The following is a 72089-nucleotide window of genomic DNA, read 5'->3' as shown; positions in this document are numbered from 1 at the left end:
TTCACACACCTCCTCTGTAATGGTTTTTCTTTTTGTTTAAAACACATATCGTGCGGTGATTTCGGGACCTCTTGCGAGTTGGAAAGTATACATCAACATGTTGACCAAGAGACAAGAAGAGATCTGATGCTTCAAGAGTTTGGTACTTTGGTATACCATTGGTAAAGAGCATCTCCCCCTAAAAACCAAACACAGAAAAACATTAGATCAGACTTCTATCTTCGATTAAAAAAAAAACAATCCTGCAAATCAAGACTTATTTAAAAGCCACAGGTTCTAAAGAAGAATAAATCTTAAACTAACTTTCCAAAAACTAAATCATCTTCTTTTAAACCTTTTTTACCAAATCAAAACAAATATCACAAACCATGCACAGCTAACACCAAAGTTAGCTCATCTATACTTGTAAAATGAATAAAAAAGAACCCTAAAATACCTTCTTTTTATTTGAAATCTTCGTTAGTTGCATGTAATCAATCATGTTCTTGTGGTCATAGTTTTCCTCTGCAACTCAATAACAGATTCCACTTAAAAATACCATCTTTTACAAATTATAATAGTTTAATTAAAAATCACATCAAGTGCTTCTTACAGTAAACGTAAAAATAAAGAATGCTCACCGTGTACAGAAGTTAGCAATCCAATTCACTAAGAACAATAACTTCTGCATCCCCCTGCTGAACTGATAAAATTTCAGTCAATGTTGAGAGAGAGTGAATCAAGCTCAATCCCATTAGACGTGGAATACTCAACACCCCCTATTAACGCTAGTATCTTTGCCATCTCTGCCACTGCAGCGGCACTGCTGCTCATAGAAATAGCGTTATGATAGTTGTTCAGAAAAATTTCTAGCAGTTTAGTACTCGAAGAAACTCAATGAAGATTTTCGGGTTTTCTTTGTTACCGAATTCGAATTCCGTTTTTATTGTTAATTATTCCAAGATTTAATCAAGTATAATAACCTTCAGAAGCACCTTCATGTTTGGCCGGTTTTAGGTTTCTAACTTCAGTTTCTAAGTACTGTTTGGATAAAAAGAACCACTGTTTTCTCCACAAAACACTGTTTTAACCCAACAGTGTTTTGAAACCACTGTTTAACCTAACAGTCGTTTCGAAACACTGTTTAACCCAACAGTGGTTCCAAACACTGTTTAACCTAACAATGGTTTCAAAACACTGTTTAACTGAACAGTCATTTCAAAAGTGGTTTGAAAACACTGTTTTAACCCAACAGTGGTTTTAATGCAACAGTCAATAGTCGTTTCGAAACATTATTTAACCCAAAAGTGGTTTCAAAACACTATTGGTTTTAACCCAACAGTGGTTTCAAATCAGCCTCGATTAATGCTGGAAATTTTGCGGCCCCTTGCACAGAATTTATTGTTTTTTTTTGCCTAAATTTGATTATATACAAATATAAATCATTAAAATTGAAATATCCAAAACAGATTCACCATTATATACCTGTGAATCAGATCTGATGAATCTAATACCCCTACCAGGATAAATCTTCTGGCCACTGAATCTGCATAGCTCAGTCCTATAATAACAACCAAAGTAAACCCAATAAAATATTACAGAAAGTTCAACGACAAACAAAGAGTTAAATATTTAACTTTTGAGGTCAAAGAACTTCAAGGAAGTGTATTAATTTTTTTTTTATAGAAATTTGCTGTCAAAATAAAATCATTACAACATCGAGAGCCAAATACACAAATTTGGCATAAACTGTCAAAATCAAACAAATGGGATTTTGTCTTGGTTATAACTAACCGATTTATACAATTTTCAGTGACTTGTTTTCTTTGAGGCATAAACACAAACACCTGGTGGGAATCCCTGTGGTTCTGTATTATACCCTAAAAAATGATGATATTGAACATGGTGTATACCTGGATGATGGCAGTGTTCATTCAACAGATAATCCAACCTTTCTCACCATCTGAAACCCATGTGGTTGTGGTCTGGCAGCCGAAGTTCGTCTCCGTCACCAACAATCGCTACCATCAACTGGAATCACCTGAGCCAGGCACCTTAAAATTCTAAAAATACAAATCCGCCTTTGCTAGATCAGGGCACCTTTGCTAGATCAGTCCCGGATGCCACAAAACCACCAATAAAATATAAAATAATAAATAATGAATAAAAATATAAAAAAAACACAAAAAAAATTTGCTAGTTATTTATGTGCCTTGTTAGCGATGTTATTGGAAAGCCAATCGAGACCCTCGTAAAGTCCCTCTCCAGAGGTTGCACAGGTGCCATGGATGTACCTATGGTAAACACCAGCCACCAATGATGTTAATATACACAAACGATATACAGCAAAGTAACATACAGTTTTTTGTCCATCTTTTTTAGCTAAAAAAGTACTTATTGCCATAATCATTAAACTCAAAGTAAAGAACTTTCACTTTTAAAAATTTCATATGAATTTGATACAGTTCATCTTTGTACCCACATCCTTCCATGTATATCATTATATCAAAACGCCTGTAAAATATCCCTATTCCACAAGCTTACAATATTGTCCACTCAGGAACGAACTAACAGATCAACAATAAACAAAAAACACAACGAATTAATCAATAATATCAAAACTTAACTCAACAAAAAACCCAAATCGATGAGCAATTTACCCAAAAAAAGAAGCACACCCAAACACAACATTCCAACCAAAACCATAAACCCTAGCTTCTCAAACCCCCAAACTTCCTCAAATCTCCACTGTTTCATGCTGTAAAACAACCAAAACAAACAGAATCAAACGCTCGATCGTGAACACGTTCATCAAACAGATCACACGAACAAAATTTTCTAAATCTCGACTTGAGTGAGTACAAGTTTTACGTTTTAACAAAAAGACCAGATTCAATTAATTTCAAAACCCGAACCACTATTTCTGGTCCTTTTGAAAACGATACCGGAAAATTGTAACATCTATACATCATAAAGAAAAAAAGATTGATGGTTGTCATACCTAATAACCCAGACCATATATCAAACTCTTTAGTATTTTGAACGGATTCTTGGGAAGCTTTAACCATCTGATTGGTCACACCAAGATTCGAGCAAAGACGCATCTGGATCTACATCAAAGTGGACCTCTTAGAATTCGTTAGGGTTTGACAAAGAAGTTGAAAAGGATAGCAAACCAGAATTCGTAGGAAACATAGATTTATTACCTTAATTGTTGAGTATCCAGAGAGGATTGATGAAGAAGAGATCGTTGAATGGAGAGAATATAGAAATCGTTGAATCTAAACCCTAAAATCGGCTGGTTATATAACATAGAAAAACAATTTGAAAAATAAAGTAAAAAATATGAACCATACCTGTGTAGAAACGGTGTTGATGATGAAGATGCCTAATAAAGATACCTAAGTAATCAAGCATGAAGAATTATCAATATATATTGCAAATTTATGTTGGATCTACAAAGAACATATTCGATTTACCTTGTCAGACGTTTGAGGTAGAGAGAGGAAGAAATTTATGTTGGATCTACAAAGAAAACACTGAGTTTTTGTTGAATCGCACTGAAGATCCAGAGAGAAGAAACCCTAGCCATTTGAAAAGATAAATGAGAAGAGAGATTATAAAGGAAAAAAAAAGGGGACGGAGTACTGTTGGGCGGGAAAGTGATGCCCTAATTTAATGACACGTGGCCCAAATCACCTTTCATTTATTATATATAATAGATGTATTTCCGCATGCTATTATTTGTTTATATTGTTATCATTGAATAGAGCAACAAAACCAAAGTTGTGGTTTATTATAACACTCATTTAAGAGTATATATCTATATATATTAATAAATGAGATGATGTGGGCTATTTGTCCTTGAATGGTGAAGCCAATTTGATGATGTGGCAACCATTGGTTTAGTGAACCTTGATTTTGGGAGGGAAATGGTCTAATTCTTCATACACAAACCACTTTTGATAATACACAAACCAAATACTTCAATTACACGCGGGATCCGATAGTAATTGGGTCGGATATATGGTTCTCCGAAATAACCCAAATACAATATGGATCCTATATAATCTTATCTCTCAATCATTGAACCCTAAATTTTCTTTCTACACTTTCTTTCACTCGGTTATCTCTCTTCTAAATTCCATCTCCGATCAACATCTTAGGTGCCGAATCTTTCAAAAATCATCGGTAAATCTACTTGATCAAACTTAAATACTCTTTATTTATGTTATTAGATCTCATAGAAACTTTTTTTTGTTGAAACCCATTCAGCAGATCTTAATAATTTTTGTTGTTATTTGTTTGTAGATCGTTCCACATAATTTGCAGGTATGTAATGTAAATTAGATTCTTATTATTGTAAATGTTTAATGTGAATTTTTGATTATTTTTCTGTTTTTTTTTGTTTGTTGTTGATGATTACAAACCCTAAATCCGATCATCAAAATACTGTAGCCGATAATCCTTTTAAGTGACGAATCTTTCAATAATCAAAGGTAAATGTACTGTTTATATGTTTATAGATCTTATATCAATTTTGTTTTGTGCAAAACCCTTTTGGCTGATGTTAATGTTTATTGTTGTTATTTATTTATAGATCATTCCAGAAAATACTATAGCCGGTCATCCTTTTAAATGACGAATCTTTCAACAATCAAAGTAAATTTACTGTTTATATGTTTTTACATCTTATATTTTTTTTTGTGCAAAACCCTTTTGGCAGATCTTAAATTTTATTGTTGATGATCATATGTTTTGTTAAAAATACAAATTTTTTTGATGATTTTTCTTTTTTTTCGTTGTTTGTTGTTGATGATGATTTTGCATTATTCGATTCCAATGATTTGAAAAGATTTTTTGTGTATTTGTTTATGTTTTCATTTTGTTCTAATGTTTTTTTTTAATATTGAATGTGTTTCTAAAAATAAATTGTTTTTAAATTTTGTTGAAAACGTTTACTTATTATTTTTGGGAATATTCATTGTTTTGCTATAAATACTTTGCCGTTTTATTTTTTAAAAACCTTCATATATTAATTTCAGGTATGGATCCCTTGCACAACAGTCCTTCATTTTTAAAGCTTATTGAGGAAGATTTCCCGATATTTTTGGTACGTTTATTTGTATTCTAATTATTACTAATCATATTTTATGTAAACTGACATTTGTATTTTTTTTATTTTTTTTAAACTCATAAGAAATACCTAATGACTTTGCATCAATGATTTGGGGAGACCAACCACCTTACAAAGATTCAGTTAAGATTGTTGATGGTAACAAGTTATGGTTTGTAAGAGTGAAAAAAACTGATGTGGGCCCTGTTCTTGCTGATGGCTTCACCAAAGTTGTTCGGGATAGTTGTGTAAGAAAAGATGACTACCTTATGTTTCAGTCATATGGACCATCATCATTCTTTCTAATGGTGTTTAAATCATTTGTTCATAAAAACTGCTTTATATCCAAGATCAATCCTCACGAAGATGTTATTGTTAGTATCTTATACTATAAATATGATGAATAATGTTTTATTTCTGTATATTGGTATTTAAATTAATTCTTATTACTAATTATGACATCCTATGCAGGTCATGGCTGATGAATTTTGGAGGCAATTTTATGGTAAAAATTTCAAAGGTGGTCAATCAACTCTTTATTTAGGAGATAGATTTTGGAACGTTAACATGGACGGATTAACTGACAGCTGTGTTTTTACTCATGGATGTTCTGAGATGATAAACGATCTTGCCTTAGACAGGCGATCTACCTTTGTCTTTTCACTGCATGGAAATAAAATTTTCGAGCTTTCAGTATTTAATCATCAAACCGGTACTCAAATTTAGAACAATGGGGTTGAGTTAGTTGTTTTGGATGACTCAGTCTATGGTGATGATTGTGATGATTTTGTTATTGCGGTTAGAATTATACATCTACACTATTATTTACTTATCAACGCGAGCTTACAAGTTGATATTGTATTTAACAGATTGTTATTTTTGATTTTGTTTTTAGTCCGAACATAAGGAGAAGTGTATTGGTGCTGGAACTGACATTGAAGAAGGTGTTGTTGTGGAAAGTGAAGATGACAAATTTCAGTTGGCAAGTTTTGAATCTGTGTTCAAAGTAAACCTTTTTATTAGAATCAAATTAATTAACTGTTATTATAAATATATTTTTTTTTGTATTTTACATTTATTTTCTTTATTCTTAATTCCATAGGATATTGATGATTCCAAGTTTGATAACTTTTTCTCATCTCTACTTGAAATGGAAGACCTGAAGAAGAAGGTAATTTTTTGACATGTTTAAACAATTATTTTTGTTATATGTAGTTCAAAGATGATTGGGATAGAAAAACTGAAACGCAAGGCAAAGCAAGTGTTGTTTGTGATGAAGATTCAACTATGAAGGTTTGTGTTTATTTAATAAATGATATCAGTTTTTAATTATTTGAATTATTTTACGTTTATTTTTTTGATTTTCAAAGGTTAATGTTCTATCTTTCGTAGGATGATCCGAAGGCGAAAACTATTGTTGTTGTTGATGAAAATCTAAGTTTAAAGGTTTTATTCGAGTTACTTAATTATATTTTTCTTAATTTAAACTAGTGCTTTAGATTCCGCGTGTTGCGCGTTAGATGTATTTGTTTTTAAATCTGATCAATTCCATACTGTTTTGCAGGCAACATTTCTAAATCTGGAAATGCTAGCCAGTCATCGAAAATAATAAAAGACGATGGCGCTTCCAATGTTTAGATGCCGGAAGACTTTGACGTGAGTAGACTTTATAAGAGAAGATCCACCGCGTCACGAAAAGTGGGAACTCCAAAAGAGAAGAGAGAGTACAGAGAAAGTTGTTTACACTAAACGAAAGTCCAGGCATTTACTACTTATTAGATTTGTTTACATACTACACAACACAAAACGGTAAACGGCCTACATTTCGGACTTGTGTACATACTAAGGATTTTTATGCAAAATGGAAAACGGGTTCATTTGCTTTGTTCGACCCCCATGCTTTCATTGGTGACTTAGTGCTTCAGTTGGTTGTGTCATCACCTCGTGTTTTCTTCGACGGCATAGCTTCAGGACCTGTAGTTAATAATGGTTTAGACATGATGTTTGATGAGAGTATAAGCATGTTTTTATAAGTTAATTTTGTCGTATTGTATTGTATGGTGCTATGTGGAGATAAAACTGAATCAATACGATAATGACTATAGTTTTGCGAATTATACAAGCATTGCATTATATGTGGGTGTACCTAAAAATGAATTGTGGAATTATGAAAATGGTTCATAGGGCTGTTTTTTTTTAGCCAAACCTCGAAACCCGACCCAAATTTAAGGTCACCCGAACCCGAATGAGCGAATCCCCGAAAAACCTGAACTCGACTAACGCGAACTTTAAATGGTTCGGTTACTGGGACAGTTATTGGGGCAGTTTTTAACGAAACCCGAACATAAGCCGAACATTTATTGTTTTTTTTTGGAGTTTTTAATAGATGGAACACAAGTTTTGAGACTTTTAAATACTTTGATGATGTTTTTAAAGTAATAACAATTTTGATGATATTTTGGGTAAAAAACATTTATTTCATTTTACATCTAAACCTGGGAACTGAATAACTCGACCCGAACTAACCCAAACCTGAATTATCCAATCCCGACAAACTCGAACTTTAAAAACGGTTGGTTCCGAAACTTGAAGAAATAACCAAATGAACACCCTTAATGGTTGATGGGTAGATCTATTGAACTATAGTTTACCAAGTCAACTGGCATTGCATTATAATATGAAAAAGCTGCTGATGAACACCCTTAATGGTTCATGGGTAGATCTATTGAACTATAATTTACCAAGTCAACTGGCATTGCATTATAATATGAAAAAGCTGCTGAAATTTGTGTACCTTCGAGCATGTTTAGCGAACGCTTTGCAGAGGATGTGTTTTGTATTTTTGGTGGCGGTGTTACTGGTTTTGGGGTTGGTATAGGAGGTGTGCTGGTAGAGGTGTCGTTTGTTTGTGGCTGAAGGTAGTTTGCGCTGTTGATAGTGCAGCGTATTGAACGGTTTTTGAGATCTTGTTCGGCCTGAATCTGGAACTGTGCTTCCCTGTTTTTCATCGACTGGAGTAGCTGGGTTTGGTTCTCTTTGGTTAGTGTCTCTTCACATGTTTGTTGCAGAAGTTGATTGGCTGCCTGATCAAAGACGGTGCCGTTGATAGTTCCTGTGTTGTCTGAGATTTTGACCAGTATTCGGTACCTGCATTTCGTTTCGTTTTAGTTTCTTGTGATTTACTTATAAAACTGAGTTTAATAGAAACTCACATGTAAACTGCCTTGTCATAAGTTCCATCATCTACACAGAACCATTGGGAACCTGTTTGTATTAGTGTTTGACGGCATTTAGGGCAAGCATTGTAGTGCCAATTCTTGTCTGACATGACTTCTGTTATTTTTCCCTTTATTGTGAAACGCTTGCCCTGCGTTTTATAAATACAGTATTTATATCTAAACTTGTATAGGGAGCATCAAAACATGCATCAGAAGAAGATGCAATATCTGCTGAAGACGACACAAGGCGTGGTCGTTTGGAACGTGGATGCTGGGACGATAAATAGATGTCAAAAATGACCATACAATACCTCTAAACATAGGAACACCCCTAATAAACATTCAAAAATGTATGTATTTTTTTCTATAAGGTAAAAGCGAACAATGTATCTTACTTAACATACCTGCATCAAACGACTTATAAGAACCTCTAGTGTATCAAGAAAATGCGTACAGAACCTGTATAAGATAATAACAAATTATCAGTTTATATAGCGATATTTGTAAATATTAACGCATTCATTTAGCTATGCCGGTTAAAGAAGGAATTAAAAAGCATATGAAGAAAAATAAAATTAAATTAAAGAAACTATATATAAAATAGTCGTACCGAAAATCGCCATCTACACGTCCTAATACTGATATAAAGGTTCATATAAGTTCTTTCTAGTATGGTTATGGAATAGACTGATTTGTGCTTATATAACATGTTTTCAATTTCCTTCCCCCCCCCTCGAGTTCGAATCCACGCGCATGCGGGCTGTTTCGACCCTTCGCCCGGAGGCTTTGCATACATTTGCACGCCCCGCGTTTCGAACCGGCGTCGCCCGGGCAGGAACCCCAGTCAAACATATAGCAGGGAAAAAAAAAATTTGGCCCCAAGTTCGAATCCACGCGCATGCGGGCTGTTTCGACCCTTCGCTCGAAGGCTGTGCATAAATTCGGATGTCCGCGTTTCGAACCGGTGTCAACCGGGCAGGAACCCCGAAGGGAAAACCTTCCCACCTCTGCGCAAACCAATTGGTCTGTGGGTTATTGACATAATCCGAATCGACCTCCAACACTGATTATATATATATATTGGTGTTTATAACATTCATAATGAGTTTTTTTATTGATTTTGTTGTGTAACCATTTCAAAAGTATTTTGTATATAACAATGTATCTTACGTAACATACCTACATCAAACGACTTATAAGAACCTCTAGTGTATCAAGAAAATGCGTACAGAACCTGTATAAGACAATAACAAATTATCAGTTTATATATAGTGATATTTGTAAATATTAACGCATTCATTTAGCTATGCCAATTAGAAAAAATTAAAAAGCGTATGAAGAAAAATAAAATAAAATTAAAGAAACTATATATAAAATAGCCGTACTGAAATTCACCAAATATCGGCACCAGAACCCGTACCGAACCAAAAACATCGGTACGGAGAACGTAAGGGTTGGATAACTTTAGAAATTAATTTATACTATAGGCCAACAAAAGTTATATACAATTATATATAAAAATAATAAGTAAATATGTATCATTTTAATTCGAATTTCAAATCGAATAAAAAATTATGAATTTGTATTTTACTCTCTTAAAATAATTTCATCCGCCCCATGTTTTTCTTTTCGAGGCTGTCACTGTTTGACATCGATCAAAAATAATAGAAATGAAAATCAAGATCGGTTCCGATAATACCAATACCGATGTTGTTCGGTCGAAATTGGTTTAGTCTGTCACAACATTAGTATACACTTGCTATAGCCAGCTTATTATGCATATTTTATGTGTTTTTAAGAAAATAAAAAAAAAATTGTGTGATCAAAGCTCATGTAATAACCATCACTACTAAAAAAAAGTTGTGTATTTTTTTTGGACAGCAAACAGCTCACTTGGCTAGGAACGCAGCCTGCGACCTAGTCCCCCCCCCTCGAGTTCGAATCCACGCACATGCGGGCTGTTTCGACCCTTCGCCCGGAGGCTTTGCATACATTTGCACGCCCCGCGTTTCGAACCGGCGTCACCCGGGCAGGAACTCCAGTCGAACATATAGCATGGGAAAAAAAAAATTGGCCCCGAGTTCGAATCCACGCGCATGCGGGCGGGTTTCGGCCCTTCGCCCGAAGGCTGTGCATAAATTGGAATGTCCACGTTTCGAACCGGCCTCACCCGGGCAGGAACCCCGAAGGAAAAACCTTCCCGCCTCTCCGCAAACCAATTGGTCTGTGGGTCATTGGCATAATCCGAATCGACCTCCAACACTGATTATATATATATTGGTGTTTATAACATTCACAATGAGTTTTTTTTATTGATTTTGTTGTGGATTTTATTATTGATCCCCTGTGGATTTTATTTCAACAATGGGGATACCTTGATATTACAGTAAATGTTGAAATATATTTATCTTTATGCTTCCGCTGTGCATTCATATATTGTGTGGTTTGACTATATTGTTGCCAACTACGTCACGGTAATCCCCCACCGGGCCCACCGGTGAGACACGTGGAAATCGGGGTGTGACAGGTTGGTATCAGAGCAAACATTGAGTGAATTAAACACCATCCATATGTGTTTAATCTCAATGACACAATTGCACATACTTGAGTCTAGACAAGAACATAGGACAAATTCGAATTGTTATTCCAGTTTGTCTTTTTATTGTTTATTGTTATTTAAAGTTTTGAAAGCAGGAAATATGGCACCTGCAATCAGACGAGGAAGAGGAGGAAGAGGCAAAGGGACGATCATTACTCACAATGATCACGAGGCTGGACCTTCGAACATGTGAGCTCCTTCCAGTACAAGGAGTGAAGAACCACAGAGACGAAGAAGAAACCTCTTTGAACCTGCGAGACATTCTACCTCGCATAGCTCAACACCCTCATACCGTCATTCTTTTGGACCAGATTCGGAAAACAATCCCAATAACCCTCAACCATCTTTTATACCTCTCCAGCGATCTGCTTCGCACCGTTCTTATTGCGATCCTTCACCTTTCTTCATGGGACAGTTTAACCCGGCGGATTATGTCCAAGAGCCAATAGGGTATAACCCTTTAGGACCAGAGGATCACTTTTCTGAAGATAATGCCGTGGATATGGATGAGGATACAGATCCCGTCGAGCCTGCAAGGGGTACTCCCAACCATCCAATCGAGATTTCTGATGGGTCATCCTTTCATGGAACACCCTATCAAGGTCCCGACAGTTACCAGGCGAGGTTTGACCAATGTAATTGGTACTTTACACCTTCACATCATTTCTCGCCTCACGACCAACAGCAACAACAGGATCCCTCTGAGGATTCGCGGTTCGTGGCAGTTACGCCACCGCCACCGCCACCGCCACCGCCACCGGTTCAACCAGTAATTCCAGATCCGCCAAGGCGAAGAAGATCAGGCGCACGGATGTCCACCCGAGGAGGGGAATTCCATTTCAGCACCCCTCGCCACTCGAGTGCGAGTCACTTTCCGTCAGTACCTGAAGAAGAACCACAATTAGGGGAACCTTCTGGTCACCCTGCAGAGGTGAATTCTGCACCAGTTGCACCATCTCCGCCACCTTTCGGCTATGATAACCCTATACCAGCATATGGCGGTTCCACCGCGTACAACCCGTTTGAGCAGCCGACTCACACGCACTACAACTATAACTATGATGCCGATCCATATGTGGTAGCAGCTAATTATAATGCGCTTCATGGAACCTCTTGGAGACCAGATTACTCAGCTCATGGGTATCCAATACCTCCTAGACCTCTGGTTCAACAACCGTCGCAGCAGCCACGTTTTTCTCCACCGGAGCAAGAAGAAATACTCCACCGTTTAAACCGTGTGGAACGAGACTTCGAACAAGAACGCAAGAGTAATCGTGGATTTCTCAAGGGCCTAGCAAACCTACTAAAAGGGAGGAAAAAACGAGATCATTAATCTCTTTATGTATTACAGTATTTACTATTACAAGCAAAATCCCTGCGAGGACATTTGCTTAGAGCATTTTAATCCCTTTGTGGACATTTATCGTGTTTAGTCCCTGCGTGGACAATTGCATTTCAGTCCCTGCGTGGACTTATCTTTTTAGTCCCTGTGTGGACACCTATCTATGTATTTGGTCCCTGTGTGGACTTATTTCGGTAAACCTCTGCGTAGGTAATTATTTATTTAAAAGTCCCGTTTAGGGCAGCATGTAATCATATTTGAAATTTTGGAATGTTATGTTATAAATTTCATTTTTGTTATTATTATATATGAAATAAATCAAAAATCATTCCTTTTAATTTAATCTGCCTAAATAGAGAATCTTAAGAGTGAAACCTAGCCAGGTGTCTTTATAAGATCCGGCCAAGATGGTAAGACCTGATTAAAAGATTCAGATTTTCAGTTAACCTCTGGGATCATGTTAACGTTCATGGCAGATGTGATTCGTTAAAATCGCACGCGTCATTCTTATATAAGAATCCTTTTAAGGATTCCAAAGCCCAAATTGATGATTTATAAATCATGGGCTAAATTGTCAATAAGGATGATCATTTATTAAACATCCATTAGTGATGTAGTGCCTACGGGCCAAACTTGTTAAACATCCGTTAGTGATGTAGTGCCTACGGGCCATACTTATTGTCATATAAGACAAAGGACAGTGGTGGTCTATGACTCCCTGTCAGAAAGGGTAAAAGGACTACGGTTCAAACCTTCATACCTTTATTCTCTGTAATCTCGGCTAATATTATAAAAATGTCCTCGTGACTAGGCTTTTATGCCACTAGCAATATTGTTTGTAATTAGGATAAGTTATATTCAAATCCTAAACAAAAGTGAGTAACAAATTAACCAGATATGGTCTCTGTTTACCATGGTTAATGAATTGCCATAAAAGACAATTCCATAATAAACTCCTAAATAAAATTTTTCGTTATCTTTTGTAGCAGATTCAAGTTACCATGGTTGATCCTAGTGGGGAGAATAGTCATTCGAAAGAAGACGAATACGATAACGCCCAGGTTCATTTAACGGGCGCAGAATTGAAAGCTCTTGTCGACAATGCTGTTAAGGCAGCCCTGGATCGACAATACGAGGAGTATACTGAATCCCGGAGCAGAACCATATCTAAACCACACTCAAAGCCGAAAACCCACTCAAAATCTCACAGCAAACCACTGTCCAAGCCTAAAAAGGACGATGATAATCACTCGTCCAATGAAAACAGTGTCCGTCCAGAAAAGGTGTATACTGATGCATCTCACGCCAGGGGCTGCACCTACAAGTACTTCGTATCATGCAAACCCCGAGACTTCACTGGGGAGAAAGGCGCGGTTGATTGCATGACGTAGCTAGACGAGATGGACACCGTGGTGGACATCAGTGGTTGCGCAGAGAAAGATGTGGTAAAATTTGTTCCACAATCATTCAAGGGCGAGGCCCTGGCTTGGTGGAGGTCGTTGGTTCAGGCCTCGGGAAAGGCTGTTCTATACAGCATGACATGGGAGGAATTCATTTCTCTCATCAAGGAGAATTACTGCCCTCAACATGAGGTTGAAAACGACTTTCTATCGTTGGTTATGACGAACCTTGACTGTCAAGCTTACCTCACGAGCTTCAACACGATGTCCCGGTTGGTTCCGTATCTGGTAACCCCGGAGCCAAAGAGAATAGCTCGTTTTATCGGTGGGTTAGCCCCCGAAATAAAGGCAAGCGTGAAGGCCTCTCGGCCAGCGACTTTAGATCTGTAGCCGACATATCTTTGTCCCTTACTCTTGATGCGGTCCGACAAAGATTGCTGAGGAATAAAGAGGCTGAGAAAAGAAAGCGTGAAGATGATACTTCACGGAGGTCGAGCAAGAAGCACCGCAGAAACGGTGACAACAAGAGAGGGTCTGAGTCAAGGAAGGATGGGCAACAATCTGGTGAGAAGCCCAAGTGCAAGAATTCCAAGAGACATCACTTTGGAAAGTGCAGGCTCGAATCGAACTCGCAGACTCAGTCAAAGTCAATTGCTTGCGAGTTATGCAAGTCCAAGGACCACAAGACCTTGGATTGCAAAAAGATAAAGGATGCAACTTGCTTCAATTACAACGAGAAGGGGCACATTAAAACCAACTGCCCTAAATACGCCAAGAAGCCTGAAGAGGCCAAGAAGAGCAATGCAAGAGTCTTCAAAATGGATGTGAAGGAAGCTTTGCAAGATGATAACGTGATCACAGGTACTTTCCTTGTAAATGATGTTTTTGCAAGAGTACTTTTTGATTCAGGCGCTGATAAGTCTTTCGTAGATCATAAATTTTGCAAATTGCTGAATATGCCTGTCAAAACCTTAAATGTGAACTATGAGGTAGAGTTAGCAGATGGCACCATAGAAACCGTCACTACTGTGTTAGATGGATGTGTGATATCCATTAAGAACCACTCTTTTCCTCTATCTCTACTTCCCTTTATATTGGCCGGTTTTGACATAGTATTGGGTATGGACTGGTTATCTCACAACCAGGCCCAAATCGTCTGCAACAGAAAGCAAGTGGTGATAAAGACTCCGTCTGGTGAATCGCTTACCATTCGAGGAGATACCCACTACGGATTGCCTGAGCAAGTGACTATGCTCAAGGCTTCAAAATGTCTAAAGAAGGGTTGTGTCATCTACATGGCACAGGTGATTATTGAAGAGCCTAAACCGAAGATAGAAGACATTCCCGTCATTTCGGAATATCCAGAAGTTTTCCCTGAAGATCTACCTGGTTTGCCACCAGATAGGCAAGTGGAATTCAGGATCGATATCATCCCTGGAGCAGCACCTATTGCTAGAGCACCTTACAGGCTAGCACCAACCGAAATGAAGGAGTTGAGGACCCAACTGGATGAACTACTAGCTAAAGGTTTCATCAAACCTAGTTCATCTCCCTGGGGAGCACCTGTCCTGTTTGTTAACAACAAGGACGGATCGATGCGTCTGTGCATCGATTATCGCGAGCTTAATAAGGTCACGATAAAGAATAGATATCCCTTGCCGAGGATCGACGATTTGTTCGATCAGTTACAAGGGGCAAGTTATTTTTCGAAGATTGACTTGAGGTCAGGCGACCATCAACTGAAAGTCAGAGATGAAGACGTACATAAAACCGCATTTAGGACTCGTTACGGTCAATACGAGTTCCTGGTGATGCCTTTTGGGCTCACTAATGCACCTGCTGCGTTCATGGATCTCATGAATCGCGTCTGCAAGCCGTACTTAGATAAATTCGTCATCGTTTTCATCGACGATATTCTTATCTACTCGAAGAACCAAGCTGACCATGAGAAACACCTTCGCCGTATTCTCAAACTCCTGCATCATGAGAAACTCTATGCCAAATTTTCTAAGTGCGAATTCTGGCTTCGAGAAGTCCAATTTCTAGGACATGTTGTCAGCGAGTGTGGTATCCAAGTGGATCCCGCTAAAGTTGAAGCTGTCATGAATTGGCAAGAGCCAAGGACGCCTACAGGGATTCATAGTTTCCTGGGGTTAGCAGGATATTACAGGCGTTTCACTGAAAATTTTTCAAGGATTGCTGCGCCCTTAACTTCCCTGACCAAGAAGAAAGTAAAGTTCGTTTGGGGCCCTAAACAGCAAGAGTCTTTTGATATTCTGATGCAAAAGTTGAGCAACGCTCATGTGCTGACTTTACCTGAAGGTACCGAAGAGTTCGTAGTTTACTGCGACGCATCACACACTGGCATGGGATGCGTACTCATGCAGAAAGGCAAGGTTATTGCCTATGCTTCAAGACAGTTAAAGGTGCATGAGAAGAACTACACCACCCATGACTTGGAGCTGGGTGCCGTTGTGTTCGCACTAAAACTGTGGAGGCATTATCTATATGGTATCAAGTTTGTGATCTACTCTGATCAAAAGAGCCTTCAACATCTGTTTAATCAAAAGGAGCTAAACATGAGGCAACGCCGTTGGATGGAGACTTTAAATAATTATGATTGTGAAATCAGATATCATCCCGGCAAGGCGAATGTGGTCGCTGATGCCCTGAGTAGAAAGGAAAGGGTGAAACCCATCCGAATCAATGCCAAGAGCATTGAAGTAAAGAATAATCTAATTGAAAGGTTGTTAGCTGCACAGAGAGAAGCTATGTTGGAAGCTAACTATCCTAAAGAAAAGCTAGGAGTAACTGAGGAGCAGTTAACTCTTAGCAAGGACGGAATTTTACGATTAAATGGGCGAATATGGGTACCAATTTATGGAGGACTACGAGATGTTATCCTCCAGGAAGCCCATAGTTCCAAATATTCTGTTCACCCGGGAGCTGATAAGATGTATCAGGATCTAAAGGCAAATTATTGGTGGATAGGCTTGAAAAGTCTGTAGCCGCTTATGTAGCCAAATGCTTGACTTGTGCGCAAGTCAAAGCTGAGCATCAAAAGCCGTCTGGCTTGCTACAACAGCCTGAACTTCCCGAATGGAAGTGGGAATGTGTAACTATGGATTTTATTACCAAGTTACCCAAGACAAGGAAAGGAAATGACACAATATGGGTTATAGTCGATAGACTGACTAAGTCCGCTCATTTCTTACCCATCAAGGAGACTTATAGCTCCGATATGTTGGCTCAGTTATACGTTGATAAGGTTGTAGCCTTACATGGCATACCTGTGTCTATTATCTCTGACAGAGATACTAGATACACGTCTCATTTCTGGAAAAGCTTCCAGCAATCTTTGGGCACACGTTTGAATTTTAGTACGGCTTACCATCCTCAGACAGACGGTCAGAGTGAGCGTACTATTCAAACGTTGGAAGACATGCTACGTGCATGTGCTATCGATTTGGGTGGTAGTTGGGATAAGAATCTACCACTAATCGAATTCTCCTACAACAATAGCTACCATACCAGCATAAAGGCTGCGCCTTTCGAGGCATTATACGGTAGAAAGTGTAGATCGCCTGTTTGTTGGGCGGAAGCTGGAGATGTCCAATTATCAGGACCAGAGATAGTCTTCGAGACGACGGACAAGATTGTCTAGATTCGAGACCGTCTCAAAGCTGCCCGAGATAGGCAGAAAAGTTACGCAGATCCAAAGCGTAAAGATTTTCACTTCGAAGTAGGTGAAAAAGTATTACTTAAAGTGTCACCCTGGAAGGGGATGATGCGTTTCGGTAAGAAAGGCAAACTAAGCCCAAGATACATAGGACCTTTCGAGGTTATCGAACGTGTCGGGTCAGTTGCCTATAAGTTAAACTTACCAGAGGAGCTCAATGGAATTCACAATGTGTTCCACGTCTGCAATATGAAAAAGTGCTTCACTGACGAATCACTAGTAATACCCCATACAGATGTGCATATAGATGAGAGCTTGAAATTTATGGAAAAACCTTTGTCGATTGAAGATCGACAGGTAAAGAAGCTTCGAAGGAAGCATGTACCTATTGTTAAGGTCAAATGGGATGCCCGTAGAGGTCCCGAATTCACGTGGGAGGTTGAAGCCATGATGAAAGAGAAATACCCTTATTTATTTTAGTAAATCTCGGGTCGAGATTTATTTTAAGGGGGTGAGGATGTAACATCTCGAAATTTTGTGTCCAATAATGTGTTGACACGTGTCATGAGTTTACACGTGGCATTAAATATTAAATAAAGGACTAAAGTTGACAAACCTTGAAAGTATGTAAATTCGAGGGTTATAAATGTCAACGAAGGGCAAATATACTGTATAGTAACCCTAATCGATGCTCGTACCTTTAAACGAATAAATCATGGATCGTACGGGGCGAAACGCGGGAGAAAGTGAGAGTTTACAAGCTACAGGGGTTAATTGTGTCAACATGTTTAATTTATACCTCCGAGTGACCCTTTGACGAACCCGAGGCTTTGTAACAGTAAAATACGCTCACTAGAATATACTATATAAGTTTCGCGAAGTTCCGTTTTAAAACGAGAAAGTTATGATCAAATTCGTATGTGAGGGGTTAAAAGCGTCAACAATAAAAGTTAAGGCTTTTCGGATAGTAATGAAACTAACTGGGGACTTAACAATACGGGTAAAAGTCACGAGGCCCTTAATGGTAAATAATCGAGGGCCAAATCGCAAAGTTACCCCTTCGAAACCGAAAGGTCAGGTTAATCATGAAAAAAGATTTGAAAATCTTGAAATTCAGGCCTCAGGCGGCCCGCGTGGGTGAAACAAGCAAGTTAAAGCGGGCCGCGAGCCACCTGTTGATTCGTTTACTGACATGAAGATCCAGGCGGCCCGCGTACACATGGCCTGATCTCTAATGCGGGCCGCGTAAGGACCCCAGATGCAGAAACTTTGGACAGACTTGCTGTTTGAGCTTGTGAACGATCATTGAGGCAATTAATGAAGCATGGGCGCCCTCTACATGACCCCTAGCACCCAGGGCCACCTGCTGATCATCCATGATCCCTTGTAGGTTGAGTTGTAATGATCCTATGCCAATTTTTTCACTATAAAAGGCAAGGCATTGTGCACAAATGAAACACACCTCAAATCTGCATTCTAGTCCATCTCTGGAGCTCTAAACCATTCTTCTATCATCCCTAGTCGTGCACCAAGCTTCTGTAAGTGTGTCTACCCTTTTATGGCTTAGTTTTTGCATAGTATAGCTTAAAAGTCAATCTGTCGTAATTAACGATTGACTTTGCGATACATCACAAATGGTCCAGTGGTTTGTCGAATCAAAGATAGTTATATGATGGTAATCATGTGGGCTTTAAACCCCTAAAAGGGCACCCTCTGATTCCCACTCTAACTAGTCCGAATGTCGAGTCAAACGTGCTTAGAAAAAGTCAACAGAAATGCTATTTTGCGATTTCTTGCATAATCAGTAATGTAGATGATATGTAACCTGTTTAAACACTCATAGAACATGATAATAAGTATATTAACTAGTCTAAGCTTGTTTGATCCGACCATTTATTGTTCTGACCCGGTTCGGAGCCGAAAGTCGCAAAAGCTTTGACTTTTGCTTTGACTTGAGTTCTGACCCGTTAAAGTTTAATTTAGATATGCCTTAGGACTCTCTTAGGACCAGGTTACATGATGGTATAACCCTCTGTGACCGGTTCGTTGTTTGTCCGAGTCTTTTACACATTTCCGTTAAATGCTTAAAAGTTGACCGTAACGCCCTTTTTAAATTAAGACGAGAAGTTCGGACATATGAAAGGATCATAACCTTGGTTACTGATTTCTAAGCATGTCCCTAAAATTTCACGTCAATCCGAGGTCCAGAATAGGAGTTATGCTAAATAGCGCAAATTACAGAGACTTTAGTAATTTAATAGCGCAATGAGGATAACGCCTATCTAAACTCAGATTTCGACACCAAACCTTTTACTCACTGATGTAAAATAATATTTTGGGATTTTTAAAGATTTTTAATTATTTTTAACCTGCTCATAACCTGCGGTTATGGCAACGGTTCGGTAAATACCGAATATACCCTTTTCGGCCATAACTTGAGTTCTACAAGGTCTTTTGACCCGATTCTAGTTGCTACTGATTTTAAATAATAAATAAAGTATTTTAGACTTTATAAACTGTTCGGGAAACTCAGATTTCCTGTAGAGCTCAGAAACCTCTTTATAATCTTTAAAAAGACCGAAATACCCCTACGGGGCATAATATGAACTTAAACTCGTTACGGGCATTATGGAAGGTATCCTACTGATACCACAACCTCTTTAAAGTATATTAACTTAGGAAACCAGTGTAGGACTCTTACGGTTACCCGTTACGCCTTTTGCGCGCACGGTTCGGCTTATGTAACTAGTTTACATAAACTAGCCGAAACGGGTCAAACCATATTGTTTTGACCCCAAATCCAGAGTATGATTATTATACCCATATAAAACGAGTCTTCAAACTTGTTGGGTCAAAATCACACTCCATTCACGGTTTCCGCCTTTCACGCGATTAAACCGTAACTATCTTTTGAAACTGACCGGTCTAAGCTACGGCTAAATTAAAGACCCGTTAGGATTCTAATAGGTTAATTTAAACCTTCGTTCTAGATTAGGGGACCAGTAAAATCTATCTGCAATTTATTTCAATTAAGGATTTATACTTGCAAATGTAAATACTTTTAACTTATTTTCCGTCATACGGGCTTGGGTTACGGTATTTAAATTACCGCTTGGTCGGGCAATTGACCCCAACTCATTAGTAGTTGGGTATTATCAATCTGACCCGTTTAAAAATTTGTTTTGTTGGCTTTACGCCTTTGGGGGCTTAATGACCATGTCCCGGATATCCTTGGCAGCATTTTACGAAATGGCCATGACCCTGACATCCGGGTGTAGGCGTACACCCGGCATTATGTCCATAATTATAAAAGTATAGCCGTTGGTTTTCCCGCCACGGTTTTATGCTATGTGGTGTGTCTATTAAACTTTAACCCGGCATGACCCGGGCGACCGAACGCATAGTAAACATGTAATTCTTTACAAGATTTAATTATAAATTATCCCAAGTTATAAAGAGTTTGTGCCGAGTGCGTTCAAATCAATTTTATTAAACATTTTACCAAAGTGTCGGTTGAATGTATTTACCAGTGTAAACTGACGTATTTTCCCAAAAAGATTAAATGCAGGTACTAAACGTAATTGGCTGGCTATATCTCCTTAGCATCTTAAAAGAGTCTCGCAAGCTTAAGGATGCCTTCGTCTGTTGAACAATACTTTTGTTATTATTATTGATCCCCTGTGGATTTTATTTCAACAATGGGGATACCTTGATATTACAGTAAATGATGAAATATATTTATCTTTATGCTTCCGCTGTGCATTCATATATTGTGTGGTTTGACTATATTGTTGCCAACTACGTCACGGTAATCCCCCGCCGGGCCCACTGGTGAGACACGTGGAAATCGGGGTGTGACAGTTATGATTGTGTCCGACGAGTCTCTAATTGCTCATCGTACACGTTCAAAGTATAGAAACAAAAATGAATCTGTTGTTGTTGATAAGATCCGCCTACTGAAATCGCATCTTTTAGCCGTAAACGTTCTACTTTGAAAAGGATGAAAACAGTTTCAATCCTTGAATTCACTAAAGTCGCAGAAAACCGATTGGTATGTGTTTTCATATTATTAAGTTTTTTAGATTTTATAATAAAGTAATAAGTATATGTTATAGATTACTTTGACAATTATCTTTTTTGTTTATGTTCAGCGTTTACCGTCTGCTGTTTCCGATGATTTGTCTCTTTCTGTTCACAACCTCCGTGATGTTTCGATAAAAAAACCTTAGATGTGAGGTAACAAACATGAAGACGGTAGCGGAAAAGAATGGTTATGGTTACAGGTATGGTTTTTCCAAGTGGTCGGTTTTCTTGAAATCAAATCAAATCCACATCGGCGCTACTCTTTTCTTTAAATATGTGAAGTCTTCGCAGCTTTTGATTTTGACCAAAGTTGTTCACAAGACTACAAAGAAAAGAGGCCGTGCGTGACTGTTTGCATTTGTGGTTGTTAGTTGGGTTTTTAGATATTTTTAGATGTTTTGGCGATCTGTTGGTTATTAGTTAATAGTTGGTTGACAATGTTTTGCAAGTCCGATGTTAGTTATGTTTTTCTTTGGACAAGTAATATTTAAACATATCTATTTTGTAAGAAAGTTAGCAACCCGTTTTATGTTTTAAATTATAACCTAATGTTGGTACTACCTTTTTTGATAATTTTATTATTATCTTTGCACAAGGAATTATATTACTGTTTTAATATCCACTCATCCAAAACAAACATCCTAACCTCTAAATTTATTAATTTTATACCAATAGGAAATTATAATAGGAAATTATATTATCTTAAAAACGTTAAAATATAACAGTCCCAACTCAATATGTTATTGATGTTAAAACATATTATAATTATTTGTTATATTTTGAGAAAAGGTACAGTTGACATTACCCAATCAGTTGATCTATTCATTTTTTTTGTTAACTTATTTTGTAAATGCATATCTTAAATTTTTATTCACTTATTTTGGTGATGTTTTTTTGGAAACTTATACATATTTATAGATAAAATTGACAAAAAATGATCATTTATTTTTCTTAATTTATGTTTTCCCAGCAACAGATTCGTATTTTCAAAATTTATTTAAAGTAATTCTTCCATATATAATGCAATATCATATAGAAGTTATTTTAGATTTTAGATATATTTGTTTTATTATTAATTGAGAATCTATATATAAATAAAATGGAAACTATAATATAATTACGGAATATTTGTGATTTCAATTTTTTTTGTTATAATACATATAATATAATATATAATGATCATTTCTTGAGTACTAATAAAAATGTTTTTTTATTGTCACAGTTTTCTATTTCAAAATGAGGTTTTTTTTTTTTTTGTTATCAAAGTTGTGTTATGCAGGTAAGTTTCACTTCTCATGTTGTTTTTATTACAAGGAATATTTTTCGTTACCATTATAATTTTTTTTTAAATGTATTCATGTAAATTTATGTTAGTCAGTTATACACTTTCCTTACTCATTAAATGTTTACATAATTAATGTTTTTTATTTTTTCGCAAATATAGTTTCTAAGAATATAATGTTACAAGTTTTCATATAAATTCATGTTAATTTGTTCTTCATTCATAAATTTATTCCAAATAATAACTTTTCTTTTCCTTGAGTAACTGTTTGAGAGGTAAGCTATGGAAGACCAAGGTGAAATTACTTTTCTCAATGATATTGACGCTCTCAGTACAAACTTCAATATCAAAGTGAAGATTATTAGTTTGTGGAGAAAGAAGATGAAAGGTAACGAAAGAGAGACATATCGTATCGATATATCGTATCGATATGATACTAATGGATGAGATGGTAAATTAGTTAACTAATTATTTCTTCATGTTTGTTTTTTTATATGATTTAAAGTTCATATTAACATTTTTTTGATGTTATCTTTTGTTTATGTACAGGGTACCAAGATTCAAGCTTCTTGCTTACATAGGCTCTTTTCAAAATTTGAGAGACATTTTAATGTTGATGAATGCCTTTGTAGGTCCCCTTGATGTGTATGGATCTTCACAGAATTGTATATCTAATCTAGAGTGCGGAATCCCCTAGATCAGATTTGTTACAGAAACGAGTAGAAAACAGAATTCACAATCAAACGGGTCTTCTATTGATTATCCAAACTAGAAGTTTTACAATCAATTCAAGACCGCACAACCTCACAGCCTATCTCTGTGATATTGCCTCACACAAATTCGTTTTTCTCTCTCTCTCTACGTTTTCTCTCTCTAAAATTCTCTAACAACTAAAACCCTAATCACAAAAACATGTTTATATACCACATGTTTGTGAACTGGGCTTCCTACTGGGCTAGGCCATTTTCCAAGCCCATTACAATAATAAACTCACTAACCAATAAGCTAAGCCCAATACAAAATATCCAAAGACTAAATAATCAAACTATTAAGCTGTTGTCACATAATATGCACCAACAGACTCACCCTTGACAATAGCTTCATAGTGTAACTTTGTCTTCAAACATCTTGTGTTCTTTTGGTCTTTGGATAGCATCAGCTACACTGCTTCTGACATCAACAGACTCCCCCTTAGCTGATGCTTCCAATCTCCAAAACTTTCATTCTTTGTAGATCAGTTAGCTAGCAATCCTTGGTTAAGCAAGTATCTCCAAACTCTTCCATATCTCTTCATCTTTATGCAATGTAGTAGAAGGATCCTACCATGCATCTTCACACATCTTCACTCCACTCTCAATCTGCACTTTACTTGTATTCTGCACTTCATTTTGATAACTGCATCAATCTGTTTAGCAACACAAGCAAGTATCTCGAAAAACCATTAGTCTTTTTCACATTTAAAGATAAACCAATATTTTATCTTAGTTTGCAAAAACAACTACCTGTCAGTTCAAAATGGAAATCTTTTTTAAAAAGAAATATTTTTGGTATTTTTGATTTTTTTAAGAAAGCAGTAAACTATTTACAAAAGCAATAAACACTCTATTTTTGTGAGAATCACCGGTAAGAAGATCATATCAGCACAATCAAACTGTTTCACACAATTATATTATTCTTTATTTAATGTTTTAGTGAAAAGCAGTTCAAGACGATTACCAGTATGTTTGTCCACTTAAACAAAATGCATGAACATTTCAAGTACCATTACCATATGATACGTTAAGGTAATATTAATTACTGATATACTAGAGTGTCCCACTTCAGGATATACCCCCGCGATCAAGGTATGCACAAAGATTCATCGTAGTAGGTGAGTATACTGAATTCATCCTTTAAGATATCCTAACAGTGTCTAGGTCTGCATATAATCTGTTTTATCATGTGTTGATTGCTTAACTATAAACCCCCAAATAAATACTAATCAAATCCTGAAAATATAAACAACACACTCTATCATGCAAGTATCTTCCTACCACATATTTCACAAGTCCAATCCAGATTTCTGAAATCTTAACTGGGAATAGGTTGAGAAGAGAACAGAATAGATCTTTAGTAGAGATGGTATAATATACAGATCAAATGAGATTTTCTCAGTTTGATATAGGTTTCTTGGGTTTCTTTTGGGCACTTGAGGGCCTCTTTCGGGTGTATTAGATCTATAGCGCGACAACGTACAGCTAGGTCAGCATGTATCTGGATGCAGCAGAAGCTGTTGTTGCCTAGCACCTCCTAGTCAGCATATATCTGGATGCAGCAGAGGAGGTACACAATTTTTTTCATAGAAGATTTCAGAATCAGATCAAAATTATGTGTATCGGGAAAACATACAGACATTCAAATAGAAATGAGCTAATTCCAAGTGACTTTCTTTCCTGGGGTCATGTACAATTTTAGTTCTGAACAGAAGGACAACCAAGATATCCCCAGATGGAATATCAGTATAAAGACCCAAAACTTCAGATTTTGGCAATCTATCAACGCAAGAATTAAGGTCATTAAACCATACACCACTGATGTGTTCCCCACTCATATTCAGTTCATTTATGTTTATATCACATTGGTAAGTTGATTATTTCATGCTTTTGCCTACTGGTACATCGTATGATGAAGCTGCTATCACACTTAAGCAATTTAGGTTCAATTTCAGTGTGACAGTCTAACTTGCTGATGTACTATCATTTCTCCTTTTTCACACAGTGATAACTCATTTTTGATTTTTCTATTTTTTTAATGTTTTTGTATTTTTGTCTTTTTTAAATTTATAACTTACTCCCCCTAAACACACGCACTAACTAAACTCTTTTTGGCTTACGGAAATTTCTCCCCCTAAATTTTTGTTTTTATGGAGCAAATTTTAAAAACAAAAATTTAAACACAAACAGACTCCCACTTCAATCTGACAATAAGTTTTTCACTTTTGAAGTTTAGAAAAATCATATCCATCACTGATGTAAATAGTTCGTTACCCATGTTCACCTACTATTCACCTCAGACGCTTTACAGGAACAACCACTGTCGAACACATCAACAGTCCTTCTTGGTCATCCTGCACATTCTCAACAACTTAGTTAGATTTAACAACCCAAACCTGACCGGTTTTGGGTCGACCATGTAAATCAGTATAAGATGCTTCTAACCAATATCCATCACACCTAACTTGTGTCTTGGATGTTGTACTCGTTGTTGAACAAGATTAATAATTTTCACTAGGTCTTTTATCACGAGAGTTCCAATAAAATCTCGGATTTTCTGACCTCTGAAAATTATTATCTTGATACCTTCTTCTCCCATTATCAAACCGTGAATTTTGAAAAAATTTTGTATTTTGTTGAACATTTGAGTTACTAAAACCCCTATATTCATTTCTTCTTTGAAAATTTCGATTACCAGAAGTCTGGTATCGATTTTGATATCCAAAATTTCTATTTTGATTTTGAAACCAATTTGATTTACCATTAAAATGACTAAATTGTGTAGAAAAACTTCTTGGTCTATCAAATCGTCTTGCTGTTAAGTTTTAGATTGAAATCTTGGTTGATTATATTGACAATGTTGTTGAACATTATTATTCAAACCAACCATGTTCCCATCCTTAACCTCATCAACTTTTTCTTCATTTTTCTTCAAAGGACAACAACTCGCCACGTGCCCTTTGTTGTGACATTTAAAACAAGATTTTGTCTTATAATTTCTCTTTTTCTGAAATCTCTTTTTAAATGTTTTCTTCTTTTCGTCTTCAGTATCCTCATCCGATTTATGAGGTGTACTGTCAGACTCAACAGATTCTTTCAAAGTTTCTGGACTACTTGGCAAGTCCACAGCTATCGGATCCACTACAGCTGGTGTAGTAGGCACAAAATCAATTAACTCATTTTCATCAGAAAAAAAAGAGTAGTCTTGATTTTCAGAAGATGAGGCTTTACTAAACCCCAAACCCTTTTTATCATTACTCTTTTTCAAACTTGCTTGAATTTGAGTCCGAACTAATGAAGAGTTTCCAAACTTGTCTAACTTTCCTTTAAGTTCAACAATTTGGTCTTGTGCAATGGCCAATTCCCTGCACTTATCAGAAAATTCATTAGTTTTATCTTTCACAGTTTCACGAGCCAAATCAATGATCTGTAACAGTTCATTAACTTTGCTTGTTAAACTGCTAATTTCCTGTTCATTTGATTTGAGTTTATCTAAACAATTTGACTCTCGTTTAATCAAAAGAACATTTGACTCTTTTAATTTTTGCAATTCAGCTAACTGAATTTTGTTTTGCTCCGATAGTCTGTCAACTTTACCCTGTAGTTCAGTGCAATTATGACACGTATGACTTACAGATTCTGATGATACCTTCACCTCTGCTCTAAGTTCATTCACACCATTCATGCACTTTGAAACTTCTGCAGCCTTCTTCTCAACAACTTTCTTCTTCGCTTCTACCACAACATCTGCATTTCCCTGATATCGCTTTTCTAATGCATCCCACATATCCTTTGAATTAGTGTACTTCGTAAAGGTATGCTTGATGTCATCAGGTAAGGACATTTTTATTGCAGCTAAAGCTTTCTTCTCAGCATCAACCACCTGTCTCTCAGATTCATCCATCTTGTCATAAGAAATAACCTTAACTCTTCCTTCAACACGTCGTGTAGGAGCAACATATCCATCTATCATACAATACCACATTCTGGTATCTTCACCCTTCACAAACGATTCAAACTCTTCCTTCCAGACAGCATATTCTTTAACATTTGTAAGCTTTGGCCAATTTTTAACTTTCTCACCAACATTGTCCACTTTAACCATCTTTAAACACGTTTTACCGTAACCGTACTGATAAAACCGTACCATATTTTTCCGAAAACTGTTTTTACCAAATTATACCGTTAGAATCATCTCGAAAAAAACGAATCTAATGATATATAATGTCGAAAACCAAATTCGGGATTTTCCAGAGTTTTTTTTTTGTCCTAAAAATCAACCGAGTCCAACCGTGCAAACGGTTTGTCGAGATGAGCTACGTATCACTTTCTATTTTCAAAACCGTTAAATCCTCTATACGTATCTAAATAAATACTCCACCTTTTAATTTTGCTGGCAAACCAACTTAATTTCGCTGTGTGACGCTAATTATGCTGGCAAACCAAGTTAAATATGCTGATAGAGTAGTTATAGTTTTGCTGGTAGAGGAATTATAATTATGCTGACTTTTTAAATTCGCTGGAACAAATTCGCTGAGTAATTCCTCTGATCACTTAAATTTGCTGGGTAATTCCTCTGATCAATTAAATTCGCTGGGTAATTCCTCTGATCAATTAAATTCGCTGGGTAATTCCTCTGATCAATTAAATTCGCTGGGTAATTATGCTAGCTGATCAAATTCGCTGGTAAATAATTTCGCTAGCACGACGTCTAGTAACTTCGCTGATCACCGTAATAATGTCGCTGAGGACAATTAAAACGGTCACCAAAGTCGCCTTTGGATTTAATTTCACCGGTCACCGAAGTTAAATTCGCTGGATCAGATAATTGGGAAATTTAATTTCACCGGTCACCAAGGTTAAATTTGCTGGATCAGATAATTCCTCTGATTTGTCAACGGAATTGTTAAATTTGCTAGAAAATTTTGGAAACTCAATATGTTTGAAATTTCCGAAGATTTTCCAGATTCTTTTAACAATTTCCTGCAAAATCAAACAACCAAAATCAGCAAAAATTTTCAAAAATATTGATGAACTTAGCGAAGAACACGAAGAACATGAAGAACAATCTTCGAATCTTCAAGCCTTTTCAGCCAAAATTCTTCAAGAATCAACCAAACCTGCAACCAAAAACACTAATACAGCAAAATTAAATATGCAAACAGATCAAACACTTCAAAATTTTCGAAAATTAGCCTCCAAAATTTCGAAACCCTAGGTCTTAAAAACTTAAAATTTTCGAAAATTTCCAAAACAACCCGAAAATCAACCCTTTTCTGCAGCAACAATTCTGAACCGAGCTTCTTCAAGAGCCTAATGCTCTGATACCAATTGTAGGTCCCCTTGAGTCTTATGGATCGTCACAGAATTGTTTATCTAACCTAGAGTGCGGAATCCTCTAGATCAGATATGCTACAGAAACAAGTAGAAAACAAAATTCACAATCAAACAGGTCTTCTATTGATTATCCAACTTGCAGTTTACAACCAATTCAAGACCTCACAACCTCACAGCCTATCTCTGTGATATTGCCTCACTCAAAAACGTTTTTCTCTCTCTACGTTTTCTCTCTCTAAAACTCTCTAACAACTAAAATCCTAATCACAAAAACATGTTTATATACCACATGTTTGTGAACTGGGCTTCCTACTGGGCTAGGCCATTTTCCAAGCCCATTACAATAATAAACTCACTAACCAATAAGCTAAGCCCAATACAAAATATCCAAAGACTAAATAATCAAACTATTAAGCTGTTGTCACATAATATGCACCAACAGACTCCCCCTTGACAATAGCTTCATAGTGTAACTTTGTCTTCAAACATCTTGTGTTCTTTTGGTCGTTGGATAGCATCAGCTACACTGTTTCTGACATCAACAGCCTTATAATAAAAAGGCCATCCCTTGCTGCGAACACTGCATCTTTCAAAATCATTCCTAACAATCAGAAGCTATCTTTTTATTAACAGACATTTGTCGAAAAGTGTAGTAAATGGAATGGGCCACAGTTTGTTTTTTATTTTGTTGATTTCAAGGATGTTGTGTCACAGAGATACAAGGAGGGTACAACAATAGGTATTATTGTTAATTCTTACAAAATATCTGTATTACAACATTTGTTTCACATTTACCTTAATATATTGTGTTCACTTTATATTAACATTTTACATTTTTTATTCCTAGATTTCATCGGTTACGTTGTTGTTTGCTATAAGATTGAGGACACTAACAAAAAACATGGTACTAAAGGAAAACGCCTCAATCTTAAACTTCAAGATCTCGGGTAATACAATTTACATTTTTAAATTTTATATATTGCCTATATTTAATTCCTTTATATTTTATAAATTTTAAAAGGTTTTCTTTCTCTTAAAAAAATTTCCTATATTGTTTTTAGAGATGTTGAGGTTGATTTAACTCTTTGGGATGATTATACGAAGGACATGTGTTCGTACATGCTTAGTCAAGATCATGAAGCCCATGTTGTCATTGCTGTTCATTTTGGTGCTGTTAAAACCTACAAAGGTATCTTATTAAGTTTTAATTTAATTTAAACAATATATATATAGATGTGATTTTTTTATATGTTTCTTAATAACAGGTAAATGGGGGACATCTAATAATTTTGATGGTACACGACTTTTCATTAACGACAATTTTGATCAGATACTGACATTCAAGGAAAAGTGAGCAAAATTAACTAATTTAATTTTTCTAATTGTATCAACTAAATATTTATTTCTATTTTTTCTTTATTTTAGATTATGGTTTCTGAAATTTATTTTGATTAGGTTTATTGCAAAACTTTCTGCATCATCCGAGTCAAGTAGCCATGTTGGGTCGTATGTTGTATGTTCTGTTGAAGATGAATTTATGAACAATGATGTTTTCTCACCAATTGCTTATCTTGGTTCAGTCATACAGGTTATTTCAAATAATTTATATTTTATTTTTTAACTACTATCAGAATCTTAATACGCTTTCATATATTTTACTATTAAAACAGCCAAAAAAAGTTGTTATTGTGGGAACTATTGTAGCAATTGTTTTTGATAAGATGTGGTATTATGATGGATGTAACTATTGCAAATCCAAAGTTGACCAAAAGTTTGAAACTTATGGTAAGGATGATGGTACAAGTGATGTTAGAGATGAGAAGGTATGCCAATGTTCCAACAAGGATTGTCAAGGAAAAGATGTTTTCCCGATGTCGAGGTAAATAACTTTTATTCATACTTCTGATTTTTTAATCAACATGGTTTGTGTTTTTTTTCTTAACTATATAAATATGCTTTTAAGGTTTAAAATACCAATTCGAGTTCAAGATTCAACCGGTACGGTGACACTTACAATGTTTGATCATGAGGCGTTGAAGTTTATTGGTAAAACTGCAAATGAACTTATACAAATTCAGGACGATGTAAATATAATACTTCTGTCTGATTTATTTAAATTATTTTTTTCATATATGATCCTGACCACACATCACATGTTCTCAATATAGATACTTAATACCAATGAAGTGCCCAGAGCATATCCTGTTGAGTTTGACACATTGGTTAACCTCAAGTGTGCTTTCGTTATTCGAGTAACAGACTTTAATATTACGAATGCTGTTGATAATTATGGTATATCAGTTATGACCAATGATTCCGTTATTTTGGATCAGCTAAACAAAAAATAGAAAATTAATCAAGTAAGTGATTGTTATATTAAATTTATTTTAACTTTTTTGTTCATTTAAATGATCCTTATAGATATTGTAGTTTTATTCTCATTTTTAACAGCTTGATGCCTCTGATTCGTTTTCTATGAGTCACTCTGAATTCCAAGATGCTGGCGGTGAAAGTGCAAAGGTTTGAGCTTTTAACAACTATTATATTATAAAATTAAAAATGCTTTTGTTCTAATATTTCTTTATTTTATAAAGGATGGTGTTTCTTACACTGGTGATAACTCTACACCTGTTTCAGAGGATTTTGCTTCTGACTTCAATCAATCATCAATTGATTTGAAGCGTAACCTTGGTGATGTTTATGTGAGTGAAGACGTAGTGGGATCGTCGGCAAGTAAACTGTGACAACTCGTATTTCGAACCTATCCTTGTGCAACGTTATGTAATTACGTGAACCTTATTAATTGAATGTTATGATTATATGATTATGTGAACTTTGTGATCAATTAAATGTTATGTGATTTCATTGTATGTTAATGAGTATAAAAACTCCGATCGCACAACACCCTTGGGCCGTACACAATTAATCCGATCGCACAACATCCTCTCGGCTCATTATGCTTGAACTCGAGACCAATGGGCAGCCCATGTATGGGTTCGGCCCACTGCTTTTATGGTATACAATCACTTAGGGTAGGATTGTGTCCCTCGTTCTTGCAAATCACACGACACACACACAAACCCTAGCTCTCCTTCTCTCCCTCGTGAAGCCGACGGCAACATCCTCATCCCTTGAAGCTTGTTAGTTCGAATCAACCTTTGTTTATCCTCTAATCCGGTTAGTGTTTTATTGTTGTTGATGTTATGCATGATTAGATGATGAATAATTGTTGATGTTTCCGTATGAATTATCTAAATCCGTTTAGATGTTGTGAAATTAGTATTGATTTGGATATAGGGATTTTGTGATGATGTTCAAATAAATTGGATTTACATGATCCTGACCTAGAACCGATTGCATGTTAATCGACTGTTATGCGAGATATGGGTGTGTGAGATTGTTAGAATGCATGTTTAATCATGAACTTGTGATTATGATTAATGGTTGAGATTGTTGTTCATACTATGAATGTTATTAGGGTTCTTATGAATCAGTTGATAATTGCTTTGTTTGATCGAGTATTGTATAGTTGGAAAACTGTTAGCATTGATTTAAGCGGATGGGAATATGGAAACTGTTAGGGTGATTGTAACCGACTGCATGAAATTAGGGGATTAAATAACTAATCGCACAAGGCCACCCTTGATCGCACAAGCTTAATCAGATCACACAAGGGACTGGTCGCACAAGGCAGTCGCACAAGGCTGGTGCAACTGCTTAAAGCTCACAGTACAACTAGAAGAGGCATGATCGCACAAGACGGTGCCGATCGCACAAGGCTTGGGCCACACACGAACTACATAAACTGTTTCACTGTTGGGCCTTAAACCCAATCCCAATCGCACAAGATTACCCGGATCGCACAAGATACCTATGTGTTATTTAATTGGGTCGAGTAGGCTGTTGGACTGCTTAACTAATTGGGTCGGGTTTATGATGGATCGCACAACATGTTGGGCTGTGTGTTATTGGGTTTCTTTGATAAATCGCACAAGTTGAAGTTGTTACATGACTGTTATGTGTTTGCCATGATCTATACATGTTCGTAACCTGTTAACTTATGTGTGAGCATACGTGCATTACTTGAACCTAGACCTGACTTGTATGGTAACCATGTTAGGACGTGGTTGACCACTCTTAGTTCAAGTAACCTTTCATGTAATCTGCCGAGCAAACCAAGGTGAGTTCACACTCTTACCAAGGCATGGGATTCCCGGGGTAGGGAATGGGTTTGAATAATGGGGTCGAACGATTACATGTACTTACACTGTTACTAGACTAACTACCATAGTCCTCGGATGCGAAGGACCCATATGTAAAACCTACGTATACTTGTACTTATCACTGTCCTAATGATGCAAAGGACACTTACGTAAAACCTACGTAAACTTATATTCACTACTGCCTCGGGTTGTGACAGGCACTTACGTAAAACCTACGTAAACCCCCGCGTACCACTGTCCTCGGGTTGAGAAGGACACTTACGTAAAACCTACGTAAACCTTGTACGTACTACTGTTCTCGGGATTAGAAGAACACTTATGGTTACACCCAGTCTAGTACATACACTCATGGGAAGCCCCCACTAAATGAACATATAATTGACTTAGTTAATAACGCATGGTGATGCAACGGACCTACTATTACGAACTTACTTACTGTGAACTCGCTCAACTAGTTGTTGACTCTCTGTTACATGCCTTGCAGGACCATAGGTACTCATGGAGCTTGCACGGGAGGCGCGGTCGTTGTGGGCACAGATTGTGGATGTTATGATAAACACTTTTATGACATTTCAACTTAATACTTACGTTGGGTTTTACAGTATTGCTTCCGCTACACACTTGTTTATGTTCGGTTTTAAAAACACCTTTCGTATTGATGAATGACATTTACTATTTACATATATGTTCAATATGATTGGTGGCTTGATCCTGGTCATGTCACGCCTCCATGCGGTGGTACTCCGCGTGTAGATTTTTGGGGGTGTGACATAAACCTCGCATAAGTGGTGATAACATTTCTTCTGATGAGGATCTTGCCAAGAATTAATAACCAACTAATCTTATTATTACAAGAAGAAACAATTTGTTTGATGTTTGACAGTTTGTTTTCAATTTCTTTGTTGGTTGTGCTTTAAAAAATTTATATGGTTTGCTAATCTAATATGACATCTTTATTTATCTTTTGTGTCGTTTGGTTTTAAATCATGTTTGGTTATGTTTCTTATTTAATTAGATTACTTTTTTTACTAATATACTCATATGATGTAGATTAAAACCATTATTAAAAAATTGTGTTTACTTTTACCGTTACTATACTTAGATTTAAAGTAGAACTAATTTTGTATTTTAATTTCTTTGTATTAATAACTTACCATTTAAAATATATTATATACATAATTACAGGTAATTAAAATTTGATTGTTTTATTCAAAGATTTCAAAAATTTTGTACAGTTTCTATATTCAACATTATTTCTATATTTAAGGTCATCAATCTCATTTTAACTGATATACAATGATTTCTATTATTGATTCCAAAAATAGATTATGTCTATAAATACAAAATAAAATACTCATTTCTTCATTTCATCTTCAAGTTTCTTTCAATCTTGATTCAGAATTCTCCTACGTTCTAATATTTTTTTCATCACTCTTTATATATCCAGTAAGTTATCAATTGTTGTACTATCATCTATATGTATCTTAATTTGTGGTTATATCATTTATACCTATTCTGATGTTTGCTACAGATTATAAAGTTTTGTTATTATTAAATATTTTTAGAATATAAAACTTTTGGTTCTATAATTATGACAGTAAGTTATAATGTTTCATTTTAGCTTTCTGTTGGTGTTTAGAAAATGGATAATAGGTTTAAACATCAATATTCATCTTCTACCGAACTTCCCATGAATGTCATACTTAATGATTGTAAGTGTTGTGCTTTATTTTGTTTTATCATATATTATTATTAAAAAAATTCAAGAGAGTAATGAATTTATTTTGTTCCCAGTTTCTTTCAGATTATACACGTTGGTTATCTTATGTTATGAAAGGTAACTTAGTATTGTTATCAATTTAAAATGTAATATTACATTTTAAAACTTAATCTCTATTGATTCTTATTTTTTTGTTACTCCTTCCTTGACCTCTTTAATTATTTTGTAATTGTAGCTCACGAGGCCAGGCATAGACGAAAGTTAAGAAAAGTATATCTTGATAATAAGAGGTCAAAATGTACTACACAACTTCATCCTTATTTTCTCAAAGGTTACTTCTTTTTCATTTATACTGTTTAGTTTTACAAAGTTTGTTAATTTTTTTAAAGTAGTCTTATCCTTAATATTGTTTAGTTTTTCTTATGTCATATTTTATTGCTTTAACCATTTTAACATTGCAGTTGCCGAGGCAAAAAGAAGGCGTAGATTAAGAAAACTATATCTTGATAGTAAGAGATCAAAGATTAATCGAAAATGTATTCCATCAAAAGTGGATTCAACGTCTTCATCAGCAACACAGGTCGTCCTGAATAACAACAAAGTAAATATAACACCCAATTATTCAATGAGAAGCTTGCCTACAAATTGTTCACCAGTTATTCTTTAAGTAACTATTCTTTTACTTAAGAGCATCTTATTAGTACAACAATATTGTTTTACATCTTATACAAAAGTGGTTGTATTATAATTTTACTTACAATAATCATTTTTTATTTTTTATTAGGCAATCATTTAAATTCTTCCTTTAACGGAGAAACTTCCATTATAACACCTTCTACTATTAAGAAGAACGGAAAAGCGGTGCAAGACCCTTATACATCACCCAACCGTACACCGTTGTCAAATGTATCAAACATAATACCAGGTTTGTTTATAAAAAAAATATATTAATGCACGATGTTTGATAATTATATTTATCATTCTGATATATGTCAATACTATTTTCTTAATGGTTATTTGTAATAAAATATTTGTCTTCTTCTTTTTTTTTTTGTAGGAAATCATTTCAATTCTTCAAGAACGGTCACGTCTTCATCTGGATCGGTTTTAAGTTTAAATAGAAAGACCAATGTAATATTGCAAGATTCTTCTACATTAATTCGAAGTACAAATACTGCAAACAAAGAAAACATATCACCTTCTTCGTGTATGACAAATATACGTTCAGAAATTCGTAATCGCTCACAGTTTACTAATGCTATGTCTTCTTTGAATCGTATTTCTCCAGGTATATTTATAAATTATAGATTTTTCAGAAAACTTTATATTTTCTACAATTTATATACATTTTCTTTAATCATGTTTTATTTTTTACAACAGAGAATATTGCAACGTCATCTACTTTACTACTAACCGATTGCTATTCTATTACTCCGCGGATTGTTAGTAACGAAATGCTACATCTTTGATGACGGATTTGTCTTCGGTAAAAAGGATGTCTTCTGGAAGGCGTAAGTTGACTCATAGACCAATCGAAATAGAACCCATACGAATGGCTGATCTTGATTCTGACGATGAAAATCGTGTTCAACAGGTGATTAAAGACCTCAGCAAAGGCACATCTACAGGTAACCAAAATAAAATGTTAATCATTATATTTTTACATTCTTAAGTCTTAAATTTGTGTTAAACTGTGCAGCTTACGTTGATCATGGCGACCAATCTGTTAGTTGTGGGTTATGCTTTGCAAAGTTGTGGTGAACTGAAGCTGGAAAGGGTCGTATTACACTTCAAAAGCGAACATATGGCTTATGTTGTGGTTATGGTAAAGTTGACTTACCTGATTATAAAGAATCTGACCCATCTTACCAGATGCTTTTTCAATATTTAGATTCAGATAGCAAATTTTTCTTAAAGAACATTCGACGTTACAATTCAATGTTTTCCTTTACTTCTATGGGAGGAAAAGTGGATACTAAGATAAACAAAGGTAATGCTCCTTTTGTTTATAGAATCAGCGGTCAAAATGCACAAAGTATGGGTAGCCTTCTTCCTAAACTCGGAGACCAACCAAAGTTTTCTCAACTTTATATTTACGATAATGAGAATGAACTTTCCAATAGGAAGACCTTATTTGGGTATGTTACTTTTTTCAGCCCCTATATTTATAATCCTCTGTTTCTTCCTAATTAATTATTTTGATCGTATTTTCTACCTATTATTAAATATCTTTAATTTTTATACCAGGGACTCAACAACTCGGTCATCTTCCAGATCAAAAGAGCTTGACGATAAATTCATAAAGTATCTTACCGACATGTTAGATTCAAAAAATATGTTGGTAAAAACATATCGGATGGTTCGAAACCATCTTCATGAGAAACCTAACGTTTCTCTTAGGCTTCGGTTGATTTATCAGAGAGATAAAGACGACAGGACTTACAATTTACCTACATCATCTGAAATTGCTGCTTTAATTGTTGGCGATGAAAATCAAAGTGTGGAATAACGTGATATTATTGTCGAAGAGCAGTCAGGAGTTCTTAAACGTATTAGCGAGTTACATCCTTCATACCTTGCTTTACAATATCCAATTCTTTTTCCTTATGGAGATGATGGCTATAGGATTAACATTCCTCATAGGGATTTTGGTCCAAACACAAAGAAGACACGTCCAAATTGCACAATGAGAGAGTTCTTTGCTTATAGGATGCAGGATAGGGACAACAAATTCTCTCTAATCCTTAATGCGAGGAGGTTGTATCAGCAGTTTATAGTCGACGCATACACAATGATCGAAAGCGAGAGGCTAAACTACATAAGATTTCAGCAAACCAAATTAAGATGCGAATCATTTAACAGCCTAAGAACTGTTCAGCAAGGTGGGCAGAGTGATTTGTCTCATACTGGAAAAACTGTGATATTACCTTCTTCGTTTACTGGTGGAGCTCGCTATATGATGCAAAATTACCTGGATGCTATGGCTTTATGTAGGACTTATGGGTATCCTGATTTTTTCATAACTATTACCTGTAATCCGAAATGGCCCGAGATGGTAAGGTTTATTGGTGACTCATCAGTTAAGCCTGAAGACAGACCCGACATACTTTGTAGATTGTTTAAGATGAAGCTTGATGCATTGATAAAAGACCTTAAGGAAAAAAAATTCTTGGCGATATTAATGCGGGTATGTGGATTATTTTTTTTACACTTATTTTATTTGTATTTGCTAATATTTTTTTTCTACAGTTGTTTACACCATCGAATTTCAGAAGCGTGGTCTGCCACATGCTCATTTATGTTTTTTATGAAAGCTGATCATAAGGTTCCTACTGTTGAACATATTGACCCTTTTATCTCAGCTGAGATTCTCTGGTGTGTGAGTTCATGATTCATGGTCCATGTGGACAGGCTAACTTGAAATGTCCTTGCATGGTAGGCAACCGTTGTTCTAAGAATTTTACAAAGAAGTTTTTGGAGGCTACTTCTGTTGATTCAGATGGATTTCCGCTTTATAGGCGAAGAGACGACGGTCACACAGTTATTAAGAAGGGTGTCACATTGGACAACAGAAGCGTCGTTCCATACAACAAAAGGCTTCTTAGAAGATATCAGGCGCACATTAATGTGGAGTGGTGCAATCAGGCAGGTTCAATTAAGTATTTGTTTAAATACATTAATAAAGGACTAGATAGAGCCACTGTTGCTGTTATAGATTCAGACAGAGGAATTGAGGAGGAGATACCCAAAGATGAAATAAAAGAATATTACGAGGCAAGATATGTTTCTGCATGTGAAGCCAGTTGGAGAATATTTGCATGTGAAGTTCACTATAGGTATCCGTCTGTTATGAGGTTACCATTTCATCTTTCAGGCCAGCAAAATGTAGTTTTCAGTGGTGAAGATGATATTGAAGATGTCCTAAACAAACCTCAGGTTAATTCTTCTATTTTTTTGGAGTGGATGAACATGAACAAAAAACCAGAAGCAAGGAAACTTACTTATGTTGAGTTTCCATCAAAGTATGTTTGGAAGTTACAGGATCGTTGCTGGCAGCCGCGAAAAAATTATGTTGTTGTTGGAAGAATCTATTCTTTTTCTCCTTCCGTTGGTGAAGCTTATTACCTTAGAATTCTTCTAACCAAGGTCAAGGGTCCACGATCTTTTGAAGAAATTAGAACCTATGAGGGTGTTGTTTATCCTACTTTTAGGGATGCATGTTATGCCCGTGGCCTATTAGACGATGACAACGAATACATTGAGTGTATTAAAGAGGCCAGTTTTACAGGAGGAAATGGTCATTATCTTCGTTCATTGTTCGGTACACTTCTTTTGTCTAATACTCTTTCAAGACCAGAAGTTGTTTGGGAGAAGACGTGGGAGTTTTTGTCGGAGGACATTTTATACAATATCCGAAAGGATTCTGGGTTTAGTGGTAATTTTTTTTTTAAATTTCTAATATTTTTTTTAACACACAAACTATTTTTTTTGTTATTTAGTTTTCCTTGTATTAATAAAGTGTGTTCTTAAATTAATTAAATTTACTTTTTGTTGTAGGTTTTGTTGTCTCAGATGAGCGTTTAAAGAATATAACGTTGTCTAAAATCGAAAACTATCTTATCCGTAATGGATCCAGCTTGCATAGATTCTCACCAATGCATGTTCCAGAAGAAGATTCTACAGTATACGAGACCAACCATCTAATAAATGAGGAGCTTTCTTGGGACAAGGATGAAGTTAGGGCTGGATTCAATAAGCTTCATAATTCTTTAAATGATGATCAAAGAGCAGTGTATAATGAGATTATGGCTGCTGTTGGACGTGGGAAAGGTGGTTTTTTTTTTGTACGGTTACGGTGGTACAGGTAAGACATTTCAGTGGAAAACTTTAGCTGCTTCCATAAGATGCAATGGACATATTGTTGTTAATGTTGCTTCAAGCGAGATTGCATCATTGTTGTTGTCACGAGGCCGTACCGCCCATTCAAGATTTCATATTCCGATTATTCTTAATGAAGATTCTGTTTGTCATATTAAACCTAATTCTGAAATCGCTAATCTTCTAAACGAAGCCAAGTTGATTATTTGGGATGAAGCACCAATGGTACACAAACATGCTTTTGAGGCTCTTGATCGTACATTGAAAGATGTTTTGAGTGTCTCTGATTCACGCAATTCTGAACTTCCCTTTGGTGGAAAGACTATTGTTTTCGGTGGTGACTTTAGGCAAATCTTACTGGTTGTACAAAACGGCACCAGGCAAGACATCGTATACGCCTCTTTATGTTCATCTTACATTTGGTCCACTTGCAAGGTTTTAAAATTGACCCGGAACATGCGTTTATCTGTTGGAACCAGTAGTTCAAACATGTTAGTGCAGTAATGTCTATCGCCTTCGTCAATCAGAACCGTAGCAGAAAATGAAGAATTCTAGAGTTTATATTGTTTTTAGTAAGAAAAGGCAAGGTGGCAATATTGTAATTATGAGGGAATCACTCATGTGCCTTGGCCTATAAATAGGAGCTTTAGGGTTAACATTAGAGACTTTTGGCCATTTGTGTAACTTGGAGCTTAGAGGTTAGTGAGAGAAACTAGAGAGAGAAAGTGCTTCAAGTGGTGATTCAAGGTTTGTACTACTTTCATATCATTCAATGGAATCACAGATTTAGTACGGTTTGTGTTTTCGGTCTCGTTCGTGCACGGATTCCGCACGTCGCACGGTCGTTTCGCAATCGATTCGGTGTTAAATCTGGGACCTACAAGTGGTATCAGAGCAGGAGCTCGGTTGCGAAGTTAAAACACATAGATTCGTACAAATTTTTTATCAGATTCAGAGCCTAAAACATCCAGATTTGTCAAATCTTTCTTAACTTCCTCGTTCTTCACGTTTTTCTATGAATTTTGCGGAATTAACAGGGTTTTTACGGTTCAAATTGGCTGATTTTTTGATATGTTGTGCGTAATCAGTTGATCTATAATCCAACAAATTTTCAGGTCAAAATTCCAAGCCGTTTGGGAGAAATCTGCATTTTTGTGTTTGATATTGCTGAAACTGTTCGTCACAAGCTGGTCACATCTGTTCGATCGAGTGGCTCACTCGATCGGCCAGCATTTTGTTTTGGTTCGGCTAGCATTGGATCGGCTAGCATTGGATAGGCTAGCATTGTCTTCATAGGCTAGCATTGTTTTGATTGAACAACGGTCTTAGGTGAAACTTGGATCGGCTGGCGTAGCCGATCGAACAGAAGTCTTAGGTGAAACTTGAATCGGCTGGCGTAGCCGATCGAACAGCAGTCTTAGGTGTCACTTGATCGGCTGGTGTAACCGATCGAACAGCAGCATCACTCACTGGCACTCATTTAAGTCTTTGACCTGTTGACCTAGCCGATCGGCTAGGACTCCTGTTCGTTCCACCGTCTTTTGCATTCAATCGGCTAGCAACATTTATCATTAAAGTCAACATATTCAGTAAATCACGTGAAGTATCATTCAAAACAAACTTCAATCTAATCTCTAAAGCAAAGGTCCTATAAGAATTAAGTATACAATGATAGTTGTCGGTTTTTAAACCCTACGCATGTGATCTGATTTTAACGGCCCTCTCACAATCATCACTCATTAAAATTTGTGGACCATAAATCATGAAAGTGCTTATAATCTGTCAGTTGCATGTGAGATCAATAATTCATGACCAGTTTGCATGAAATCTGATAATCTAGCACATTGAAAGTTGTTTCAATATTGGAGGTCCAATTAAACAAATACATAAAAAAAATGTCGGCCATTTTAAAAAGGGTCTGTATCATTTGCATGTGATTGTTATAATTAGCAATTGTATAAAGTCACTAACTCACGTGACTCAAAGTATAAAGGCCCAATCACAAATGATAAGAATCAGCCCAATCATGCATATAATCACTTGCATGTGATTAGCCTTTAAACATCTCGGCCCTATCACAAACCTTTAAAGTTGTCAGCCATTTGCCTATAATTTGATTAAATTGACGGCTACATGTGTCATAGTTTTATTCCGCCAACCGATTGATCAAATTTTTTTTTAGTGTTACTTGATCGAACAGAAAGCCAATTAAACAGTTTGTTTGCTGTTCGTTGGTTATCACAAAACGACAAATCACAAAACGACAAACTTTGTCGTTTTGTGATAACCAACGAACAGCATCAACGTGCCAGTCAATCGGTTAACTTTTGTCCTTTTGTGCCATCCGATTCAAAGTCTGTTTGTGTAGTGTTTTCATACGGCTAGTCTAACCGATCGGTTGTACCAACCGAACGGCTAGCATTTGTGTGTGAAGTATTTCCAATCGGTAGCTCAACCGATCGACCAACTTTCTCGTCAAAACGCCAACCGATCGAACAAAAAGTTGACTTTTGTTGACTCACCTGATTGAAGCGCCAACCGATCGAATAGCTTTTCTGACCGATCGAACAAGCACTCTGTCCGATCGACCAGCATACTATCCGATCGATCAACCTCCCGTCCGATCCAGTTGTTTGATATTTTTAAACTAATCGTTTGCTTGTTTGTTTGTTTGCAGGTGATTCGAGGTGATTTACAAAGTGCAAATTCAAGACAAAATTTGAAGATGTCGAGTAACAGCGAAGAATTTTACAATACGTTTTACAACGCTTTCACTTCAGAATCATCCGAAAGAAGATCTGAAACAAGAAATTATTCGAAAGAGATTTCTGATCATTTGAAGTATGACAATTTGTATGGAAGTCAACAGAAACCAACGAAACTAATGAAGATTGAAGATTATAACTGGTGGAAAAATCGGTTTGAGGGTTGGGTAAAAGCTTTCGCTCCTGAAAGCTGGTTAAAATTAAAATTTGAATATACAGAACCAGTAAAAGAGGGAGGAGAGTTAGTAAACAAAAAAGAGTTCACAGAGATAGATGTCAAAAATATAGTAGCAGAAAACAAAATGATCACATTCTTACATCAATCAGTAAGAGAAGACATTATTTCATTGCTTGAAAATGAGAAAACATCTAAGGGATTATGGGAAGCTCTTGAAAGAAAATGTTTGGGAAGTGCCGAATTCATAAAGAACAAAAAGAAACTGCTTAGAAAAGAGTATGATCTATTTGGTTGTTTAAAAAATGAATCAATTTGTCAAATGATTGAGAGGTTTGGGCACTTGAAATTAGAACTAGCAAGACATGGGATTGAATACTCTCAAGAAGAGTTAGTCGATAAATTGTTTGACTCGTTGCCAGATGAGCTGGATTGGCAATATTATGCTTTGATGTTGAAGAATACAATCAAGTCTGAGGATCTTACAATCGGCTTGTTGATTGAAATATTTGAAAGCCATGAATTGGAGACCAGAAAAACAAATAAAGTCAAAACATACCAACAGAATGTGGAGCTATATTACAGAGGAAACATGTTTGAGCAAAAGTCAAATTCGGGATTTAGTGCTGAAAGCTCAAAGGATTCACCTCAGCAGAGTTCTTCAAGATATCCGGGTTATCATTCAATTTCTTCAAATCCAAACATAGTCCATTGCAATATCGCCATTGATCTGCAAAACTCTCAAAGTCTGAATACTGAAGCTGCCAAGCAACAAATGGTGTTCTTAGCATCCATCCTGGAATCGTACGAAAGTCTGATCGCAGGAAAAATTGGAAATCCAAAAATGACAAAAGAAGATTATGATCAGATCGATCCAGAGGAGATGGAGCTAATGGATATTAAATGGTGCATGGCTAGCACGATGAGGAGAGCACAACGATTCATGGAGATCACTGGAAGATCGTCTTTGGCATCTAGTGATTCGAAATTGGGATTTGATAAGGCAAAAGTTACCTGTTTCAAATGCAAACAGAAAGGACACTTCAAGAGAGAGTGTACCAACACGGAAACTGACGAACCCACGAATCCATTCAGAGATGATTACTACAAGAAAGCAATTTATCATCGTTCCAGTGGATCATCAAATGTGAATCAGAAACAGATCGATGAAGGGTCATCAAAATCTAGGGCGATGGCAGTTATTCATGACGATGAAGGTTACGACTGGAGTCAAGTTTACCCTGAAGAAGATGTGGTCGGATATGCATTTGTGGCTGAGGTTGATCCTGATAAATGGTGGAAAAGAGATTATGCAAGATGGGAAATCGAAAAATTCAGAGAACCATTCAAAGAAGCCCAAAGAGCCAAAAGATGGAATGATGAATTGGAGTGTTACATGGATCCACGGGGTAATCCAGTTGTTAACCCATCAAAAGTGGATTTTGAAGCTGTAACAAATTTGCTTCCAAGGCAGGCTACTTTCAACACAAGAAGGTTATCTGATAAAACATATCTGCCGGATTTGGAAAGCAAGATAAGAGAAGTTTGTGAAGTAAGTCTACCGAAGGTGGTAGAAATGAAGAAGAGAAAAGAAGAAGAATTGAAGAAGATGATTGAAGAAGTGAAGACTGTTGCAAAGCTTGCTGCTGAAGAAGAACAGAAGATGGTAGAAGAACAAAAGAAGGAAGAAGAAATGAAGAAGGAAGAAGAACAGAAGAAAGAAGGGGATCAGAAAGTTGGAATAGAAGAACCGGTGCTGAAAGAAAATGAGGTATGTGAATCTTCTGATCTTTCGAATGATGAAACTGTTGATAACAATAAAAACAAGTGCAGGAACTGCATAGAAATGTGCAAAGCTTGTACTGAAAAAGATGACATCATAAAAACAAAAGATAATGAAATAAATAAACTTGAAAATGTTTTCACAATAAAATGTAAAGAAATGATTGAAAAAGAAGAAATTTTGAAACAAGAAGTTGATAAGCTGACACAGAAATGTCATGATTTTGAAAAGGAAAATAAAATTTATAGATAAATGTGTACAGCAAAATGTGTTGATTGCGATGAAAAAGATAATAAGCTTCAAAATTTTCAAAAATGTAACATTTGTGCTCGAAATCATTATGAACAGTTCAATTATCAATAAAACAATGTTATTTGATCCCCATGTTTGTTTCGTTGTGTTTTACATTTTTCATGTTTTGACTTTTGTTCGATTTTAAACTCTACATCGCTTTCTTGAGAATTATACGCAAACTGGTGCGAAAACGTACTCAGTTTAATGCGACAAATACTCCGGAACATCAACATATACTCAACATACCTTAAATAACCTTTACATAACTTAGAAATAAGTTTTGAAGGCTTTGGTATGGCAAAAACAAGTTAATTCGCTTACAGGGACTAAACTTGACAAACTGCGAAAGTATGCCAATTTGAACTGTAACAAACATTCCGGAACATGACCATAAGTTAAACACACCTTAAATATCCTTTACGTAGCTTAGAAATAGGCTTTGAGAGGTTCGGTGTGCTAAAATAAACTTTTGGGTCATTCAGGGACTAAAAGTGTCAAAAAGTGCACAAGTTTGCACTTTCGCGCATAACTTACGTTCTAAATACATCCGGACATCCAAAAATTTATGTAAGCATCCTTATATTATGCCTTAGTTTTTGGCATGAGAAAAATCCATTCGTCGCGTCATTTGGATCGTTTTTCGCACTTATGCGCATTCCGTCGTAATTAAGCGAACATCACGATCGTACGGCCAAACGAACCAACATCCGGAATATTTTTGAGCATGTTTCATGTCCACAATGTTTAGACATCATTTTAGGGCCTTAAAGTTGGCTTTACGGGCCTTAGAAGTGTCGGAAATGGCTTAAACATGCAACAGTGACTAAAACTGTAATTTCTGAAAGTTGGTGCTGATCAGACAAGGCAAGGCGGCCCGTCTGAGTCTTGTGTGCATCCTAACGCGGGCCGCATCAGACAAACAGACCAGATTCAATGTTTTCTGATCCACTTACATTGGCCTTTCGATCACCCAAAGGGCAACGACACGTGTCAAATTCCTATGGTGGGGGCAAAATAAGCCACCACAACTTTGCGACAAGTGTACGGCTTAGATCGTGGCACGTTATTCAAGAAACGATCCTAACGATCTTGCTTTTCCTATAAATACCCCCCCCCCCTTTTGGTTAAAAACCCACAAAATCTGATCTAAAGCTCTAACTTGAGGCCTTTGCTTCATACCTGAGCTCCTGGATCGAGATTAGCTTTCGGGGACCCTTCGTAAGTGTTCTTTCGTTCTTTTATTCGCTTTTCAAGTCCGAAAGTCAAAGTTTTCTTTGACTTTCTGCGTTGACCAGCTTATGGTCAACACGAAGTTCGTTGGAACTTCATAACGTGAGCGTGATCACGATGGTTATAGTCCGTAGTGACTATACCTACTGATTACCACGTTATCTAGGCTCAGTGACGAGTCGTAGTTTCGGCCAAAATGCGCATTCTTGCGTATTTTGTAACCAAACTACTCGTGAGTATCAAAACCGTTTGTTTTGATACCAAACCTGTTTTCTAAACTTAGTTAACCATGTTCTAACATGCTTAGCTCGTCACTTTTAGTTTAGTGCTTATATAGGGTCGTAAGGTAAGCGATCTAAACAATCGCTTACACTTTCGAACCCGACCCATTTGGTCGATCATTAGGATCGACCAAACACATTAGGTGACCATAGCTGTAACCTTCCGAGGTTATACCTTGTGGTCACGATGTAGGCGTTCCAAACGCGTTCTTCGCGAACGACGCGTTAAGGTAACATAAGCTACCTAAACGGGTCGTGATGGGTCGTAAGCACTTAGGTTAGGTTTCATTTTAGTATGTAGGCTTTGTTAAACCATATTACGCGAGTCTCCATACTCGTTTGGTTTACGAACCCGCATACTATCCGATCCTTCCGATTTTGGTCCGGTATATTAATATAGCTACCTATTAGGTGCCGTTTGATATTCCGTGATCTCTAGCATTATTTGGTTATTATACAAGAACTACAAAGCAATCTCAGGTGAGTACATTGAACCCCTCTTTTACTGTTTTCCAAATTGTTTTGGGGTGAAACACATGTGCCTACTTGTTACTTTCATGCTTTCCTGTTTTCACATCATATACTTGCTATGTTCTTTAGTACACTGATTAGTACATGATTTACATTACATCTTTCTGCTACATATGTTTACTTAGCATATTAAGCACATTGTTTTACATTACCTTTTCTGCTATGTATGTTGACTGAGCATGCTAGCACATTGATTTACATGACTTTTATGCTATGTATGCCCATTGTGTGCGTACTTAGTACATCATTTTACACTACATTTTATGCTATGTATGCCCATTGTGTGCGTACTTAGTACAATTATTCAATCACATGCCTACATTTTGGTATGACATTTGGTTTGTTTAAATTATACAATGTACATTCATTAGCACCGATCATGCCGCCCGTTAGTAGGTAGTGGTACCATAGGAATTGACAACTCCCGTTCCGGACATCCTGGGTTGGTTTGGATGAAAGGAATGACCGAATTCGATACACATAACCTAGATAAACCTTTAATTTGTTTAAGGGTTTATCGCCACAGTCTCAAGGCTTGGATGTATGCATTTTCACAATACCGCATAAATGTTTGTATCAGTATAGCATGCAATTTTTCCACAAAACATAACTTTGACTTAAACTATGTTTAATTCAATACCCTGTTTTTGTGCATTTTTACCTATGGCCTAGTTGATATATTTCACATGCCATACATGATATTTTGGATACACATTACATGATCTACATTAAACATAAACATTTTGACATTTATATACACAATTGGTGGTTTACATTGAACATAGACATTTCGATATGGTTTACACATTAACACTTGACAATTGACTTATACATGAACAATTTACATGGTGGTTGGTTTGGGTAAATGATTTGAGTAACAAAACGGGTGTAATACGATACGAACATGGTGGATACGCCGCTGGTACTTCCTATGTATAAATGTTTGTATAATATTACATATCGTAGCGTTATCTAAATCATTTCAGTTTAGACATATTACGTTTTACACAAATAACATATTCTTCACAAGACATTATTTTTACCAATAACTTACCTTATTCAACTCATTTTACTTGGTTATTCGTTTAACCTTACATTTATCTATACATATCATCTGGTTTTATCGTTTTTCAAATGATTTACAAGACAAAACAATTTACAAGGTTCATGACTGGCTGTTATTAAACGTTTTCTTTAAACTCAAGTCATGAATCCCATTTTCACAAAACTTATGTATCTCACAGGCATTTTTATGCTGACGTACCTACTTTCACATGTGTTTTCAGGACCTGTCGCTTAGGATGATGAATGTGATACTAGGGCGGACCTGTGCCTTAGAGACATAAAACGAAGATAGACTAGTTTAATTATGTTATAAACACTTTATTTCCTGTTTTGAAACGTTGTAACACTCGGGTTTAATAAATAAAATATAACTTTGTATGCCATAGTTGTGAAACAATTAATTCTGTCCCAACACTCCCCGGCGTTTCCGCCGCGGTTGCATGTTATACGCGGCCGGGGTGTGACAAAAAAGAATATGATAATTTGAAGTGGTCGAGTCAGAGAGTACAAGAAGCTTATGATACTTTAAAGAGCCAAGTCAAAAGTTTTGATCAAAGACTGTCTGAAACTTTAACAACCAAAGAACTGTATGAGAGAAAGTTCAAAGAAAAGCAACTTGAATTAAACAAGTGTGTTGATGAAGTTGCTAATCTCAAACAAGTTCTGGTTGAAAAGGAAAAGATAGTTACAAAACTTCAAAGTTATCATAACTCTTCGTATATTCTCGAACGCATTTTCAACATCACACCAGATGACACAGATACTGACAAGAACAAAAAGGGTATTGGTTCAGAATTTCATCAGGTACCACCACCATTGAGAAACAATTATACCTTTTATGATGAGGAAAAGGTGGCAAAAGGTCTGAACATTGTTGACCAATTACCTGAATGTATCGATGTGATTTACACCAAATCTGATGAAGCTGATGATTCAGAGGTGGTAAGTAAGATTGTTGAAAGCGTTTTGAAAGATGAGTCAACCAAAGGTAAGCCTAGATCACATGATGAAAATGAGGGAAATTTTCATGATGGTTATCTCAAACATTCAAAATCTAAGAAAGTTGTGAATGATGATTCAAAAGGATTGGTTTATACCATGATTGGATCGGACAAATTATTCTTAGATATTGTATTCCTGATTCAAAATGTGATTTCAGAAAAGATTGATAAAGTTTTTAAGATGGTTGAGATCGAAAAATCAGAAATTTCAAAATTTGCTGGAAAGAACAAGAAAACTTTTTATAACAAACCCGGTTACAGAAAGAAGAATATGAAAGCAGGGTTGGGTTATAAAAAGAAACAGAATCAAAATAAAAGTTTTGAAAAACAAAATGTTCAAAAGAAAACGAATTTTGTTCATGGGAGAAGTTTGGAAGAAGAGAAAGAACTCCAATTTAGACGACAGTCTAATGAAGAGTTCTATAATCAGAAAAAGAAACAACAACAGGCTAAAGATGTTTCAAAGAAAACATGTTTTAAATGTGATCAAATTGGACATGTTGCACGCAAGTGTCCAAACACAAAGCCTGTTGATGTTGAAAAACAGAAGTCTGAAGATGTGAGACGAAAGTTTACCAGATTTGATTCAAAACAAACTTGGAAGTACAACACAAACAAGTTTGCTTCGAATCAAACTTGGAAACCAAAACAGACGAGGTCTAATTCAAGACAAACCAAGAATCCTTATACACCCAAATTCAGAACAACATAAAGTTGGCAAACATCAGTTGATATGACAAAGCCAAATCAATTTTGGAAACCAAAAATTGTTGTTCAAAGTCAAAATAATCAAAACGAGTCACGATTTTATAAAAGAAGCGCTTCAAAAGGACAGAACTGGGTGATTAAGAAAGAAGTGACTACTGTGAATAATGAGAAAGTCAAAACCAAAGATGAAAACGTTCTTGTACAAAATGACAAAGATTTTCCATCATTGAATGAATATTGTGTTGAAATGCCTAAGGTCCAACAGACCTGGGCTAAATTGTTCAAGTAATTGATTTTTTGTGAATGTGCAGGTGCTCATGAAGTTAAAATGTCAAGAAATAGAATTGATGAGCAGCCTGGCACAGGAGGAGAAGGCTGCAGAACCCTGGTTTGGTTGAACAAGGAGTTTATCAGTTTCTGTATATAAATAAACAATATTTTCAAAAAAAAAAGGAAAATAAAACCTAAAAATTGAAAATTTTAAAAAATCAAAAATATGTTTGTTTTTAAATTTATGTTACTTGAATATGCCGAAACCCTCACGGCGGAACAAACATGATTACTTACACAAGATTGAAAAACGGTTTTCAAACTGTCGAAAATCAATGGGTTGTAAATCATGGGGGTACGTTACGTTTTCTGCAAAACAGAGCATGAGAAGCAGAAAATGGATAACGAGACAAAGCTATCAGTATCCGTTTGTCAAATTTTCTTTAAATGTTTTGAATTTTAGGGGGAGTAAAAAATTTCAGAAAATACAAAAACATTAGAAAATTTGAAAAAGCCAAAAACATGACAAAATTCAAAAATTGAGTTTTTGTGTAAAAAGAGGAAATGATAGTACATCAGTAGACAATCACAGTACGCTAAAGAATTGTAATGCTATAATGTGATAAACGGTCTCACTGATGATATGCCAGTAGATTTTTACACGCTTAGTAGATTGTTTTCGAGATATAAACCTAAATATCAATACTTGCCTATTTCGTGGGGAACATCTCTCGGATGTATGGGTAACCCCCGAAATCTTGTTTGAAAGGTCCCTCTTTCTGAGATACTAGGTCTTTATACTCAGTGATATCTGGGGTATTATTCCGGGACTTCTGCTGAATGGAAGTTCTGACCTAGTCCCCGAATAATACTTTCTGCATTGCTTGAAACATAGCGCAGCCCTCAGCAAATTGATGAAACAATAAAATTGATAATCATTGCTGTTGTAAAAAGATCCTCTAAAGGGGACACACCGAAAAGTTGAAGCCGTCATCTCTCTGCGTATACGGAAGTATCGACCTGGGCTCTCACGACCCTCGCATCTAACCCCTTACAGATATCATCTGTGGTATATTCACCTGTAAGACTGAATATTGGGATCTGGATACGGGAGTATATTCTGAGGTGGGATACACGAATAAGTTAAGTCCTTAAAACACTAATCTCGTATCTCGAAACAGTTGAACTTTGTGTGAAAATTTAAGTGGATCAGTATACTGACAATCTAAGTGAATCGTTTAAAACTTAAAGTGTTTAAAGTTCAACGGTGCAAGTGATTTGTCATAAACTGATATGATTCTCTGACACAAACTCAAACAAAAATATTGTCTGTAAATATGTTTGTAAATATTTCTTTAACTGCTTTATGTTTCAGAAAAATACAAAAAGATTTTTGATTCTATTTTATTTTCGACAACCGGTGTCTGAATGCTGAGTTTCAAAATCTAAGTATGATGATTGTGTTTCTGAAAATAAACAAGTTCATTAATTTGAAACTTGAAATTTTAAAATCTAAAATCAAAAATCAAAAATAGTTTGTGAAATTTCCAAGGTCATTAAATTGGACTTGGATGATTAACTGTGAGGGATTTGGATGATTATATTGTTAAAATTAGTTGAATAGAGTCAGTTTACGATTCTGTTCGCTGAAACTGCCAAATCCATGAAGTTTGTTGATAGGGGAAGAAAATCAAGTTATCCTGGATATATTCATATTTTTATATCTTAAAGCCAGGATCTTGATTTAAAAATTTTAAAGAGCCAGAATACGATTTCTGGACAATTTCAAAATGCTTGAAACTTTTTACTTATAAACGTATGAGTTTTGCAGATGTTGTACTAGACTACGATCCCGACAGCCGAGTCTAAGGGGGAGTCTGAAGATGAGCTCAACGCAAACGGAAGCGTGTAAGGAGCCAGGTATCGTTCCTGGAAGAGCTTGTAACCGGAAAGCCAGGTGTCAATCCCAAAGCACAGAAGCTTGACAAAAGGGTGAGCCTGAAGTGTTTACCGAAAGGGGGAGCTAAAGCTAAAGACAGATCCACGGGGATTCTGTTTGAGAAAGAGGGAGTCTATGGTTGCTGATACCGTCAAACCTTCAAGAAGACTCAGAGAGAAAAAAAAGACTAGTCGCTACGAGTTTTGACTACAGATTGATTGCGGCAATATCCAAGGGGGAGTCTGTTAGTGCAGTAATGTCTATCGCCTTCGTCAATCAGAACCTTAGCAGAAAATGAAGAATTCTAGAGTTTATATTGTTTTTAGTAAGAAAATGCAAGGTGGCAATTGTCACACCCCGATTTCCACGTGTCTCACCGGTGGGCCCGGTGGGGGATTACCGTGACGTAGTTGGCAACAATATAGTCAAACCACACAATTATATGAATGCACAGCGGAAGCATAAAAATAAATATAATTCAACCATTGATTGTAATATCAAATGTATCACAAATAGTCGAATGGTATCCACAGGGGGATCAAAGTAATAAAAGTATTGTTCAACAGACAAGGCATCAAAAGCTTGCGAGACTCTTTAGGATGCTAAGGAGCTATAGCCAGCCGATTACGTTTAGTACCTGCACTTAATCTTTTTGGGGAAAATACGTCAGTTTACACTGGTAAATACATTCAACCGACACTTTTGTAAAATGTTTATTAAAATTGATTTGAATGCACTAGGCACAAACTCTTTTATAACTTGGGATAATTTATAATTAAATCTTTTAAAGAATTACATGTTTGCTATGTGTTCGGTCGCCCGGGTCGTGCCGGGTTAAAGTTTAATAGACACACCACATAGCATATAACACCATGGCAGGTAACCAACGGCTATACTATAATAATCATAGACATAATGTCGGGTGTACGCCTACACCCGGATGTCAAGGTCGTGGCCATTTCGTAAAATGATGCCAAGGATATCCGGGACATGGTCATTAAGCCCCCAAAGGCGTTAAGCCAACAAAACAAGTTTTTAAACGGGTCACATTGATAATACCCAACTACAAATGAGTTGGGGTCAATTGCCCGACCAAGCGGTATTTTAGATACCGTAACCCAAGCCCGTAATACGGAAAATAAGTTAAAAGTATTTACCTTTGCAAGTATAGTCCTTAATTGATTAAATCACAGATATCTTTTACTGGGCTCCTATTCTGGAACGAAGGTTTTAAAATAACCTATTAGAATCCTAACGGGTCTTTATATTAGCCGTAGCCTAGACCGGTCAGTTTCAAAGGATAGATACGGTTTAATCGCGTGAAAGGCGAAAACCGGGAATGGAATGTGATTCTGACCCAACAAGTTTGAAGGCTTGTTTTGTATGGGTTTAATATTCACACTCTGGATTTTGGGGTCAAAACAATATGGTTTAACCCGTATCGGCTAATTTATGTAAACTAGTTACATAAGCCGAACCGTGCGCGCAATAGGCGCAACGGGTAACCGTAAGAGTCTTACACTTGTTTCCTAAGTCAATATGCCTTAAAGAGGTTGGGGTATCAGTAGGATACCTTCCTTGATGCCCGTAACGAGTTTAAGTTTATTATACGCCCCGTAGGGGTTTTCTGGTCATTTTAAGGACTTTTAAAGAGCTTTCTGAGTTCTACAGGAAGTCTGAGTTTCCCGTGTCAAACTTTTGCGACATTCGGCTCCGAACCGGGTCAATATAGCAAATGGCCGAATCAAACGAGCTTAGACAAGTTAGTATACTTATTATCATGTTTTATGAGTGTTCAAACAGGTTACATATCACCTACATTACAGATTATGCAAGAATCGCAAAAATGGCTTTCTGTTAACTTTTTAAGTATACGTTTGACTCGACATTTGAACTAGTTAGAGTGGTGATCAGGGGGAACCCTTTTAGGGGTTTATTACCCACATAAACACCAACACATAACTACTTTTGATTCGACAATTCACTAGACCCTTCGTGATTTATCGCAAAGTCAATCGTTAGTTACGACGGATTGACTTTTAGGCTAAACTAAGCAAAAACAAAGCCATAGAAGGTTTGGCATACTTACAGAGACTTAGTGCTCGACTTAGGATTATAGAAGAACACTTGGGAGCTTCAGGAATGATCAGAAGATGTGTTTTGAGGTGTGGTGAACTTATGCACAATGTAGGCCTATTTATAGTGAAAGAATGGCCTCTAGATCATTATAACTCAGGCTACAAGTGAGTATGGATGTTCAGCAGGTGGCCCTTGATGCTAGGAGGCAAGTAGGGGGCGCCCATGCTTCACTTATTGCACTTTTGATCGTTCACAACTTCAAACAACAAGTATGTCCAAAGTTTCTGCATCTGGGTGGTTCACGCGGCCCGCATGGGAGATCAGGCAGCCTTGTACGCGGGCCGCCTGAGTTTTCATATCAGAACGCGTAACTGCAGGAGGCTCACGGCCCGCATCAACTTACCCATGACCTTTACGCGGCCCGCGTTAGGTCTAAATTTCTGGATTTTTGAATCTTTTATAATCATTGCCTAAATCTTTGTAATTAATAACGAAATCTTCGGTAATTAATAACCTGGCCTTTCGGGTTTGAAGGGGTAACTTTGCGATTTGGCCCTTGATTATTTACAACTAAGGGCCTCGTGTTATTTACCCGCATTGTTAAGTCCCCTGTTAGTTTGTTAATTATTCGGAAAGCCTTAACTTTCATTGTTGACGCTTTTAACCCTTCTCATACGAATTTGATCATAACTTTCTCGTTTTAAAACGGAACTTCGCGAAATTTATATAGTACATTCTAGTGAGTGTATTCTACTGTTACAAAGCATCGGGTACGTCAAAGGGTCACTCAGAGGTATAATTAAACATGTTGACACAGTTAACCCCTGCAGCTTGTAACCTCTCACTTTCTTCCGCGTTTCGCTTCCGTACGATCCATGATTTATTCGTTTGAAGGTACGAGCATCGTTTAGGGTTACTATACAGTATACTTACCCTTTTCTGACATTTATAACCCTCGAATTTGCATACTTTCAAGGTTTATCAACTTTAGTCCTTTATTTAATATTAAATGCCACGTGTAAACTCAAGACACGTGTCAATACATTATTGGACACAAAATTTCGAGGTGTTACATCCTCACCCCCTTAAAATAAATCTCGACCCGAGATTTACTCAAACAAATAAGGGTATTTCTCTTTCATCGTGGATTCAACTTCCCACGTGAATTCGGGACCTCTCCGGGCATCCCATTTAACCTTGACTATAGGTACATGCTTTCTTCGAAGCTTTTTCACCTGTCGGTCTTCAATCGACAAAGGCTTCTCCACAAACTTCAAGCTCTCATCTATATGCACATCTGTGTGTGGGATCACCAATGATTCATCAGCGAAGCACTTCTTTAGATTGCAGATGTGGAACACGTTGTGAATTCCATTGAGCTCTTCTGGTAAGTTCAACTTATAGGCAACTGACCCGACACGTTCGATAACCTCAAAAGGTCCTATGTATCTCGGGCTCAGTTTGCCCTTCTTACCGAAGCGCATATCCCCCTTCCAGGGTGATACTTTTAGTAGTACCTTTTCACCCACTTCGAAGTGAAAGTCCTTACGCTTTGGGTCAGCGTAACTTTTCTGCCTATCACGGGCAGCTTTGAGACGCTCTCGAATCTGGACAATCTTGTCCGTTGTTTCGAAGACTATCTCTGGTCCTGATAATTGGACCTCTCCCACTTCCGCCCAACAAACAGGCGATCTACACTTTCTACCGTATAATGCCTCGAAAGGCGCAGCCTTTATGCTGGTATGGTAGCTATTGTTGTAGGAGAATTCGATTAGTGGTAGGTTCTTATCCCAACTACCACCTAAATCGATAACACATGCCCACAGCATGTCTTCCAACGTTTGAATAGTACGCTCACTCTTACCGTCTGTCTGAGGATGGTAAGCCGTACTAAAATTCAAGCGTGTGCCCAAAGATTGCTGAAAGCTTTTCCAGAAATGAGACGTGTATCTAGTATCTCCGTCTGAGATAATGGACACAGGTATGCCATGTAGGGCTACAATCTTATCAACGTATAGCTGGGCTAATGTGTCGGAGCTATAAGTCTCCTTGATGGGTAGGAAATGAGCTGACTTAGTCAGTCTATCAACTATAACCCATATTGTGTCATTTCCTTTGCTCGTCTTGGGTAACTTGGTGATAAAATCCATAGTTACACATTCCCATTTCCATTCAGGAAGTTCAGGCTGTTGTAGCAAGCCAGATGGCTTTTGATGCTCAGCCTTGACTTGCGCACAAGTTAAGCATTTGGCTACATAAGCGGCTAGAGACTTTTTCAAGCCTATCCACCAATAATTCGCCTTTAGATCCTGATACATTTTATCTGCTCCAGGATGGACAGAATATTTGGAACTATGGGCTTCCTGGAGGATAACATCTCGTAGTCCCCCATAAATAGGAAACCATATTCGCCCATTCAATCGCAAAATTCCATCCTTGCTAAGAGTTAACTGCTCCTCAGTCACTCCCAGCTTCTCCTTAGGATAGTTAGCTTCCAAAACAGCTTCTCTCTGTGCAACTAACACCCTTTCAATCAGATTATTCTTTACTTCAATGCTCTTAGCATTGATTCGGATGGGTTTCATCCTTTCTTTCCGGCTCAGGGCATCAGCGACTACATTCGCCTTGCCGGGATGGTATCTGATCTCACAATCATAATCATTTAAGGTCTCCATCCAACGGCGTTGCCTCATGTTTAGCTCCTTCTGATTAAACAGATGTTGAAGGCTCTTGTGATCTGAATAGATCACAAACTTGATTCCGTACAGATAATGCCTCCACAGTTTTAGTGCGAACACAACGGCACCCAACTCCAGGTCATGGGTGGTGTAATTCTTTTCGTGCACCTTTAACTGTCTCGAAGCATAGGCAATCACCTTGCCTTTCTGCATGAGCACACACCCCATGCCAGTGTGTGACGCGTCGCAGTAAACTACGAACTCTTCGGTACCTTCCGGTATTGTCAACACAGGAGCGTTGCTCAGCTTTTGCTTTAAAATATCAAAGGACTCTTGCTGCTTAGGGCCCCAAACAAACTTTTCCTTCTTCTTGGTCAAGGAGGTTAAGGGCGCAGCAATCCTTGAAAAATTTTCAATGAATCTTCTGTAGTATCCTGCTAACCCCAGGAAACTACGGATCTCTGTAGGCGTCTTTGGCTCTTGCCAATTCATGACTGCCTCTACCTTAGCGGGATCCACCTGGATACCACGCTCGCTGACGACATGTCCAAGAAATTGGACTTCTCGTAGCCAAAATTCGCATTTAGAGAATTTGGCATAGAGTTTCTCGCGATGCAGCAATTTGAGAATACAACGTAGGTGTTTCTCATGGTCAACTTTGTTCCTTGAGTAGATAAGAATGTCGTCGATGAACAAGATGACGAATTTGTCTAAGTACGGCTTGCAGACGCGATTCATGAGATCCATGAACGCAGCCGGTGCATTTGTGAGCCCAAAAGGCATCACTAGGAACTCATAGTGACCGTAACGAGTCCTAAATGTTGTTTTATGTACGTCCTCATCTCTGACTTTCAGCTGATGGTAGCCCGACCTCAAGTCGATCTTCGAGAAGTAGCTAGCCCCTTGTAATTGATCAAACAAATCGTCGATCCTTGGCAATGGATATCTATTCTTTATCGTGACCTTATTAAGTTCACGATAATCGATGCACAGACGCATCGATCCGTCCTTCTTCTTAACAAACAGGACAGGTGCTCCCCAGGGAGATGAACTAGGCTTGATGAAACCTCTTGCTAACAGTTCATCCAGCTGGGTCCTTAATTCCTTCATTTCGGTTGGCGCTAGCCTGTAAGGTGCCCTAGCAATAGGAGCTGCTCCAGGGATGATATCGATTCTGAGTTCCACTTGCCTATCTGGTGGCAACCCAGGTAGGTCTTCGGGGAAAACTTCCGGATACTCCGAAATGACGGGAATATCTTCTATCTTTGGTTTGGGCTCTTCAATAATCACCTGTGCCATGTAGATGACACAGCCTCTTTTTAAACATCTTGAAGCCTTGAGCATAGTTACGTTCTCGGGCAATCCATACTGCGTATCTCCTCGAATGGTGCAGTCGGGGTCTTTAGCACTATTTGTTTTCTGTTGCAGACGATCTGGGCCTGGTTGTGGGATAACCAGCCCATACCCAGAACGATGTCAAAACCAGCCAGCTTAAAGGGAAGTAGAGATAGTGGAAAAGAGTGGTTCTTAATGGATATCACACATCCATCTAGTATAGTGGAGACGGTTTCTACTGTGCCGTCTGCTAGCTCTACCTCGTATTTCACATTTAGGGTTTTGACAGGCATATTCAGCAATTTGCAAAATTTTTGGTCTACGAAGGACTTATCAGCGCCTGAATCGAAAAGTACTCTTGCAAAGATATTATTTACGAGAAATGTACCTGTGATTACGTTGTCGTCTTGCAAAGCTTCCTTCACATCCATCTTGAAGACTCTAGCGTTATTCTTTTTGGTTTCTTCTGTCTTCTTGGCGAATTTGGGGCAGTTGCTTTTAATGTGCCCCTTCTCACTGTAGTTATAGCAGGTTGCATCCTTTATTTTATTGCAGTCCACAGTCTTGTGGTCCTTGGACTTGCACAGTCCACAAGTATACGACCTCGACTGAGACTGTGAGTTCGACCCAAGCCTACATTTCCCAAAGTGATACTTCTGGCAGTTTTTACACTTGGGCTTCTCTCCAGATTGCTGCCCATCCTTCCTCGACTTTGTCCCTCTCTTGCCATCACCGTTTCCACGGTGTTTCTTGCCCGACCTTCGTGAGGTATCGTCCTCACGCTTCCTCTTCTCGGCCTCTTTGTTCCTCAGCGATCTCAGTCGAACCGCGTCCATTGTGAGGGACAAAGAGAGGTCAGTTACAGACCTGAAGGTCGTTGGCCGAGAGGCCTTCACACTTGCCTTTATTGCGGGTTCTAACCCCCCGATAAAACGAGCGATTCTCCTTGGCTCCGGGGTTACCAGGTATGGAACCAACCGAGACATTGTGTTGAAGCTCGTTAAGTAGGCTTGGCAGTCCAGGTTTGTCATCACTAATGATACAAAATCGGACTCTATCTTCTCCACCTCATGTTGAGGGCAGTAATTTTCTTTGATGAGAGAAATGAATTCCTCCCATGTCATGCTGTATAGCACAGTTTTTCCCGAGGCCTGAACCAACGCCCTCCACCAAGCCAGGGCCTCGCCCTTAAACGATTGCGACACAAACTTTACCACATCCCTTTCTGCACAGCCACTGATGTCCACCACGGTGTCCATCTCATCCAACCACGTCATACAATCAACGGCACCTTTCTCCCCCGTGAAGTCTCGGGGTTTACAAGACACAAAGTACTTGTAGGTGCAGCCCCTGGCACGGGATGCATCAGTATACTCCCTTTCACGACGAACACTGTTTTCATTGGACGAGTGATTATCGTCGTCCTTTTTGGGCTTGGACAGTGGTTTGTTGTGGGATTTTGAGTGTGTTTTCGGCTTGGAGAGTGGTTTGGAAGCGGTTCTGCTTCGAGATTCGGTATATTGTCGATCTAGAGCTGCCTGAACAGCGTTGTCGACGAGAGCTTTTAATTGAGTGCCCGTTAAATGTACTTGGGCATTATCATATTCATCTTCACTCGTATGACTATTTTCTCCATTAGGATTCGCCATGGTAACTTAAATCTGTCACAGAAGATAACGAAAATTTTATTTAGGAGTTCATTATTGAATTGTCTTTTATGGCAATTCATTAACCATGGTTACGAAGACCATATCTGGTTAATTTGTTACTCTCTTTTTATTTAGGATTTGAACATACTTATCCTAATTACAAATAATATTGCTAGTGGCATAAAAGCCTAGTCACGAGGACGTTATTATAATATTAGCCGAGATTACAGAGAACCAAGGTATGAACGTTTGAACTGTAGTTCTTTTACCCCTTCTGACAGGGAGTCATAGACCACCACTGTCTTTTGTCTTATTATGACAACAATTATGGCCCGTAGGCACTACATCACCAATGGATGTTTGATAATTCGGCCCGTAGGCACTACATCGCTAATGGATGTTTAACAAGTGATCATCTTCATTGATGATTTAACCCATGATTTATTATATCATTAATTTGGGCTTTGGAATCCTTTAAAGGATTCTTGTATAAGAATGACGTGTGCGATTTTAACGAATCACATCTGCCATGATTGTTAACATGCTTACAGAGGTTAACAGGGAATCTGAATCTTTTAATTAGGTCTTACCATCTTGGCCGGATCTTAAAAGACACCTGGCTAGGTTTCACTCTTAAGATTCTTTATTAGGCAGATTTTATTTAAAAGGAATGATTTTGATTTATTTCATATATAGTAATAGCAAAAATGAAATTCATAACATAACATTCCATAACTTCAATACGATTACACGCTGCCCTAAACGGGACTTTTAAACAAGTACATACCTACATAGAGGTTAAAATAAGAGACAAGTCCACGCAGGGACTAATACAAGATAGATGTCCGCGCAGGGACTAAAAGATAAGTCCACGTAGGGACTGAAATACGATAAATGTCCACGCAGGGACTTTATTAAAAAACAGACATTACATTAGAACATATATAAGGACTAATGGTCACGTTTCTTCTTCTTGCCTTTCAACAGGTTCGCTAGACCCTTAAGGAATCCCCTGTTGTTCTTTCGTTCTTCCTCGAAATCCCGTTCCACAGGAGTTAAGCGGTGGAGGATTTCTTCTTGTTCGGGCGGAGAAAAACGTGGTTGTGGCGCCGGTTGCGGAACTGGAGGTCTAGGAGGTGCTGGATACCCATGAGCTGAGTAGTCCGGTATCCCCATGTTCCCAAAAGCTCCGTCGGGATAGCGGGCATTATACCTAGCCGCTACCACATATGGGTCGCGCTCATAGTTGTAATTGTAATGTGCGTGCGACGATGGTTCGAACGGGTTGTATGCCATTGGACCCGTGTATGCAGGTATTGGGTGGTCATACCCAAATGGTGGCGAAGATGGTGCAACTGGTGCGGAGTTCGCCTCATGTACTGGACTTGAAGGTCCTTCTTCTTGTAGTGGCGGGTAGTGGCTACTACTAGAGTGTCGAGGGGTGCTGAAGTGGAATTCCCCTCCTCGGGTGGACATACGAGCACCCGATCTCCTACGCCTCGGCGGATCAGGCATTACTGGTTGAACCGGTGGCGGTGGTGGTGGCGTAACTGCCACGAAACGTGGATCCTCGGAGGGATCTTGTTGTTGTTGCTGCTCGTGCTGCGATGTTTGATGGGAGGGTGTGAAGTACCACTCGTGTTGGTTGAACAGCGCTTGAAAGCTATCTGGCCCTTGATAAGGTGTGCCATGAAAAGAAGATCCATCTGAGATCTCGATAGGATGTGTGGGCGTACCACGAGCAGGTTCGATTGGATCAGTGTCCTCATCCATATGGTCTTCTGAGAAGTGATCCTGTGGTCCTAACAGAACAAAGCCTGCAGGTTCCTGAATGTAATCTGCGGGGTTAAACTGGCTTCTGAAGTAAGGAGTGGGATCGTCAAAAGCACGGTGCGATACCGAACGCTGTAGTGGCATGTAGGAGGGTTGGGGGTTATTGGGATCATTTTCGGAATTTGGCCCGAACGAGTGCCGGTACGATGGCGTCGAGCTATGCGAGGTAGAATGCCTCGCAGATTCTAAAAGGTCTCTTCGCCTTTGCGGTTCTTCACTCCTTGTGGTCGAAGGAGCTCGCGTGTTTGAAGGTCCAGCTTCGTGATCGTGGTGAGTAACGATCTCTCCTCTGCCTCTTCTTCCCCTTCCTCTTCCTCGGAAAATTACAGGTGCCATATTTCCTGCTTTTAAAACTTTAAATAATAATAATAATAAAAAGACAAACTGGAATAACAATTCGAATTTGTCCTAGGTTCTTGTCTAGACTCAAGTATGTGCAATTGTGTCACTGAGATTAAACACATTAGGATAGTGTTTAATTCACTCAATGTTGGCTCTGATACCAACCTGTCACACCCCGATTTCCACGTGTCTCACCGGTGGGCCTGGTGGGGGATTACCGTGACGTAGTTGGCAACAATATAGTCAAACCACACAATTATATGAATGCACAGCGGAAGCATAAAAATAAATATAATTTAACCATTGATTGTAATATCGAATGTATCACAAATAGTCGAATGGTATCCACAGGGGGATCAAAGTAATAAAAGTATTGTTCAACAGAATTATATGAATGCACAGCGGAAGCATAAAAATAAATATAATTTAACTATTGATTGTAATATCGAATGTATCACAAATAGTCGAATGGTATCCACAGGGGGATCAAAGTAATAAAAGTATTGTTCAACAGACAAGGCATCAAAAGCTTGCGAGACTCTTTAGGATGCTAAGGAGCTATAGCCAGCCGATTACGTTTAGTACCTGCACTTAATCTTTTTGGGGAAAATACGTCAGTTTACACTGGTAAATACATTCATCCGACACTTTTGTAAAATGTTTATTAAAATTGATTTGAATGCACTAGGCACAAACTCTTTTATAACTTGGGATAATTTATAATTAAATCTTGTAAAGAATTACATGTTTGCTATGCGTTCGGTCGCCCGGGTCGTGCCGGGTTAAAGTTTAATAGACACACCACATAGCATATAACACCGTGGCGGGTAACCAACGGCTATACTATTATAATCATAGACATAATGCCGGGTGTACGCCTACACCCGGATGTCGAGGTCGTGGCCATTTCGTAAAATGATGCCAAGGATATCCGGGACATGGTCATTAAGCCCCCAAAGGCATTAAGCCAACAAAACATGTTTTTAAACGGGTCACATTGATAATACCCAACTACAAATGAGTTGGGGTCAATTGCCCGACCAAGCGGTATTTTAGATACCGTAACCCAAGCCCGTAATACGGAAAATAAGTTAAAAGTATTTACCTTTGCAAGTATAGTCCTTAATTGATTAAATCACAGATATCTTTTACTGGGCTCCTATTCTGGAACGAAGGTTTTAAAATAACCTATTAGAATCCTAACGGGTCTTTATATTAGCCGTAGCCTAGACCGGTCAGTTTCAAAGGATAGATACGGTTTAATCGCGTGAAAGGCGAAAACCGGGAATGGAATGTGATTCTGACCCAACAAGTTTGAAAGCTTTTTTTGTATGGGTTTAATATTCACTATCTGGATTTTGGGGTCAAAACAATATGGTTTGACCCGTATCGGCTAATTTATGTAAACTAGTTACATAAGCCGAACCGTGCGCGCAATAGGCGCAACGGGTAACCGTAAGAGTCTTACACTTGTTTCCTAAGTCAATATGCCTTAAATAGGTTGGGGTATCAGTAGGATACCTTCCTTGATGTCCGTAACGAGTTTAAGTTTATTATACGCCCCGTAGGGGTTTTCTGATCATTTTAAGGACTTTTAAAGAGCTTTCTGAGTTCTACAGGAAGTCTGAGTTTCCCGTACAGTTTATAAAGTCCAAAATACTTTATTTATTATTTAAAATTAGTAGCAATTGGAATCGGGTCAAAAGACCTTGTAGAACTCAAGTTTTGGCCGAAAAGGGCATATTCGGTATTTACCGAACCGTAGCCATAACCGCAGGTTATGAGCAGGTTAAAATTAATTAAAAATCTTTAAAATTCCCAAAATATTATTTTACAACAGTGAGTAAAAGGTTTGGTGTTGGAATCTTGGTTTAGGTAGGCGTTATGCTAATCGCGCCGTTTATTACAAAAGTTTCCTTTAATTGCGCTATTTAGCATAACTCCTATTCTAGACCTCGGATTGGCGTGAAACTTTAGGGACATGCTTAGAATTTAGTAAGCAAGGTTATGGTCCCTTCACGTGTCCGAAATACTCGTTTTATTTTGAAAAGGGCGTTACGGCCAACTTTTAAGCAATTAACGGAAATGCGTAAAAGACTCGGACAAACAACGAACCGGTCACAGAGGGTGGTACCATCACGTGACCTGGTCCTAAGAGAGTCCTAAGGCATATCTACATTGCACTAAAACGGGTCAGAACTGAAGTCAAAGCAAAAGTCAAACTTTTGCGACATTCGGCTCCGAACCGGGTCAATATAGCAAATGGCCGAATCAAACGATCTTAGACAAGTTAGTATACTTATTATCATGTTTTATGAGTGTTCAAATAGGTTACATATCACCTACATTACAGATTATGCAAGAATCGCAAAAATGGCTTTCTGTTGACTTTTTAAGTATACGTTTGACTCGACATTTGAACTAGTTAGATTGGTGATCAGGGGGAACCCTTTTAGGGGTTTATTACCCACATAAACACCAACACATAACTACTTTTGATTCGACAATTCACTGGACCCTTCGTGATTTATCGCAAAGTCAATCGTTAGTTACGACGGATTGACTTTTAGGCTAAACTAAGCAAAAACAAAGCCATAGAAGGTTTGGCATACTTACAGAGACTTAGTGCACGACTTAGGATTATAGAAGAACACTTGGGAGCTTCAGGAATGATCAGAAGATGTGTTTTGAGGTGTGGTGAACTTATGCACAATGTAGGCCTATTTATAGTGAAAGAATGGCCTCTAGATCATTACAACTCAGGCTACAAGTGAGTATGGATGTTCAGCAGGTGGCCCTTGATGCTAGGAGGCAAGTAGGGGGCGCCCATGCTTCACTTATTGCACTTTTGATCGTTCACAACTTCAAACAGCAAGTCTATCCAAAGTTTCTGCATCTGGGTGGTTCACGCGGCCCGTATGGGAGATCAGGCAGCCTTGTACGCGGGCCGCCTGAGTTTTCATATCAGAACGCGTAACTGCAGGAGGCTCGCGGCCCGCATCAACTTACCCATGACCTTTACGCGGCCCGCATTAGGTCTAAATTTCTGGATTTTTTAATCTTTTATAATCATTGCCTAAATCTTTGTAATTAATAACGAAATCTTCGGTAATTAATAACCTGACCTTTCGGGTTTGAAGGGGTAACTTTGCGATTTGGCCCTTGATTATTTACAGCTAAGGGCCTCGTGTTATTTACCCGCATTGTTAAGTCCCCTGTTAGTTTGTTAATTATTCGGAAAGCCTTAACTTTCATTGTTGACGCTTTTAACCCTTCTCATACGAATTTGATCATAACTTTCTCTTTTTAAAATGGAACTTCGCGAAATTTATATAGTACATTCTAGTGAGTGTATTCTACTGTTACAAAGCCTCGGGTACGTCAAAGGGTCACTCAGAGGTATAATTAAACATGTTGACACAGTTAACCCCTGCAGCTTGTAACCTCTCACTTTCTTCCGCGTTTCGCTTCCGTACGATCCATGATTTATTCGTTTGAAGGTACGAGCATCGTTTAGGGTTACTATACAGTATACTTACCCTTGTTTGACATTTATAACCCTCGAATTTGCATACTTTCAAGGTTTGTCAACTTTAGTCCTTTATTTAATATTAAATGCCACGTGTAAACTCAAGACACGTGTCAATACATTATTGGACACAAAATTTTGAGGTGTTACAGCAATATTGTAATTATGAGGGAATCACTCATATGCCTTGGCCTATAAATAGGAGCTTTAGGGTTAACATTAGAGACTTTTGGCCATTTGTGTAACTTGGAGCTTAGAGGTTAGAGAGAGAAAGTGCTTCAAGTGGTGATTCAAGGTTTGTACTACTTTCGTATCATTCAATGGAATCACAGATTTAGTACGGTTTGTGTTTTCGGTCTCGTTCGTGCACAGATTCCGCACGTCGCACGGTCGTTTCGCAATCGATTTGGTGTCAAATCCGGGACCTACAAAACATTGATGAGATAAATGATTTTGCGAAATGGCTTCTTGAAATTGGTGAAGGCAATCTCGGTGATGGTAACAATGGCGATTCAACTATAGAAATACCAAACGATCTTTTAATCATTGATTCAATTGATCCAATTCAAAGCTTGATTGACTTTGTATATCCGTCAGTTCTTCACCGTTTTAAAGATCGTGACTACTTTTCAGAAAGAGCCATACTTGCTCCTAAAAATGAAGTTGTACATGGTATCAATGATCGTTTGCTTGCATTATTTCCCGGTGAAGAAGTAGAGTATCTTAGCTCAGATAGTCTATGCCCAACTGAGGAAATTAATGATCCATTACACCAAGATTTGTATAATCCTGATGTGTTAAATAGTGTCATTGTTTCTGGCTTACTCAATCATAGATTGGTGTTAAAGTTGGGTGTTCCAGTCATGCTTTTGAGGAACATTGATCAGCAAAATGGTTTATGCAATGGTACGTGTCTTCAGATTACACGTCTTGGTAAACGTGTTATCGAGGCTGAGATACTATCGGGAGGTAATGTTGGTTCAAGAACTTACATACCCAGAATTAGCATGATACCGTCGGACAAGAAAATACCCTTCAAGTTTCAACGAAGGCAGTTTCCAATAACCGTATGTTTTGCCATGACTATTAACAAAAGTCAAGGACAGTCTCTTTCCAGAGTTGGTCTGTACCTAAGAGACCCCGTTTTCTCACATGGCCAACTTTATGTTGCGTTGTCGAGAGTAAAGACCAGAGATGGCGTGAAGCTTTTAATATTTGACAAAGATGGAAGGCCAACGAATACAACTGCAAATGTTGTTTACAAAGAAATATTTGGAAAACTGTAGTTGAAAATTTAAACTTTTGTTTCAGATTGTAAGTTTTGAAGTTTATTTTTTTATATAAATTGTTGATTTTATTTTACATCTTGATTTATTATAATTGTAATTAAGTTTTAAATCATATTATTTAAGTATACCTACCATTTGCAGTATTCGTTTAGACAATTTGTAAAATTTTGTTGAAATATAAATATTACAATTTATTATAAACTTTTGGTAAAGTATTAATTTATATTACCCGTATTAGTGAAAGTGTTTTGATAAAGTTTTTTTAACTATTAGAGATCTTTAAGGGGTCAATTTGTAATTATATTTTATTTACTTCAAAATTGGCGCAACTCAAAACAAAACCACCATATCACCTGCAACATCATTACCCATCAAGATCACTTACACCTCCTCTCTCAGTTATCGTTTCTTCACCGCCATTGTTGCTTAGGGTTTCAATCTTCATTACTATCATCTTCTACACTACAATCAACAGAAGAAGGTATGTTCTTGATCTTTAATCCGGCTATTGAGAGGTTTTCCTCCTATTGTTTTGCAGTGTTCCGATTTAGATGTTATATTTACAAGATTTTACAATGCTCTTATGTTAAATCCACTGTTATACTTAAATTTCTTGAATAACAATCCGATTCTGATTTTGATTTTATCTTTACAACAATTTCCCACTATTTTATGTTTCTTAATTTCCTTTTTCATGGTAAACCATAATTATTTGATAATAATGTGATTAAAATTTACGTTCACAGATAATAGCTAAGTCAAATTTGGTTATTGATTGTACTTTTGATTTATATGTATACTTTCTATCTTTATCAGTAATAATTTTCCATCTTTAGTCATTGTTAATTTGAAGAATAAAATATTTTCTTTGTTTTGAATGTGTTTATTTTGTGATGTTATCATTTTATTTTTTTCTCTAAAAAGCTCTTGATAATAATTTTACAGATATGGATCCAAAAAGAAGTAGTTGTTCTTTCTTGAAGTTAGTCGATCTTCATCATCCTACTAAAGTGGTATGTTTTTTTTTGTTATTATGTTTAAAAAAAATATGTTGATACTTATATGTCTTTTATTTCAAATTATAGGAAATACCGAATGATTTTGCTACATTACTGTGGGGAGAACAATTCCCATATGGTGATCGTATTAAAATCTTTGCTGTTGACAACTTATGGATTGTTGAAATTGAAAAATATGGGTTGGGTCCTGTTTTAGGTGATGGGTTTGATAAAGTCGTTACGGACAGTGGTTTACAAAAAAAATGATTATATGTTGTTCAACAGTCTTGGACCATCTACATGGTATCTCGATGTCTTTAAGTCATGTGTTTTGGATAGCTCTTTTATCACTTCCATTAGAGGTGATGATGATTTCATTGTAAGTACTCTATATAAAATAATTACTTTTTTATGTCAATTTTGTTTTGTGAATATTTTGTTTAACATAATTGTTAACAAATTTACAGCTCATGCCGGACAAATTCTGGGGACAATTTTACGGCAGTAGTTATAATGGTGGATTAGCAACTATTTATATCGGTGATAGGTTTTGGAATGTGAAGATGGAGGTGGTGTCCGAGAAATGTGCTTTCACTGATGGATGGTCTAATTTGATTACGGATCTTGAATTAGATTCTCGGACTACTTTTATTTTTACAATGGCTGGATATGAGACTTTTGAGTTGTCCGTTTTTAATCATGAAACTGGTACTCAAATGTATTTCAAGAAGGTTGACGTTGTTGTTTTGTATGATCCTATTTACGGAGATGGTGGATTTGATTTACTGCTTGCGGTTAGTATTATTATGCTTACAATATAGTTTTTTCATAATATGAGGTAATTAGTTAATATTGAAGTTAACATTGTTGTTGTTTTTTAATATTATTTTTTTGTAGTCGGAACACAAAGAGAAGGTGATTACCAACGAAAGTGATGTTGATGAAGATCTTTGTGGTCATATAGTTGGTGAATCTAACCGGTTTTCATCTTCCTCTCATGCCTATCAGTCTCATGTAAGTGTTTCACAACGTCCCTTATATATATTATATAATGCTTCTAATTACTTTGTTCTATACTTATATGTTTATCATTCATTATTATGTAGAATGACCGAAAAGGAAAGTCAAAGATTATATTTTGTCACAAGATTGTATCTCCAAAGGTTGTTTGTTATATACTATTTTAATTTAATATTTATTTACAATAAATATAATAAACTTGGGTATGTTAAATCTTTTATGGTTTTGTAGGTTCATCCTAAGGTAAAATCTAACCTTTATGTTGGAGATAAAGTGCTTTCGACAAAGGTTGTTTATGATTTATAATATAGTTTGATCTTATATTAAATAAATAAAATTAACAACAACAATGTTTCGTTTTTCTTAATGTTAAAACCCAGTTTGATGTTGTTTTGAAAACTTTTTTCATACCAAACAATACATTACATGTATAAAAACATGCTTAATTATTATATAATTATTTTAATTACATCATTCTCTATCAATATGTTAATTGTTTTATTTTCTTTAGGTTGAACGAAAAAGAAAATCAACTGATTTTGTTTCTGAGGAAAATCTGTCTTCTCACATTGTATCTCAAGTAAGATACCGTAACCATTAAATTGTATTTGATTATATAAAGAAAGCTGTATGTTATTGTTGTACATTTTGATATATATGGTTTTTACACTTATTGTGTCTTATTCAATTATGTAGGCTAAACCAAGGTGTAAGTCATTCAGATCCACGATATCTACCGCCGTTCATGTTGGCCGTAAATGTTGTACATCAGAAAAGTTCAAAAAAATGATGTAATTAAATTTACCAAGAAAGCCGAAAGCAGACCGGTAAACTTTATAATATTATTTTTTTCCTTCAAATATCACATAATACAAGAGACATAACTTATTAGTAAACCAGATAATTAATCCTTTTATTTTTTTCTCAGCGTTTACCGACTGATGTTTCAAGCCATCTGTGTCTTTCTCTTGATAACTTGCACCATGTTACAGTTCAGAACGAAAAATGTGAACTACTTAAGTTGGGCACCAGAGGCGAGAAGTCTGGGAAGAGTTTCAGGTATGGTTTTAAAAAGTGGCCAGCTTTCTTGAAATTGAATTACATCGACTTCGGCTCTACTCTTTTCTTTACGTACGTGAAGTCTTCTCAGCGTTTGATGTTGACCAAAGTCGTACCCAAGATCACAAAGAAAAGAGGCCGTTCGTGAATGTTGGTTATTATGTTATGTTAGATGGTTAAGTATGAATATTAAATGTGGTTTTATGGTTGGTTTGTTTTGAAACTTTGGGATAGTACTTATGGTTTGTTAAACAAGTCTTTTGGTAATATGTATATGTTTTTAATATGCTTATGACGTGGTTATGTGAAATTCAGGTTACGTTAGCATATAACCTAAATAATAAAAAATTAATAAATTAAACCTAAATATATTGATGATTATCAAGATATATTTTTTGTTTTAATTCAATAACATTTGACTTTTATCATGGTTCTTCAAGAATGATTTTATTTTCGTAATGATATTTTATTTTTAGAAACTTCCTTCTAATTGTAACAAATTGGAAGGGAATAATTACAATTTATTTCTGTCAATACATATATTTGGAAACATGTATCTACCCATCAAGATCACTTACACCTCCTCTCTCGGTTATCGTTTCTTCACCGCCATTGTTGCTTAGGGTTTCAATCTTCATTACTATCATCTTCTACACTACAATCAACAGAAGAAGGTATGTTCTTGATCTTTAATCCGGCTATTGAGAGGTTTTCCTCCTATTGTTTTGCAGTGTTCCGATTTAGATGTTATATTTACAAGATTTTACAATGCTCTTATGTTAAATCCACTGTTATACTTAAATTTCTTGAATAACAATCCGATTCTGATTTTGATTTTATCTTTACAACAATTTCCCACTATTTTATGTTTCTTAATTTCCTTTTTCATGGTAAACCATAATTATTTGATAATAATGTGATTAAAATTTACGTTCACAGATAATAGCTAAGTCAAATTTGGTTATTGATTGTACTTTTGATTTATATGTATACTTTCTATCTTTATCAGTAATAATTTTCCATCTTTAGTCATTGTTAATTTGAAGAATAAAATATTTTCTTTGTTTTGAATGTGTTTATTTTGTGATGTTATCATTTTATTTTTTTCTCTAAAAAGCTCTTGATAATAATTTTACAGATATGGATCCAAAAAGAAGTAGTTGTTCTTTCTTGAAGTTAGTCGATCTTCATCATCCTACTAAAGTGGTATGTTTTTTTTTGTTATTATGTTTAAAAAAAATATGTTGATACTTATATGTCTTTTATTTCAAATTATAGGAAATACCGAATGATTTTGCTACATTATTGTGGGGAGAACAATTCCCATATGGTGATCGTATTAAAATCTTTGCTGTTGACAACTTATGGATTGTTGAAATTGAAAAATATGGGTTGGGTCCTGTTTTAGGTGATGGGTTTGATAAAGTCGTTACGGACAGTGGTTTACAAAAAAAATGATTATCTGTTGTTCAACAGTCTTGGACCATCTACATGGTATCTCGATGTCTTTAAGTCATGTGTTTTGGATAGCTCTTTTATCACTTCCATTAGAGGTGATGATGATTTCATTGTAAGTACTCTATATAAAATAATTACTTTTTTATGTCAATTTTGTTTTGTGAATATTTTGTTTAACATAATTGTTAACAAATTTACAGCTCATGCCGGACAAATTCTGGGGACAATTTTACGGCAGTAGTTATAATGGTGGATTAGCAACTATTTATATCGGTGATAGGTTTTGGAATGTGAAGATGGAGGTGGTGTCCGAGAAATGTGCTTTCACTGATGGATGGTCTAATTTGATTACGGATCTTGAATTAGATTCTCGGACTACTTTTATTTTTACAATGGCTGGATATGAGACTTTTGAGTTGTCCGTTTTTAATCATGAAACTGGTACTCAAATGTATTTCAAGAAGGTTGACGTTGTTGTTTTGGATGATCCTATTTACGGAGATGGTGGATTTGATTTACTGCTTGCGGTTAGTATTATTATGCTTACAATATAGTTTTTTCATAATATGAGGTAATTAGTTAATATTGAAGTTAACATTGTTGTTGTTTTTTAATATTATTTTTTTGTAGTCGGAACACAAAGAGAAGGTGATTACCAACGAAAGTGATGTTGATGAAGATCTTTGTGGTCATATAGTTGGTGAATCTAACCGGTTTTCATCTTCCTCTCATGCCTATCAGTCTCATGTAAGTGTTTCACAACGTCCCTTATATATATTATATAATGCTTCTAATTACTTTGTTCTATACTTATATGTTTATCATTCATTATTATGTAGAATGACCGAAAAGGAAAGTCAAAGATTATATTTTGTCACAAGATTGTATCTCCAAAGGTTGTTTGTTATATACTATTTTAATTTAATATTTATTTACAATAAATATAATAAACTTGGGTATGTTAAATCTTTTATGGTTTTGTAGGTTCATCCTAAGGTAAAATCTAACCTTTATGTTGGAGATAAAGTGCTTTCGACAAAGGTTGTTTATGATTTATAATATAGTTTGATCTTATATTAAATAAATAAAATTAACAACAACAATGTTTCGTTTTTCTTAATGTTAAAACCCAGTTTGATGTTGTTTTGAAAACTTTTTTCATACCAAACA

General features: G+C 36.8%; 2 protein-coding genes and 1 long non-coding RNA gene across 17 annotated transcripts in view; 2 read left to right on the top strand and 1 right to left on the bottom strand.

Moving 5' to 3' along the window:
* The window catches only part of LOC110911796, a 4051-nt gene extending 438 nt beyond the window's left edge, over positions 1 to 3613 (bottom strand). For 2 of the 15 annotated variants that reach the window (XR_004865272.1, XR_004865273.1), the window contains exons 1-9: positions 3459 to 3613; positions 3336 to 3380; positions 3186 to 3267; positions 2981 to 3089; positions 1893 to 2737; positions 1465 to 1540; positions 621 to 805; positions 437 to 504; positions 10 to 178 (exon numbers count right to left, since the gene is read on the bottom strand). This is a non-coding gene — a long non-coding RNA (uncharacterized LOC110911796). Of the gene's footprint in view, positions 179 to 436; positions 505 to 620; positions 806 to 1464; positions 1541 to 1892; positions 2738 to 2980; positions 3090 to 3185; positions 3268 to 3335; positions 3381 to 3458 lie in introns of all 15 variants that reach the window. The other 13 variants (XR_002577362.2, XR_004865274.1, XR_002577358.2 and 10 more) reach the window with 13 other exon arrangements.
* Positions 3614 to 29443: 25830 nt separating this feature from the next.
* Positions 29444 to 36143, top strand: LOC110913820 (replication protein A 70 kDa DNA-binding subunit B-like). The gene is made up of 15 exons (XM_022158638.2): positions 29444 to 29458; positions 29502 to 29526; positions 29635 to 29734; positions 29849 to 29976; positions 30053 to 30137; positions 30243 to 30375; positions 30458 to 30666; positions 30751 to 30871; positions 30956 to 31105; positions 31239 to 31307; positions 31382 to 31520; positions 35192 to 35266; positions 35515 to 35655; positions 35788 to 35861; positions 36111 to 36143. Exons 1-15 carry the CDS (start codon positions 29444 to 29446, stop codon positions 36141 to 36143), a joined length of 1497 nt encoding a protein of 498 aa, XP_022014330.2.
* Positions 36144 to 44211: 8068 nt separating this feature from the next.
* LOC110913817 (ATP-dependent DNA helicase PIF1-like) lies at positions 44212 to 66381 on the top strand. The gene is made up of 3 exons (XM_022158636.1): positions 44212 to 44319; positions 49753 to 49834; positions 65468 to 66381. The coding sequence occupies exons 1-3, from the start codon at positions 44212 to 44214 to the stop codon at positions 66379 to 66381; spliced, it is 1104 nt and encodes a 367-aa protein (XP_022014328.1).
* The last annotated feature ends 5708 nt before the right edge of the window (positions 66382 to 72089 follow it).

Source organism: Helianthus annuus, chromosome 8, assembly GCF_002127325.2.
Source record: "Helianthus annuus cultivar XRQ/B chromosome 8, HanXRQr2.0-SUNRISE, whole genome shotgun sequence".
In the NCBI taxonomy this organism is placed as follows: domain Eukaryota; kingdom Viridiplantae; phylum Streptophyta; class Magnoliopsida; order Asterales; family Asteraceae; genus Helianthus; species Helianthus annuus.
The sequence above is the reverse complement of the archived record's forward strand: the minus strand, read 5'-3'. Positions and strand labels throughout refer to the sequence as shown.

What these genes read in the sequence shown, in the direction of transcription:
- LOC110913820 (XM_022158638.2), top strand. An exon ending in TGCTGTTAAAACCTACAAAG is followed by an intron (nt 29,977 to 30,052) that starts GTATCTTATTAA and finishes TCTTAATAACAG; the next exon opens with GTAAATGGGGGACATCTAAT. An exon ending in ATACTGACATTCAAGGAAAA is followed by an intron (nt 30,138 to 30,242) that starts GTGAGCAAAATT and finishes TATTTTGATTAG; the next exon opens with GTTTATTGCAAAACTTTCTG.
- LOC110913817 (XM_022158636.1), top strand. Translation starts at nt 44,212, where the DNA reads ATGGTAGAAGAACAAAAGAAGGAAGAAGAAATGAAGAAGGAAGAAGAA. An exon ending in CGGTGCTGAAAGAAAATGAG is followed by an intron (nt 44,320 to 49,752) that starts GTATGTGAATCT and finishes GTGAATGTGCAG; the next exon opens with GTGCTCATGAAGTTAAAATG. An exon ending in GGCTGCAGAACCCTGGTTTG is followed by an intron (nt 49,835 to 65,467) that starts GTTGAACAAGGA and finishes GTTCGTGCACAG; the next exon opens with ATTCCGCACGTCGCACGGTC.